This window comes from Brassica napus, chromosome C1, assembly GCF_020379485.1.
Source record: "Brassica napus cultivar Da-Ae chromosome C1, Da-Ae, whole genome shotgun sequence".
In the NCBI taxonomy this organism is placed as follows: domain Eukaryota; kingdom Viridiplantae; phylum Streptophyta; class Magnoliopsida; order Brassicales; family Brassicaceae; genus Brassica; species Brassica napus.
The window spans coordinates 39,645,873-39,715,983 of record NC_063444.1 but is presented as its reverse complement, the minus strand read 5'-3'; the positions used below and the strand labels follow the sequence as shown (position 1 = coordinate 39,715,983).

Genomic DNA, 70,111 nt, shown 5'->3' with positions numbered 1-70,111 from the left:
CTTTAACTCTTTCCTTTGTCTTGCTTGTCACTAGATTGCAAGGGCGTCATTAATCCCGGTTTTTTAATCGGAGTTTTTAACTCATGATTTGACATTTTTTGTTTTCTTTTTTTTTTTTACATTTTTCGGCTAAGAAATGATTCTTATATCTTTTATTTAATAGACGGTTATTAAATTTTCTTAATTAAAATCTAAGAAAAACAAAGAATCATTTTCTACTCGAAGCTAAAAATTTTAGTTAAAAGACCGAGGTTAATGATGTTGTAAGCTAGTTTAGTGATACAATTTAAATGATACAATATTTGTTTGTAGCTAGTTTTCAACAATTTTCTCTTTATCGATTCTGTTAATTAACAATGACGTATGGGAAGTACACAAGAAAAAAACAAATGTCAATCCTACGTACAACTATCACATGTCAACTTAGAGCATCTCTATTGATAGGTTTTAATGGAGTATCTTAGAGTGTGATTGAATGGTACGAATTGAGTGACAAAAGTTAGAGTAAACTTTTTTATCCCAATTTTGCTGAATTATCACCAACCAGATAAAATTGTATTTTTCTATATTTACTGTTTACACGAGAGAATATACACACCCATTATTATGCTGCGTTATGATGGAGTAACTTTGTTTCTTTTACTTTTCTTTCTCTTTTCCATTTTTTTATTTACTCTTATTTCCACTTTTTATATTTCACTATTTTACTCCAAATTTTATCAATCACACCTTTAGTTAAAAATTAAGTACAAAAAGGAAAAAACAGAAAAAAAGATGAAAACAAAAGTTAAAAACCGACTCTTAAAAAAAATTTCTCATAGTTTTGGGGACATGTGTCATGTTTCCATTCGTTACAGCATTTAAAGTAAAACAAATTGTAGTTAAATAAATAAATTATAATAAAATATTAATCAGAATTCCTTTTCAAGAACTGCACTGATAAGGGTGCTCTTAGTGGGTTAGCATCCATTAAAATTTGGAAACCCATACGTAAGGCCACATCTTTTTCTTTTTTCTTTTTCGTTTGATGAGGAAAAATTGATGAGTTTGAGCTCAGAACGTCTTCGTTGAGCTCAACCCTCGTGTAGAGAAATAAATGGTAAAAGGTACAACAGTTCTGCCACATCTCTTCTTCCTCTTGACTTAGTTGATGCTTCTTATTTGATATATCATATGGTCGCCACCGGTAAACTCTTCTCATGAGAAAGCAATGAAGTATAATATTCTCTCTTGCATATCAAGAGCGGATTTCACCTAGATCGTTTAAAGAAACCAACTTGTAGACCTTTGCGTGGACTAACAATACGGTGAACTGAACCTGATGAATAAATTCCCCAATGACAGTAAAGCCGAGCAATAGAGAAGTCATAAAATAACCAAAGCATATTGTCCAGAGAACAAATGCATGGAGAATTAAGAAACATTAATTAGCATAATTGACATCACGGAATCATTGGACATTAGCATAGTTGGGATAATAATATATACGAGAATACTGTACGGCCCAATAGAGTTTGGTATTTATCCAATAGCAACTTCTGTATATTTTCCCAATCCAAAACAGAAAAAATGTTACACGAACACAATTGTAAAGTTAAGTCTAATGTGAATAGCAACTTTCATCATTTATCTTATATTGTACTCAATTTTGAAGTTTGGATTTTTCAATTTTATCATCAAAGAATTTGAGTTAATACTATTTCGATGAATACTATTGCTAAAAGAAGCCACGTACCATTTAATAATCTTATTTTTGAATTTCAGATACTCTTAGAATAAAATATATTATGATCGAAATGAAATTGATGGATCAGTGGCAGTGCTATAACATCCGTCACTATATCTCACAATTTTAAATAACAACCAAATGTTGGTCAAGTCAAGCGTGCGGATGTTTATTTTCAGTTTTATATATCTAGGATTTGTTTTAGATCATTAGTCGTATATATTTTTAATGTTAATCATATACTTAATGATACCACTCAAATTACCCTAAGAAGTGAATTACTCTCTCAAATAAGAAGTTCAGATGCAGTACTTAGGGATCGAATCCACAAGGACTCTACGATTACTCAACAGATCTAAGGGATTAGAAATAAAGATAGACTAAGAGGTTTATTTGTTTAAAAGCAGTAAATGATGAGTCGAACAAGGCAATTGTTCGACGGTTTAAGTTGAAGTTGTTTTAAGGATGGGAAAACAGCTAGACTTAGGCAAATTCTCAGGTATGAAAAGCATGCAACTTAGTTTAGACTAAAGGGTTTGACGGTTTTTGAACTCAAACAATGGTAAAACCAGATAGGTTTTCATTACTAGATCTCGGATCTCAACTGTTGTCTTTTGATCTTGAGAAAAAGTCGTTCGATGTGACTTGATGCACATCGTTCGATACACCTTTCAAACAATCGATCGACACAACGATAGTCGCGTCGATCGACGGTTCTTCTAGCAAGCTTTGCGAGCGGGTTTGAAGCTGTTTTCTAACCTTTTAGACCAACTCTCGTTGTTATCTAGTCAGTTAGATCACGCTGGCTATTTCAGGTATTGAGGGTAACAGTTGGTTATCTAAATTAATCCTAAGATCTAAAATAAGGGTGATCAATCCTAATTTTAGTCTTAAGCTCAACAAGCATGAAAGACAATCAAAACACCTTTTTAACAGTCTTATTAGCAGCACACACTTTCAACCTTTATGAGAAACCTAAATCTAACAATTGGGTTTACTCGGACATATTCATGAGAGACAAAGTCATGATGGTTTGAATAAAACTCAAATGAAATATTGAACACAGAAAGTAAGAGTAATAGAAATAAAGGAGTTCAAGATCTTCTCTGTTATGCAGTCTCAGATCTATCTATCCAATCCTAAGCTCTTCTAATGGTAGCCAAAATGCTTCTTCTCCAAACTAGGTCTTTTGGCAAGTCTACCTCTAAAATGATACAAAACCCTAGTACATATAGCCTGACAGACGGCTAAGGGCTTAGGTTGCAATTAATAAACTTTATGAAAATGAAGTCTTCTAATTTCGTGATTAATCCTCGAGTGATCCAATATCGATCGATGACGCTGAACGGCTGTCGATCGATTTTAATTGGCTCCGGTCGATCGATATTGCTCTTCAAACGTCGATCGATTCTCTACGCGCAAAAGTACTCTCAAGTGTCTCAAAAGCATCATTTCCTTCTATCAAGTAACTGAACATGTAATTGCTTTGAAAAGACTTTAAAACATGATAAATATATCTTAAAACACTTATATACCATGACTAAAATGGGTGAAATCCATGGTATATCAACTCCCCCAGACTTATCTTTTTGCTTGTCCTCAAGCAAAACAAACGGACAGTCTCTCTGAAAGAGGTTTGAAAACAGCAGGGACTCACAGATTTAAAACATAGAAGTCATCACCTCTACAATATCGCATTCCACATCTAAAAGGTCCTAATCACAAAAGCACATTATGCAATATCCTAGCTTGGCAACCAAATTCATCTAGCCCAAAACTTAGCAAATCTTATCTGACATTCCCCTTGACCAACCTCATTTCTCGATTGTATAAAATTGTAGGCTTTACCTTGGGAGTATCGATCACAGGATGCAAAGATTTTCAGACAAGTATTCTGGAGATGCAGGTAAAAGCTAGTTCATATTTTCTCTCTCTCTAATTTCTCTTTTAAATCAAAGTCTGCTTTTATTGCAAGACAGCGACCAAGATTGGACAGGTTTCCATAAATCAAGTCTTAATGGTGGTTGCCACCAAGCCCTGTTCACTTCTTTTTCGACCTATATCCAAGAATTCTTTGTGAAGCGAGCCTTGAAGATTGCCGCCTCCAAGTCCCGTTCGAATTCTTTTTATTGGAATCTTTATGAATCAAGCCTTAATGGTTGTAGCCACTAAGTCCTGTTCAGATTCCTCCTTAAGTCCTAAATTATAATTTAATATATTATTATTATTTTTTTATATACTCTAGGGTCGAAATAGAGAGAGAAAAAATGATAAATAAATCTACACAAGGCTTTACCTTCCAGACTTGTCTGAAGAATCTGATCCCATGTATACCAAGCCCCAAGACAAGCAGTAATGTCAGGTTAGTGTTGGAGGTTAGCTTTGGTTCTTTCAAACAAGCTAGGCAAGTGTGTATAGTTGACAGGTTGATCCAATTTAGCATCTTTAGTACTATCTGCAATCAGTAAATCTAGAATGGTGCTAAAAAGTGGTTAGATATTCAAGTAAAAATCATAAGTTCACAGTCCCCTTCTTGACTCAATAAAATTATTTTTGAAAAGATTTTGACAAAACTCAAGAAGATGGTGTTAGTACTACCTCCCCCAGACTTAAATTACACTGTCTCGGTGTAAAGTGTCCAAAGGTGGTGATAAGCAAAGTTAGATGTTTGAGGTGTTAGAGAAAAGTGTCGTACCTCTCTGTCTCGCACACCGATCGATACCATCCTTTCCGTGTCGATCGATGGCGAGGAACAAAAAAATTTACGTCATGTCTGGAATCTAACTCATATGATATGTCAGTGTGGTTAGCTCTGTTTGACACCCCAAACATAAGAAATAAGTAAACCGTCTCAAACATAAAGCATAGATATGTCTAAAATATAAATCCTACAAGTTCGAAAATTAGAAAAACAAGTTCATAAGGGAGAGAAATAGAAATGGGAGGACTAGTCGGTGTCCTCGTTGGTCTAGTCATCGCTTCCGGACGAAGGATCCTTGCGCTGCCTAGAAGGTCCTGCTGCTGCTGGTGTGTGAGATCTGATGGTCCTCCTGCTCGTGCAAGATACTCTAGCCCAGATGGCACGAAGAGCATCCACAACTACCCTCTGAAAGTCTCCCTGATCACGCATAGGGAAGTCTGGTATGATCGGGAAATCAGGAAGAGGTGCCTCCGGTGGTCCCTGTGTAGCTCTGGCTCGACGCACTCCGGGAGGTCTGCACAGGATAGCCAGAAGATCGCGGAGGAGCTGGGAATCGGGCATGAACCGGAGCCTATCGATCTTGTCATCAAAGTCTGTGATCATTCTGTTCGGCATCGGTAGTAGACGGTGCTGGTTCCCGATCATAAAACTCCAGAGAAGTTCCTCCTTGAGCCAACCTGAGTTCATCAGGTGTTGCTCGTCCAAGAAGCGGTGGGAGCGGTCGGCTGTGCGCGGGTCTAGGCGGATGCCTAGATACTCAAAGATCGGTGTCAGCAAACTCCCAACCGTCTCTTTCTTCCTGCCTTTGCCCGTGAAGGGCTTCTTCTTCAGTTCCACCAAGTGCGCAGCAAAAATGGCTCCGAGGGTTGGAGTCACCACATCGTCGTTCTCATCGAGATGAGTTAGGTCCACCAAGCCGTTTACTCCACAGAGGAGTAGTATAAGCTCATGTATCCTGACCTTGTTGGGCTCCATCTTGCCAACCAACGTGTTTGCAAGAGCCAGTAGAAAGTACAGGAGGGTGGGGTGACGGATGTCTGTCTACGACCCCGTGTCGATTATCTCTCAGAATCCGTTGAGGCCTAGGAAGGGTGGAATCTTGCTCGCAGCTGCATCCACCTGGAAACCGTAGATGCGGCAGAGCTCGGGGATGGAGATCCTGTATCGAATTCCCCTGGCGAAAAAGGTCAGTGTACCATCTCTTGCTACCCTCGCCTTCGAGGTTCTGTAGGTGAGCTCGACTGTGGCCATAAACTGTCTGACCAAGTCGACGTGGAGATCGTATGCGCGAGTGGCCATGGTGCCAAGTCTGAGCTGCGTGATCATCTCCTAGATGTCTGGCTCGATCCAGAGCTTCTGTAAGATGTATGAATTTATGAACCGTGTGGGCTCGATAGATACGCCAAGCCAAGCATTGTAGAAAAAGCTGTCGTAGTCGTCCCACTCGTCCTTGAGCACGCGGTTGATGCACTTCGTGCTGTTGACCGCTTTCTTTGGGTCAGCGAACTCCGCGAATGCCTCGATGGGTGTTTTGTCGTCACGAGGCCAAGGGTCGTGGTGCTGTATGGAGGTGCTAGCTTCGTCGTATCTCCTCTTCGTCCTCCTCTCATGTCTTTTTGCGTCTGCGTCTGAGCTCATCTGAAAACAAACAGAAAAGAGAGTAGAAGTGAGATAGTGTTGTCGATATATTGTGATATCGATCGATGAAGTATGTGAGACATTGATCGATATATGTCGTTAAGAATTAGTCGACAATAAGGGTATCGATCGACGTTATAGAGTTCGGGTCGATCGATGTCGAATCGCGAAACCTGCAAAGATCACTCAATTCCAAATCGTACTTTCAAGGCATTAACAGCATAAAATCCACGATCCTAACACTAGATAATCGTTAGAAACTTCAAAACCATCCCAAATCTGCGCCTAATCATAAGTTCTAGTTCATCTCAAAACTCAACTCTGAAAATTCCTAACAAAAGAGAATTTCGAAGTCAAACCTTGTAGATCGGGTGAGTGAATGAACTAAACATATAGAGAATGAGAAATCGAGTGGATTAGGGCGAGAAACGGAGGAATTCCGTCAAGAATCGAGAGAGAAAAGAGAGGTTTTGATTTCGTTAGGGTTTCGTGAATGAGAGGAGAAAGAAGCGGATGTCGAGTTAAATGAGGTTAACCCTCGATATGTCTGCATCGATCGATGGCAAGACAGCTACATCGATCGATATTTCTCCAAATAAATTACTCTTGATTTCTATTACTCCTAATATTTTACTAATAATAAGATATAAATATAAATATAGATATAAATGAAAAAATAATTAATTTTTTTTTTTTTTGAAAAGAAAATGGGTTCCCTCCTATTCAGCGCTTAAATTTTAAAGTCTTTAGCTCGACTTCCTGAATAAACTAGTTATCAGGGGGTTCTAGAATAATGGGCTGATTTGCTGGCGGTTTGGCCCAATAATGTTTCACTCGTTGGCCGTTCACTGTAAACTCATCCCCTTTATCACTTTTTAGAGTTATGGCTCCGGAAGGTTTTACGTTTGTTACTGTGAATGGTCCGGACCAACGAGATTTAAACTTTCCAGGAAATAGCGTTAGCGGAGAATTATAAAGAAGGACTTTATCATCCGGTTCAAAGTGTCGGGATAAGATCTTCTTATTGTGGTACGCTTTAGTCCTTTCTTTATATAGTTTCAGATTCTCATAGGCTAAATGTCTGATTTCATCAAGCTCGTTAAGTTGGATGAGTCTCCTTTCAGCATCAGGCTTTATATCAAAATTCAGAAGTTTAGTGGCATAAGCTGCTTTATGCTCCAGTTCGACTGGTAAATGACAGGATTTGCCATAAAGGAGGTGGAATGGTGTTGTTCCCAACGGTATCTTATAGGCGGTCCTGTAGGCCCAAAGTGCATTATCTAGTTTCCTAGACCAATCCTTTCTGGAAATTCCTACAGTTTTCTCTAGAATTTCTATGATTTTCCGATTACAGACCTCTACCTATCCACTGGTTTGTGGGTGGTAGGGTGTAGCTACTCTGTGCTGAACACCGTTCTTTTTAAGCAATCCATCAAAGACCTTATTGATGAAATGGGTTCCACTGTCACTAATGACTATTCTAGGAACTCCAAACCGCGGAAAGATTATGCTCTTGAAAAGCTTAATAACTACAGATGCGTCATTGGTTGGGAAAGCTACTGCTTCAACCCATTTGGATACGTAGTCTACAGCGACTAGTATATACTTGTTTCCGTATGAGGATGGGAAAGGACCCATGAAATATATCTCCCAGCAATCAAATACTTACTTCCAGAATGAACTTTTGTTCCATTTCGTGTCTTTTGCTGATTTTTCCTCGTCTTTGGCATCTGTCACATTGTGTTATAAATGCATGGACATCGCGAAAAGTCGCCGGCCACCAGAATCCTGCTTGAAGGATTTTTGAAACCGTTTTGTAGGTGGAAAAATATCCTGCATAGTCAGATCCATGACATTGGTATATAATATCCGGAATTTCAGCTTCGGATACGCATCGTCTGTATATCCCATTGCAGCCATGCCTGTAGAGGTATGGTTCATCCCAATGATATCTTCTAACTTCTCTGAAGAATTTCTTCCTCATATACCTCTTGAGTCCTTCAGGCTCGACTTCGGCTACCAAATACCAGGGTCGATCTTTCAAGGTCCTAACAATTGCGTGCACCTCTCGTTGCAATTCTTCATCAGGTGTGAGATTTATCTTATCACCAGCAACGTTAACCTTTATGTCAATATTTATTTTTATAGACGAGGTGTCGTGATTGTGGTTACTAGGGAATCGAGGCGTTGCGATACTGTCGTTATCAATCGATGCATCACTACTGGAATCGATCGATATGTTCTCTTTCGCATCGATCGATGTCTCATCGGAAGTGAGAGATATTTGACCTACGAAAGATGTTCCTATTTGTGCAACGTTCTCTGTTGGGAAGAAATCGTCTATAGGGACGTTATCCTCTATTCTGATCCGAGAAAGATGGTCAGCAACTCCATTATCTACTCCTCGTTTATCTTTAATTTCAATATCAAACTCTTGGAGTAGTAAAATCCAGCGTATGAGTCGAGGTTTTGCATCTTTCTTTTGCATCAAATATTTAATGGCAGCGTGGTCAGTGTGAACTATCACACGTGTGCCAATTAGATATTGACGGAATTTTTCAAATGCATACACTATGGCGAGTAGTTCTTTTTCTGTTGTTGCATAATTCCGTTGCGCTTCATCAAGCGTACGACTGGCGTAGTAGATGGCATGCAGCTTTTTATCTTTTCTTTGGCCCAAAACTCACTCGCATCGCACATGATCACGAAAGGGAGATTCCAATCGGGGGATTGAACGACGGGGGCAGTTATAAGGGATTTTTTTAAATCTTCGAAAGCTTTCATGCATTTTGGGGTAAAGTCGAACTTTACTTCCTTGCACAAGAGGTTATTTAAAGGTCTAGCAATTTAGCTAAAGTCTTGTATAAACCTCCTATAAAATCCGGCGTGTCCGAGAAAACTTCGCACGTCTTTTACATTTTTGGGTGCTGGTAGACCGGTCACCACCTCGATTTTAGCTCTATCTACCTTTATACCAGCGGCGGAAACCTTATGTCCTAATACGATGCCATCGTTAACCATAAAATGGCATTTTTCCCAATTTAGGACAAGGTTCTTTTCTTCGCATCTTTCCAATACCTTGCATAAATTATCGAGGCAACTCTTAAAATTTGATCCGTAGACTGAAAATTCATCCATAAAGACTTCCATAAAGTCCTCGATCATGTCTGTAAAAATTGACATCATGTAACGTTGGAAAGTGGCGGGAGCATTACAAAGACCAAATGGCATTCTGCGATACGCAAATGTTCCATAGGGGCATGTAAAGGTTGTCTTTTCTTGATCATCTGGATGTATGGGAATTTGAAAAAATATGGAACATCCATCGAGAAAACAGTAATACTGGTGATTGGCTAAACGCTCCAGCATTTGATCAATAAAGGGCAGGGGAAAGTGATCTTTCCTAGTAGCGGCATTTAATTTCCTATAGTCGATACACATCCGATGTCCAGTGACGGTACGAGTCGGGATGAGTTCATCGTTTTCGTTCTTCACTACTGTAATACCTCCCTTTTTGGGTACAACATGTACGGGGCTTACGCATTTACTATCCGAAATAGGATAGATAACTCCAGCATCTAGGAGTTTAATAATTTCCTTTTTGACTACTTCCTTTAGATTCGGATTTAATCTTCTTTGATGTTCTATCGTTTTTTCGTCATCTTCCAAATGAATACGGTGCATGCAAAGATCAAGAGAAATACCAGGAATATCATCGAGAGAATACCCGATTGCTTTCCTGTACTTGCGTAGTTTATTTAATAATAACGCAAGTTCTCCGCTAGTGAGACTGGCGTTAACAATAACATGGTAGGATTGGTCATAAAGAAATGCATATTTAAGACCACTGGTGAGGGGTTTTAATTCAACCTTTGGTGCTTTGTCTTTAGACCAATTAGATAATGAAGATGGTTTTCGATCGACGGCCTCTCTGAGATATCGATCGACGATAATGTCTGAGTCATCATCTTCTGAGTCATCATCTTCTTCGATGTTCGCAACCTCGATACTTGCATCCATCAGTCACACGTAATCGTCTGTCCTATTATCTATGCTGAAGATTTCCTTTTCCACATGGATAAGAGCATTTTCTAAGGGGACATCTGAGCACATGTCTATGAAATATTCCTCATCCAGCTTAGAAACTTCTTCCACATAGAAGGCTTGGTCATCTATCAAGGGTCGCTTGATTAGCTTTTCCATATCAAAGGTCATCGAGATGTCCCCGATGTTCAAACTTATTCGTCCTTCTTTCACATCAATGATCGCTCCAGCTGTAGCTAGGAATGGCCGACCCAGAATGAGGGGGTCTTTTGGTTCCTGTCTGTATTTTAACACAATAAAATCCGTAGGCACGAAGCAATCATTAATTTTTACGGGAACGTCTTCGAGAATCCCTTCAGGTACCCTGATACACCGATCAGCTAGAACCAAGGTTATCGGAGTTGACATAAACTCGTTATATCGCAAGGTTACTGCGACGGAGTAAGGCATAGTATTTACACTAGAGCCAAGATCACATAGTGATCAAGGAAAACGTGTGTTCTGTATATTGCAATCTAGGACGAAACTACCAGGATCAGACCTCTTAATTGGAGTTTCTCCTTGAATCATGGCACTTACTTCCTCTAACACCATCATCACGCTTCGTTCCGCAGTTGGATAATTTGGAGACATCATATCCTTCATATACTTCTTTATCGAAGGTGCTATTTTCATAGCATCACTAAGGGAAACCTCCACAGTAATTCTATCCAATGCTTTCTTGCAGATCGCATTTTCTAATGATTTCTTTGTCTTCGGTTTAGGAGGAAAAGGGGTAGGGTTCTATAGACTCTTTTGATCGTTGGTTTGGGTTGAGTGGAACGTCGATCGATAGGGTTATCTGAATGTTGATCGACGACACCGGTCGATCGACGTGGGTACCATACTGTCGATCGATTTTGGCCTCAATTTCAGAATCGTCTTCTACTTTTAAGTCTATAGTCTTTTCCCTATTTTTTTCAGCGGTAGACTTCCTGTTTTCGCGAGAAGGTTTTGGGTCAGGGTCATCAAGAAGTATAGGCTGAGAATTGCTCTTGCCTATTTCATCAGCATTGGCAGAATTGCAATTTCGGTGTTGTCCTTCGTGTTTGTCGCGAGATGTTTTCCGCTACGCAACATTACGGCACTGACTTGACGTCTCGGGTTTAAATCAGTTCTCCCGGGAAGACGTCATGTTGCTCTTTTAATGGCAGTCGTAATTTCAGCTACTTGACTTTCTAATTTTCGGATAAGTTCACTCAAAGAATCTGCTTTCTCCATTAACTTTCCGTAAACCATATTTATTTTTCCGTAAAAATCTGACTTTGTTTTACGGTTGCCAGTAAGTGCTTGTCTGATATTGAACTTTTCCTTTCCAGTGCGTGATTTCACAGCAATGTCATAGGCTTGGGTGAAACTATCAATGTTAAACACGGGATAGGGGTCTGAATAGCTTGTCTCTTCTTCTAATTGATTTTTCATATCAGACAAGGCATCATTTTCGATATGGGCTATATCAGATCGGTGCTGATTCTGAAGAAAAGAGTGAAGCGAATTGAGGGAATTCTTAATCTCTACTAAATCTGAATTATCTTCTGAATTTATCGAATTTCCTATTTCTTCATCCATCTTTTCATAGGATTTTTTCGTTGCTACATTTTCGATAAGGCGTCTAGCGTCTTCGGGGCTCCTAGTGACGAAATTTCCTTTACTCGCCGTGTCGAGTGTAGTTTTGTAGCTCAAGTTAACACCTCCATAGAAGATGTTAAGGAGTTGTGGTTCTGAATAACCATGATGGGGACATTCAAGTTCATAGCTCCTGAATCTTCCCCAGGCGTTTTTAAACGATTCATGTTGATCTTGGCGGAATGTAAAGATTTGTCTCCTTACTTCCCAATAGCGCTCATCATCAAAAAATTCTTAAGGAAGGCGTTTCTAATCTCTTCCCAACAAGTAAGGGATCATGTTGCTAAACAGTTTAGCCATCTGAGAGCTTCTCCCTCTAGGGAAAATGAGAATAGTTTGCAACGATTGTATTCATCTGGGATTAATTCTTCCAAACCTTCGATTTGATCTTGCGGGTGCTCAGAGAGAGATCCACGGAATGGGTTTCGACGAACCATACAGTAGTAATCTGGGTTGAACTTAGATTTCTTGGTATCGTCTCCTGGTATTTTAATAGCGGACTAATTGGAATAGGTTCTACAAGGGTCTAGGTAGTCTTGCAAAGGCAATCTTATCTCTTCACCTTTTATCAAGGTGTGATTTATCTCAACAGGGATTTCAGTCCCCTGTTTAGTTTGGCTGGCCTCATTTCTCAATTGACCTATTGGTTCAGTTTGGACTACTTCCTCATTAATAAGCTCGGTAAGAGAAGACTTACCTGCTTCCGGCTGGGCGGTGTCGATCGATGTCGGGAGCTCCGTGTCAGTCGATTCTTCGGTCTCCACGTCGCTCGATAACATTACATCTTCGTCGATCGATGCTCGGCCGAGTTCTATGTTCTCCATTCTTAGTGTCTGCGTAGACAGGGAAAGAAAGAAAACTTAACAAGTTTTTCATAACAAATGTCTATACTAAATTCTAAATTAAATCTAATGGTAATAAGAAAAGGTCCCCTGCAACGGAGCCAAATTTGATACCACTCAAATTACTCTAAAGAGTGAATTACTCTCTCAAATAAGAGGTTCAGATGCAGTACTTAGGGATCGAATCCACAAGGACTCTAGGATTACTCAACAGATCTAAGGGATTAGAAATAAAGATAAACTAAGAGGTTTATTTGTTTAAAAGCAGTAAATGATGAGTCAAACAAGGCAATTGTTCGGCGGTTTAAGTTGAAGTTGTTTTAAGGATGGGAAAACAGCTAGACTTAGGCAAATTCTGAGGTATGAAAAGCATGCAACTTAGTTTAGACTAAAGTGTTTGACGGTTTTTGAACTCAAACAATGGTAACACCATATAGGTTTTCACTACTAGATCTGAGATCTCAACTGTCGTCTTTTGATTTCGAGAAAGAGTCGTTCGATGTGACTTGATGCACATCGTTCAATACACCTTTCAAACAATCGATCGACACAACGATAGTCGCGTCGATCGACGGTTCTTTTAGCAAGCTTTGCGAGCGGGTTTGAAGCTGTTCTCTAACCTTCTAGACCAACTCTCTTTGTTATCTAGTCAGTTAGATCATGCTGGCTATTTCAGGTATTGAGGGTAACAGTTGGTTATCTCAATTAATCCTAAGTTCTAAAATGTAGGTGATCAATTCTAATTTTAGCATTAAGCTCAACAAGCATGAAAGAACAATCAAAACACTTTTTTAACAGTCTTATTAGCAGCACACACTTTCAACCTTTATGAGAAACCTAAATCTAACAATTGGGTTTACTCGGACATATTCATGAGAGACAAAGTCATGATGGTTTGAATAAAACTCAAATGAAATATTGAACACAGAAAGTAAGAGTAATAGAAATAAAGGAGTTCAAGATCTTCTCTGTTATGCAGTCTCAGATCTATCTCTCAAATCCTAAGCTCTTCTAATGGTAGCCAAAATGCTTCTTCTCTAAACTAGGTCTTTTGGCAAGTCTACCTCTAAAAGGATACAAAACCCTAGTACATATAGCCTCGCAGACGGCTAAGGGCTTAGGTTGCAATTAATAAACTTTATGGAAATGAAATCTTCTAATTTCGTGATTAATCCTCGAGTGATCCAATATCGATCGATGATGCTGAACGGCTGTCGATCGATTTTAATTGGCTCCGGTCGATCGATATTTCTCTTCAAGCGTCGATCGATTCTCTACGCGTAAAAGTACTCCAAATTGTCCCAAAAGCATCATTTCCTTCTATCAAGTAACTTAACCTGTAGTTGCTTTAAAAAGACTCTAAAACATGATAAATATATCTTAAAACACTTATATACCATGATTAAAAATGGGTAAAATCCATGGTATATCACTTAATTAAATGTTTATATAACTATTTGAAATATAATAATTTAATAATAAAGATGTTTTAATTTGTAAATTATTTAAAATTGTCACATGTATTTTTTACTCCTTATTATATATTTATATTATTATATTTGCATTTGGTTATCAAGTAAATTAATATATTTATGAAAAAATATATTTAAAAATTATTTTGTATTTAATTTATGCTAAATTCAAATCCACACTTCAAAACATGATTTCTTTTTACCAATATATTTTATGCTTATTCATTTTAGATAATATATTATTATATATAAAAAGTGTAAGATATGTTAATTTTAGTCATGTATTATATATTTTGCTAAAATTAAGCCGTTTTGTCATCATATTATATTTTTAACATAAATAGTTTATATTTATGAAAATAAATTTATCAATTTAATATATTTTTTCATATTTTTTTCAAAATAATAATTGTATTTTAACATGATGATTATGATTATAAATTAGTTAAAATAAGGATATAATTTTAATTTTTTATTTTATAAACCATAATTTAATATATATTTATGCATAATAATAGTTGATTTCTGATTAGGAAATTAGGAAAAATATTTACATAAATATTTTGAAAAATAAGATATTTTAAAATTATTTTTTCAAGAGATTTATTATTGTTTTTAAAATATAATATAAATATATATTTTTTATCTATGAAAATATATCATGATCAAAATAGTTACAAAGATTTTATATTATTAGCTTTAATGAAATACATGTTAATATTTATACATGCATTATATAGTTTGCTAATTTTAACTCTTCTTATCAACGTATTATATTTTTATTTATTTTATACTTATAAAAATAAAATATAAAAATTTATCAAACTAATACAATTTTATCATATTTAGCTATATATAATAATTTTATTTTTATTTTATTATGATTCTATAATATATAAAAGGACTTTTTGCAAATGTGACTCAAAACTTGAAGTCAAACACAAAACTAACCCATGTTTTTTTGGAACTTTGACTTGCCTCTTTCACCTCCAAAATTCAGATTATTCACGAAAATGCCATGACTTTTTTTTGTTTTTGAAAATGCATATTTTACTCTATCACCCTCATCTTCCTCAAGTATTCATAATATTGTCATTGCCATCAATACACCAAGCACCATGAACAACCAATTTGAATCTCTTAATGCACCTAAAAATCCATTTACACTCTTTTTTTCTCAATTCTTATGAACCAAAAACAACATCTCTTTACTTTCTCTCCATATTCATCCAAAAAAAAACCCAAAATTTTGATTCTAAAAATTTTATGGTTCATAGAGCCATTGAAGCTTACGATTCTTGGTGGGTAACTTTTGTTTGAGATTCTAGGTGCTTGGAGAAGACTTTTGTGTGCTAAACAAGTTATCTCACTGGTTGAAACTATGAAATACGTTTTTTTCCAGATCTGTTCGTCCAGACGACTTCCGGGTAAGTTGTCTGGCAGTAGACGACTTACATGGAAGTCTTCTGGTCAATGCAGAGGTTAATTTTGCAATTGACTTTAAAATGTGTTTTTCTAGACGACTTACATGGAAGTCGTCCATCTTTGTTTGTTAAAAAAAAAATCGAGACGACTTCATGTAAGTCGTCTAAGGTAAACGGGTTAGTTTTGCATTTGACCGGATTGTGTCAGAAATTTGAATTTTCCTGGAAGACTTACATGTAAGTCGTCCAATAGAAAATTAAAAAATTAATATTTTGTTATACCTAGACGACTTCCATGTAAGTCTTCTCATGTTAGTTTTGCAATTGAAAAATAAAACAAAAAAAATATTTTTGTCTAGACGACTTACACGGAAGTCGTCCATCAGACGACTTACACAGAAGTCGTCCATCAGACGACTTACATGGACACGAAAGTCGTCCATGATTTTATTCTGAGATTCTGTCAAACCTTGCTTATCTTGGACGACTTCCGTGTAAGTCGTCGGACAGACGACTTCCGTGTAAGTCGTCGGACAGACGACTTCCGTGTAAGTCGTCGGACAGACGACTTCCGTGTAAGTCGTCGGACAGACGACTTCCGTGTAAGTCGTCAGACAGACGACTTCCGTGTAAGTCGTCTATAAAAAAATAATTTTTTTTGTTTTATTTTTCAATTGCAAAACTAACCTGAGACGACTTGCATGGAAGTCGTCTTGGAATAACAAAATATTATTTTTTTAATTTCTACTAGACGACTTTCATGTAAGTCGTACAGGAAAAGTAAAATTTCTGACACAATCCAGTCAAATGCAAAACTAACCCATTTTCCCTAGACGACTTACATGGAAGTTGTCTCGATTTTTTTTTTAACAAACAAAGATGGACGACTTCCATATAAGTCGTCTAGGTTAAAAATCAATTGCAAAACTAAACTAAATGGACGACTTCCTAGAAGTCTACCAGATGACCTCCGTGGAAGTCGTCTGCGTCAATGTTTAATAAACTTTCATTTTCTCTAAAACTATAAAGACTTTTAAAATTTTTTTTGTTAATTCATGTATATTAGTCAATATTGGGGCTACTAAATGAAATTTATAACTTAATTGGTGATATTTATAAGGTTACCAACATACATGCTTAGTAAAGTTTCTAGCTAATTGAGAAGACTTGCGTGGAAGTCTTCTACGTTAGTTTTTGTAAATTTTGTTAAGTAACTTTAAGATATGTTTATTTAATTTTTAAAAGTGTTAAGTAACTTCAATAATATCAAGTAACATGGTTTAATGTGTCTTCTCAGATCATAAGATATACTTTTTACTTATGTATCTAATGAAAGTGTTCTAGTTTTGAACTTATGTAATGTTTTATCTTTTGTGAATTTGACTAAGTTTTCTTGAGAATTCTTCTACCTTAGTTGTAATAAATTTGATTAACTTTTTGTGTTATTGTGTTTTGCTATTGAAGTTGTATCAATAACTTCAATTATGTCAAGTAATTTTGGCAAGATAATGTCGTGGAAAATGAACATATTTACCAAACTTTTTCATTAATATATCTTCAAATTTACAAAAAAAAAATCACAACTAAAAGAGTACACTTGCAAATCACAAAACAGACCACAAACAAAACTATTATAGATCATTCCTCTACAAAGACAAGCTTAGACTCCACTTAATATGGAAGAAAACCCCGTCAGAAGACTTCTTTGAAGTCGTCTTGAAGACTTCCAGGAAGTCTTCAAGACGCATTATATTTTAGAAGACTTCTGAGAAAACTTCCCATAAGTCTTCCAAAGTCTGATCCAGATCTGAAAAACATGTATATCAAACCCAGATCTGTAAAACCTGCATATCATATCAAAAAAATGTTCAAACGGCTTAAAACAGAGAAAATGAGTGGAAAATTAGATAAACATACTTTTATAGAACACACAAAGTACATATCCAAGTGGAAGATGAGAACCATCTGATTAAAACCTGCAACAAAAAGATAGATTAGTGAGAAAGACATGAGACAAAAATGAAAAATTCATATAAAGTTTAGTGTTTTCAAGTCAAAGAGATTAGATGTCGTTTGAAGAATTTTAGTTTGGGAAAAAAAGTATGAATTTTATGCAACAAGAGGTTACCAAATGAAGAAAAATCAACATAAGAACTTACCTAAACGCTCAGATCTATTATGAAAGGGAGACATGGGAGAAGACTCCGTCAGAAGACTTCCTGGAAGTCGTCTGGAAGACTTCCTGGAAGTCGTCTGGAAGACTTCCATATCTGAAAAACCTGCATATCTAAATCTAGATCTGAAAAACCTGCATCTCCAAAAACGTTCAAATGACTTAAAAACAGAGAAAATAAGTGGAATATTATATAGATCTACCTTTATAGAACACACAAATACATATCTAAAATTATTAAATCTACCTTTAAATGAGTGGAAGATGAGAACCATGTGATAAAAACCTGCAAAACAAGATAAACTAGTGAGAAAGACATGAGACAAAGACAATAAATTGATATAAAGTTTGGTGTTTATAAGTTCAAAGAGATTAGAGAGAGGTTGGAGAGTTTTAGAATGAGGAACATACCATTTTCGTTGCAGCCATTTGAGAGGAAGAGAGAGAATGTGTAAATGTTTTTTTATATATGGAGACAAAAATTCCAATAAGGTTAAATATTTTCGATCAGAAAACATACTAGACGACTTACTTGTAAGTCGCTCAGAAGACTAAAATATTTTTAGCGGGAAACTAAAATATTTTTAGCGGGAGTTAGAAGACTTCCCCGACGACTTACATGTTAGTCGTCTAGACCCTAGACATAACCCCTAAACTAAATTAACTAACTAAACACTTCATAGAATCAAATTAAACTTAAAAAGTGTTTACTATACACAGAAATAATCACATATAGATAAATATTTAATTTTTCAAAAAAACATTTAAGCTTTCCAAAATCTAACCCTAAGAATACATACAATACTACAACATATGTTGCCAAACCCTAGACCAAAGAATATCATGATTCACTACTTTCACTCATCTATGTAGAAAACAATTCAATTTTATTATATCTTAATTTATATCACTTAAAACTGTTTATAATTACATGATTTTAATTTTTCGCTTATCAAAATATTTTTTACAAAATTTATAAATTGTTTTTAAGATCAACTATACCAGATGACTTCCGTGGACGTCGTCCAGACTTAACAGAATCTCAGAAGAATTAGCGGGGATATATTCGTAAAAATGAGTTCTGTTTTTTTGTTTGGTCACAAGGGGGTGGCTGTAATTTCACAAGGCTTTTGGGTTACTTTTGCATTTGATTCAAGTTTGGGTATACTTTTGCAATCAAAATCAAGTTTTGAGTCATATTTGGTAAATCCCCCTATATAAAAATAGGATAGAATTTTATTTTTCATTTTATAAACGATAACTAAATATATAATGTATAATAATATTTCAAAAATAATTTTGAAATTAGTGAAAATATTTAAATACAATTTTTGAAAATGAAGGTCTTGTAAAAATATTTTTAAATAGATTTGTTAGAATTTACTAAATAAATATATTTATATTTAAAATGAAAATATATCAAAAGATATTATGATTAAAATAGTTCAAAAATTATATATATTATTAGTGTTAATAAAATACATTTAATAAAAAAATTAAATTATGGTTTAATAAAAAATTACACATGAAATAAGTTATTATTTCTATTTTAATAGATAAGATTCCGTATGAACTACTTTTTCTACAACAATTTAATATCTCAAGTAATTTAACTAATAGATAAAAATAGAAATGAAAACCGGCGTTGGCCGATCATCTGACTTCCTTCCACTAACATTATTCTAAAGTTATAAATATCTGACTTAAAGATTTATTTTCTCCCTTGACCAATCAAAATATGCATATCAACACATTATTCTCTTTTAATCATGGAATCTAATATTCCTTTCCAAAATATAAAATAGCTAAAAAAGGAAGAAACAAAAGCTCCTTTCCGCCATAGTTAAATCGCTCTTTCTCCTTCTCTGAATCAATGAAGTCTACTTGAGCTATATAGATCCATACATTCTCCTATAACGAGAAACTTAATATCTATCATTTACATTTTAGTATAACAGCAATAAAAGAAGACTCCCCTAGATGTGTTTCGAAATGTGTTTAGAGACGTTATCGTGTGAAAAGAAAGAAAAATATGTTGGAATGAAAAGTTTTATAAAGATGGAGAAAGTGTTTAAAGTGTTTGAAGAGAAAGAAATTTTGTGAAGAATAAAGATTTTATAACTTAGAAGAAGATTTTTATTACTTGTTACAAGCTTTGTTTATTTCTTGGTGATTCAAAATGAAAGGGGAGTGGAGGTATTTATAGCCTCCAAAATACAAAATATCTTACATATTTTAATCATAAATCTAGAGAATTCTACCATAATATCTAAGATTTTTTTATTATAATTATCTAGATAATTCTATGAGAATATCTAGATTTTTATTCTAAGGAGGTGGAGGATGATTCTAGATATTGGACTAAGTTTGGACTAAAATGATTAGTAAATTATTAGCCCAAAATGTGATCCAAATCAAGTTTAACTTTCAACACCCCCTCTTAAACTTGATTTGGTTACTCCTAGCAAACTCCTCATCTTGATAAAGTCTTCTCGCTTGAGTGGCTTGGTGAAGATATCAGCTACTTGATCATTTGTCTTCACATACTCTAACTGCACATCCATCTTGGTAACACATTCTCTAATGTAGTGATAACGAGTATCGATGTGCTTACTCCGATCATGGAAGACTGGATTCTTCGCCAATGCTATTGCCGACCTGTTATCCACAAAGATCTTTGTTGGCTCCTCTTGTGGTAGGTTCAACTCCTTTAGCAAGTTTCGTAACCAAATGGCATGGCAAACACATGAAGTAGCTGCCACATACTCCGCTTCACAAGTAGAAAGAGTGACAATTGGTTGCTTCTTTGACATCCATGTGAAAGCGGTTTCTCCAATGAAAAACACGAAGCCACTTGTGCTTTTCCGATCATCTACGTCTCCACCCCAATCGCTATCGCTATATCCAACAAGCTTGTAATCGTCAGAAATAGAGTAATACAAGCCAAAGTTGATTGTACCTTTGATATAGCGTAGGATCCTCTTGGCTGCCTTGAAATGAGTTGTTGTTGGATGCTCCATGTATCGACTCACAACTCCAACTGCGTGTAGGATGTCGGGCCTTGTGCACGTTAGATATCGTAAGCTTCCAACCAAACTCTTAAAAAGTGTTGGATCCACACTCTCTCCTTCTTCTTCCTTTGATAACTTGACTCCACATTCCATTGGCGTGCAAACTGGATTTGAGTCATCCATCTTGAACTTCTTAAGCACCTCTTTAGCATAGCCTTCTTGAGTAATGAAGATTCTATTCTCTTCTTGCTTTACTTCAATGCCAAGGTAGTATGACATCAATCCAATGTCGGTCATCTCGAACTCCTTTGTCATCTCCATCTTGAAATCTTCAAACATAATCGGATTGTTGCCCGTGAATATCAAGTCATCAACATATAAGCATGCAATCAATATATCATTGTTTTGAGTTTTGATATAAAGTGCATGCTCATATGGACACTTGATGAAGCCTTTCTCCTTGAAGTACTTATCAATCCGAGTGTTCCATGCTCTTGGTGCTTGCTTTAATCCATAAAGCGCCTTCTTCAGCCTTAAGACTTTGTCTTCTTCTCCTTCAACCATGTAGCCTTGTGGTTGCTCAATGTAGACTTCTTCCTCAAGGTCTCCATTTAAGAAGGCTGATTTGACATCCATTTGATGTATCCTCCAACTCTTTTGGGCTGCCAATGAAATGATTAGTCTAACCGTTTCTAAGCGAGCAACTGGAGCAAATACCTCATCATAGTCGATCCCGGCTCTTTGACTATAGCCTTTTGCCACCAATCTTGCCTTGTACCTTTCAACTTCTCCTTTAGAGTTCTTCTTTGCCTTGTACACCCACTTCACACCAATTGCCTTGTGTCCATTTGGAAGTGAAGCTAACTCCCATGTATCATTCTTTTGAATCGACTTGATTTCCTCATCCATTGCACTTCTCCATGACTTCTTTTCTTGGGCTTCTTCAAAGTTCATAGGCTCGCAATCCGCAAATAGACAAAATAGAGTAAGATTGTCTTGATTTTCGGTTACCTCGTAGATGTCTTGTAGACTTCTAAAACGTGGAGTCCTTTCACTTGAGCTTTCATCTCCTTGAGAACTTGTTGTTGGTGAAGTTGGTGGTGTAGCTGGCTCTTCTCTCGGTTGCTCCACATTCTCTTCTTCAAAGGATGGAAAGAAGTTGTAGTCTTCATTATTTGATCTCCAATCCCATTCTCCTTCTTCATCAAAGATGACATTCCGACTAATGATTGTCTTCTTTGTTTCAGGATTGTAGAGCTTGTAGCCTTTGGAGTTAGCGTCATACCCAATGAAGATGTACTTCTCACTTTTATCATCTAGTTTGCTCCGCTTCTCGTCTGGAACATGAGCGTGAGCAATGCTTCCAAAGACTCTTAGGTGTGAGACTCCAGGCTTCCTTCCGCTCCAAGCTTCTTGTGGTGTTTTTTCTAAAACACTCTTTGTTGGAGAACGGTTTGATATATAAACCGCACAAGCAACTGCTTCTGCCCACAACTCCTTTGGTAGCTTCTTACTCTTGAGCATGCTTCTTGCCATCTCAAGTATTGTCCTATTCTTTCTTTCCGCTACTCCATTTTGTTGAGGGGTTCTTGGCACCGTCAACTGTCTTCGAATGCCATTATCTTCACAATACTTCAGAAACTCCTTGGACATGAATTCTCCTCCTCGATCTGATCTCATGGACTTGATCTTAAGACCACTTTCCTTCTCAACATGGGCTTTGAACTTTTTGAAATTTTCAAACACTTCTGATTTTTGATTCAAAAAGTAAACCCATGTTTTTCTTGAAAAGTCATCAATAAAGAGAAGAAAGTAGTTACTCTTACCAAGTGAACTTGGTTTGATTGGCCCACATACATCTGTATGTATGAGTTCTAGTGGCTTTCTTGCTCTTGTCTCCGACTCCTTTGGAAAACTCATCTTGAATTGCTTTCCAAGTAAGCAACCTTCACACACTTGATTTGGATGATTGATACAAGGTAATCCTTTCACCATTTCTTTCTTGGAAAGTAGCTCTAAGCCTCCGAAGTTGAGATGACCAAATCGAAGATGCCAAAGCCAAGATTCCTCCTTGTAGCACATCTTGAGACATCGTGCAATGTCATTTTGAATGTTTAGGACAAACATTCTATTGCTTGACATTGGCACCTTTGTGATGAGATTATTTGCATTATCTCTTAAAGAAAGGCTATTATCTTTTAGTCGAATGTCATAACCTTTCTCTAAGAGTTGTCCTAGGCTCAAGATGTTGGTCTTCATGCTTGGAATGTAGTAAACGTTGGAAATAAATTGATGATCTCCATTCTTCAAGCGGATGAGAATATTTCCTTTACCTTTCACTTCCATCCTCGATTCATCTCCTAAAGCCACATCAGTTTTCACCGATTCATCAAGCTCCACGAACATGCGTTTATTTCCACACATGTGGTTGCTTGCACCACTATCAAGGTACCACTTGTGAACCTCATTTGGTTCATCCTTCTTGTAAGCCATCAATAGCATATCTTCTTCTTTACTCCTTTCTTCAACATAGTTGGACTTCTCTTCAACTCTATTCTTGTTTGGAGTTTTGCACTCAGAAGCATAATGTCCAAATTTTCCACAACTATAGCATTTGATGCTTGATTTATCGTACCTTGATTTTGGGTTTCCTCTTCCACGATCTCTTGATGAATTCTCTCCTCTTTGGTTGAAGTTGTCTTCATATGGTCTCCAACCTCGTCCATTTACACCACAACCTCGTCCTCGAAAATGACCGCCACCACGTCTTAGATTGCTTCGGCCACTTTCTTCCTTGTGATCAATTCTCATCTTGAGAACTTGCTCCACAATATCTTCTTTCTTCTTCTTCTTTTCTTCATAAGCTTGTAGTGATCCAAGAAGTTGCTCCATTGTCATAGTCTCCAAGTCTTTTGTCTCTTCAATAATGGTGACGATATGCTCGAATTTTGAATCCAATGATCTAAGAACTTTCTCCATGATTCTCACCTCATCTAACTTCTCACCATTTCTTTTTAGGTTATTAGTAACCGTCAATACTCTTGAGAAGTAATCTGAGATGAGTTCTCCTTCCTTCATTTGTAATGCTTCAAATTCTCCTCTTAGAGTTTGAAGACGTACCTTCTTAACTTGTTCCGCTCCCTTGTAAGATGTCCGAAGCTTCTCCCATGCTTCTTTGGATGTCTTTGCTCCAGCAACCTTCTCAAATGTATCTTCATCTAATCCTTGATGGATTAGACAGAGAGCCTTCTTGTCTCTCTTCCTTGAATCTCTCAAACCATCCTTTTGTGTTTGAGATAAACCACCATCATTCTCCGGTTCAACGAAGCCTTTCTCGACTATCTCCCACACATCATGTGCTCCTAAGATAGCCATCATCCTAAGACTCCAATTGTCATAGTTGCTCTTAGTGAGCAATGGAACTTGGAAGGGAACACCATTATTTGCCATCTTCAAAAGGAACTTGTGGCTCTGATACCACTTTGTTGGAATGAAAAGTTTTATAAAGATGGAGAAAGTGTTTAAAGTGTTTGAAGAGAAAGAAATTTTGTGAAGAATAAAGATTTTATAACTTAGAAGAAGATTTTTATTACTTGTTACAAGCTTTGTTTATTTCTTGGTGATTCAAAATGAAAGGGGAGTGGAGGTATTTATAGCCTCCAAAATACAAAATATCTTACATATTTTAATCATAAATCTAGAGAATTCTACCATAATATCTAAGATTTTTTTATTATAATTATCTAGATAATTCTATGAGAATATCTAGATTTTTATTCTAAGGAGGTGGAGGATGATTCTAGATATTGGACTAAGTTTGGACTAAAATGATTAGTAAATTATTAGCCCAAAATGTGATCCAAATCAAGTTTAACTTTCAACAAAATATACCTCTCAAATTTCAGTAAATCTTATATATATATCCTCTATATAGTTCTTCAGTTACACATTACTTTGTAGATTAGTTATAAATCAAAATATAAATAACTGGACAAACACGTTTCACTTGTCCATTGACTTATTTTGCTTCTTCGTTTAAAATGCGGTGATTTTCTTATCAACAAATTTTCGTGTATATAGGTTAAAATATATGTCGACCAAGATCTAATGCAACCTTTTCATCTATATATCGATCTATCTAAAAGTCCCACCAAAGGTAGTAGTCCAGAAATCTACTGTAGTATCGTGTGTCACTGGAAATGTGCTCGAAACTGGTACTAAACATAAACCTTGACTTCTAAGATCTGGTTCTTTTGATACTTCTAGCTCTTTCGGATGATCACTCTGCATCATTGTAAAAAGACAAAACATAAATATAATTTTTTGATAACGGCAAACCGTCTCGCTACATTGTTTCTTGGAATAATGCTTTGTCAAATCTTGAAGATGAAGCAACCATTAAATAAATATATACATGTAATAAAGAATACGAGCCGCACGGTATTTCAGTCGTATAATAATTTTACCTGTTGATGCTGTAAAGAAGCTCCACTATTCATGTATGGGTTACTCAGAGCCTGAATTATAATCATTTGCAGGTTTGTACATCGATCAGTAGAAATACAATAACTAACTAACAGAGATGTAGCAACAAAAAAAGTAATTTACTAGAAATAAGGGATGGGCTAACTTACTGAAACTTGTTGGTGTAAGAACTTAATGTATTCAATGGCTTCAGAGAGCACTGAGGCTTGATCAGTCTGACACAAAACCACATGAGGTTCAGTGAAACAAAATCTAAGAATTGTATTTGATGCATTTATCCCCAAAAATAATTATCTATAAATAGACTTTACATATATAAATAAATAAAGATATAGTAATATGATAAGTAATAATGACAGTAGACAAATATACTAATACACACTCATCATCTTTCTGAAAGCTAAAAAGAGATAGTACCTTTCCGAAAGGTGAAACCAATTGTTGGAGTGCAGCGATTCTGTCACTCATTTTCTCCTTCTTCACCTAATTTCAGCAAAATTTAATATTTCTATTAAAAATTCAGGAGAAAAACATAAGAATCATGCAAGAACTTATGGAAGAATGAATTGTTAATACCGAAAAATACAATTTAGCAAGCCTGCTTGTTTTTTGCTGTGATTAGCATGAAATTGGAATGTCTTAAAACTTGTAATTATACAAATGATAAACCTAATTTATTCGCTTAAATAAAGAGTAAAAAGATTCGTTTTTCGTTTGTTTTGGGATAAAACCATGGAAAGTTTTGCACCAAAAAAAAAAACCATGGAAAGTATTGTTCATTTAACTACATTACAAAATATCAAAATAAATAAAGATGCCTTTATTATTTTATTTTTAATAATAAAAGCAAAAGAAATATATATACCTTCAAAGGTGGTGACGGAGAGGTTGCTTCGCTCTTAGCCCTTTTCGCCGCCGGCTGATCTCCTCCGACTCTTTTTACTTCACTGCTACTCGAATCTTTAATCTCCGACATACCCTGCGACGATAACAACACATATAAAACATCCATATACTTACCCAAACGAGCACGTGCAGCTATATATACATACATTAGGTTGTTCGTCAAAACTCGGCGCGTGAATTTGCGGCGGCTGTAACGCCGGAAAATAGTTCGACGACGCGTCATGATGAGTAGGACCCACGTTTCCCGCCGCAGTAGGGTTCCAAAACGTTGCGTTGTTAGAGAATCTCAACGCCGTCTGGTCGTAGTTTCCGGTGGATGAACCGAACTGAGAGTAACCAAGATTTGATGCCTGATGAGTCCTAGACGGCTGCTGATCGGATGAGCCAGGCATGTTGAAGCCAGCTGCTTGATGATGATGATGATGATGAAACATAGCTGAAGAGGAGTTAGGAGTTGTTGCCGTTGGTCCGTACAAAGTGTTTGACGGATTGTCAGAAGAGAAACCTTGACATGTCACTGTGCTACTGTCGGTGCTTGAGCTCCCGTGAGGGCTGAACTGATGATCCAAGAAGAACCCGCGGTTGTTGCTACTCGTCATGTTTAGCTGCGGTTTGAAATCGCTGTTATTGATGCGTGGGTCTCGCCACAAAGCTTGGTGGTGAGAGGGATCAGATTCTTGCAACTGGTATGACGTTGTGTTAGCGTTTGCGTTTGAGGTCGCATCTAAATTGATATTCTCTTGAAGCATCACTCCAAAGCTTGTCTCCGCTTTACTATCTCCTCTTCTTTTGTTCCCCACAAAGTAAAACAAACACACAAAATACACAATCTTAACGCTTATAATTTTATGATTTAAAACAAAAAACAATTAGGAAAGAATTTGAACACTCACAAGAGAGATTGGTTCCATTGATCAACATGTGATTGTGAAGAAAGCCCTAAACCAATCATCTGCAGATGGTGATCAGTAGCTAATGAATGATGAAGCTTATCATGGAAAGCAGCAGAACCACCAGATTCAATTGAGTTTGCTCTCATGGAAGAGGAAGAAGATATCGAGGAAGAAGAAGATACTTTCCACCAGCTTCCTGAGTTGATGAAATCATGATGATCTCCCATGTTTTTTTTTTGTTATCACTATGTGTATACTATATATATGTTGTTGGTGAGATGGATGATGGATCTTAATTTGCTGTGTCTTCTCAGATTGTGCTTCACATGAAATGATGAGGAGCCACACGAGAGAGGTACTTATAAATTTTATCAATTTATATTTTTACTTTCTTTTGTTAAGTTTGTGGTAGGGTTTTCGTTAACTATTTACCAAGACATCTGATTAATGTTATAGGTTGACATATTTTCAGGTGGCTCTCGTTGACTCTTCTGCAGACGTCATGCCCAACTACTACTGCTTCTTCTTCTTTGTCAAAGAATACCAGTATTTCATTTCTCCTATACATTTCTAGTTTTCTTCATGAACAAAACTTACTTAGGTTCTAAATTCGCATCAACTTTTAGGACCAATCAAAGTGCAACATATAGATAATTAAATAAAAATATTGCTTTTTAAAAAAAAAAATCACAGAAAATAGAATGACGTCAATTTTAACGGCGCTAACACCCCGACTAAACTCTAAATCTTAAATCCTAAACCCTAGATCCTAAATCCTAAACTCAAACTCTAGACTTTAAACTCAAACCCTATACCCTAAACCCGAATCCTAGACCCTAAACCCAAACCGTATACCCTAAACCTAAATCATAGACCATAAACCCAAACCGTAAACCCTAAACCTAAACTGTATACCCTAAACCTAAATCCTAGACCTTTTATATGGAACAAAATTTACGTTCATTCTGTTAGGGTGAATCTTTAAATTCACCTCACATTCTAGGACCAATAAAAGTGCCACATAGATTATTAAAAAAAAATTAAATTAGAAAAAAATAGCTGAAAAAGAATAACGCCAATTTTAACGATGATAACACCACCATCTAAACCCTAAAATATGGTTTGGGTTTACGGTATAGGATTTGGGTTTAGGGTATACTGTTTGGGTTTAGGGTTTACGGTTGGAGTTTATGGTCTAAGATTTGGGTTTAGGCTATACGGTTTGGGTTTAGGGTCTAGGATTTGGGTTTAGGGTATAGGGTCTGAGTTCAAGGTCTAGAGTTTGGGTTTAGGATAAAGGGTTCTAGGATTTAGGATTTAAGATGTAGGGTTTAGGATTTAGCCGGCGGCATTAGCGTCGTTAAAATTAACGTCATTTTTTCAGTGTTTTATTTTTTAAATTTAATATTTTTTATTTAATTATCTATGTTACACTTTGATTGGTCCTATAAAGTGAAGTGAATTTAAAGATTCATAACTTAAGGGGTGAACCTAAATTTTGTTTTTTCTTCGTCTGTCATTTTTGATAAAGTTATATATTTATATTTTCATACTGACCTTCAACTCTTTATATATTTTCTAGGTTTTGTCTTCTTACATCATCATTCCTTTCTATTTTATATCATGATCAGATTATTTCATGTTCAATTAACGTAACTACTTGAAACACTTGGGAGGGGGGAAGGTGTATTCAATAGAAAATTTTAGGTAACATGTATCAAAATGACAAATCTACTGTTATTTGAACATGAATTTTAAAATTTCATTTAAAATCTAGTGTTATTAAATTGACATTTTATAAAGTATTCTGAAATCTACTGTTATTGAAAATATTTTAAATTGTAGACTTTTAAAGTTTTCAAGTGATTTTAAAGTGTTTGAGTGGAGTTTCTTAATTAAGAAAATAAAACTCAGATCCAAGGTTTTAGTTGATATTTTAGAGTGATTTAACAATAAATATCTTTATCTCTGCAATTCATTGAAATCATCTAAAACCTCATTAAAACTCAAATCTTCTCAAATTTTAGATTTAATACACCTCGCTTGGAGATTTTTTTCTTTTGACCAACGATTGTAATAGACGTTTTTAATGTAATTACGTTTAAATTTTTTTGAATTAACGAAATTACGTTTTTCAATTTTTGAATTACAAAACATAAAAAAAAATATTTGTAATAAATTTGTATTTCCATAAGCATCATAAAGATTTGTAATAGACGCTCGCTTCCATATATATTACGTTCACGAAATACCAATTCTTTAAGTTAACACTATCAACTTCGGTACAAGGATATAACAAGTAATAAAGATAACCAATCGTGATATTTTAGTGATAAGGGTTAATTTGGGATTCAGCGTTAGTTTTTTTTTTTTGATTCATGATGCTAAGAACAAAGTGGATGTTTGATTAATAGATTTTGGATTTCGGTTCATGCAGTTTACATGATACCTTAATAATAGACGATATTAATCTGTAAACATTTCCAATTCAAATTAGATAACTAGTATTTTACTTTGGAGTTGATAGAATAGCCAAAAATATTTATATAAAAAGTAATAAATTTTAAAATGTGATGAATTACGGTCTTGACCGTCGTGGAAACTGAAATTCGCACTGTAGATTTTCGTTTAAATTAGGAAAGTAGGAGAACCCTAGTTTCTCAGAGGTCTCGGATATCTGCTAATACCACACGTTAAGCAATCAGAACACGAAACGAGAACAGTAATAAAATAAGAAATCGAAAAAAAGAGTAAGATAGTTCTTATTTCCGAATCTGCGTTTGAGCGTTTACAACAAGGTAAGTGGCTGGGTTACGAGAGCTGTTGGCGAGATTCTTAGTTCTAAAATCCTAAGACGGTAAAAACCTAATTGAGTCGCAGCTCGAATAACAAAAACGGAAAATTGCCTAAAATCGCTCTAAGTGCTCAGTTTGCTGTCCCCCCGTCCTCCTCTAGGACTCCTTATATACTCGCTCCTAGGTCGGTTTACGCTTTTCTCCTTCTGCCCTTAAGCCGTTGTAGCCTAAAAATGGAGATATTTTGTTTTTCCTGATCTTTCGTGATTATCTTTGGAAACTTCAAATTTATCCGTGGAAACTTGACATTTATCCATTTCTTGCGAGCCAAGCATAAACCGTCATACGGCATTAAGAAATCGCAAGTGGGCTTCGAGCTACGTTTTAGGCCTTCCTCAGACCGTCTTTGACTCGAAACGCTTTATTACGGCTTCCTCGATAAAAACAAACTTCCCGTGGTTTTTATCGTAAAGTTTGGTTGATGACTCCGAGTGACGAAAAACACGAAATGGTTTAGCGACGGTTTTCGGGAGATAGCATTAAAGAGTAGACGAGAATGCACAGATTCGTGTCGTATCGACGTTCAAAGAGAGCTCGGTCGCTACATAGCGACCGAGCCGTGTGCGTGCTCGGTCGCTACGTAGCGACTGAGCCGTGTGCGTGCTCGGTCGCTACGTAGCGACCGGGCCGTGTGCGTGCTCGGTCGCTACGTAGCGACCGGGCCGTGTGCGTGATCGGTCGCTACGTAGTGACCGATCCGTGTGCGTGCTCGGTCGCTACGTAGCGACCGAGCCATGTGTGTGCTCAGTCGCTACGTAGCGACCGAGCCGTGTGCTTGCTCAGTCGCTACGTAGCGACCGAGCTTCGGTGAGAGCTCCGTCGCTACGTAGTGACCGAGCTTGGCTCGAACTCGGTCGGCACGTAGCGACAGAGCTTGGCTCGAGCTCGGTCGGTATGTAGCGACCGAGCCCTGTACGTGCTCGGTCATTACGTAGCGACCGAGCTTGGCTTGAGTTCGGTCGATACGTAGCGACTGAGCCGTGTGTGTGGTTGGTCGCTGTGTAGAGTCCGAGCTTGGCTTGTCCGTGGTCCAATTGCCACACTCGAGCTTGTCCGTGGCTGGTTTGGATACGTGTCCGTTGCCTTGAGACAATCGGTACTTGGTTCGAACAAGATATTACCGCAAAGTTCTTTGTAATGACATTTTTTCACGAAGTATGACTTTCGTAAAAAGATGCTCACGCTCATTTTTGCGGAACTTCATCGTAACCGTTTTCGACCCCAATAGTAAGCCCCCCAGCCCATTAGAATCGTGGACTTTCGACGAGATTCTAGCGTGCGGAATGGCGAGTTAGATGAGATTAGCGTATTTGGGCGAAGTTCACATCCAAAAGTCTGCGGGTAAATAGTAACTTCTCATGCCTATAAGAAGGTAGGTAATTTCCTCATAATTTTCACTTGCTTATTTTCATAAGAAGTTTTTGAAAAAAAATTCTCTTCCCTCTACATCCTCTCTCTCTTGTTTTTCCTTGAAGTTTACAAGATGTCAAGCAGAAAGAAGACTTCGAAAAGAGGTACCTCCCGTGGTTCCTCGTCCGAAGGTGTTCACGACGAGCTCCTCGTGCCGAAGATCAAGTTCATGCCGAACTCGATAGATCCAGCTGAAAATGAGGCGTGGTGGACAGCGAGATTCGGTTCGGTCGAAGGAGGCGCGCCGAGCAGAAGCACTAGCGACTTTCTTCAGACCATCAGGTCGTTCTACCGAATTCCGGACACGGTGGAGTTTCGGATTCTTTGTTGTGGAGAAAGCGTCGATAGTCCCCCGGAGGGATACTTTACTTGTTACGAGGCGTTCGTAGTGCATTGCCGTTTGTGGTTTCCGATTGCCGAAGTCATTGTTCGCGTGTTGGATCGTTTTGAGGTATCGATAAGCCAGTTGAACCCCATCAGTATCCAGCACCTCATAGGCGTCGTGATCTTGAGTTACGAGCATGGTCTCTCCCTTACCGCCGACCACTTCGAAGTGCTCTTCAGGCTGCAGCTTGTCTCGAAGCCGGACAATTACCGGTTGGTTCCTCGGACTTTCATGCCGGTGGTCAAGGGGTTTGTTTCCAACTTCAATTCGTGGAAGAAGTTTTTCTTCTTTGTCCGCATAGGCGCTGTATCTGTTGACGGTCCCTTCATCAACCCGATCCCTCCGTTTCCTGAAGACACGATCGAAGTGAGGGATCTTCTCAGGAACGGTCCATTTTTCTGGACCTCCTTTACGCCGAAGAGAGTTCGAAAGGCGTTGAGGCTCGCGCATCCCGGTCCCGAAGTGGGCGTGGAGACAGACAGTGGTTCTGAGCCCGATGGTTCTGATCCTTGTGCTGTTCCAGCCGGGGAGATGAATGTGAGGTCTTCGAAGGGTAAGGATATCGACCTTGGCGATATAGAGTTTTCCGTGGATGATTATATCCTCCTAGGATGGGACTCGGACCTTGCTTATGGTGATGGAAGTGGTACGAGCGAGGTTCCTATACCTGATTTCGCTGATTTCTTCACGGTTTACCCTCGAGTTTTGATCCTCCCCCGCCCGTGGACGAATCGGGAAGGTCGAAAATCGTCGCGGAAGGATCTCGCATCATCAATGGGGTTAGTTTCTTTCTTTTAAAGACTTGGTGATTATGAGCATGCGGTTTTCTTTTCTTTTTTTTAACACGTTGGTCAGTTTCGTAGGGCCTGAATTTGCTCTGCTCTGCCCTTGAGGCGAGTCACAGGGAGGCCATGGTTTATCGCTTTAAAGCAGAGAAGGCGGAGAAAGACCTTGCTCGTATGCGAAATGAGATTTTGGAGCGAGATTCAAAACTCGCTAGAGATCACGAGAGGGCTGTCCGCCGAGCAGAACGAAAGGGTAAGAGGGAGATCATCGAGGTGATGAGGAGTCGTGCCTCTCAGTTCCAAACTGAGTACGGGAACCTCAAAGACTTTTACACCTTAGTGGGCGATTACCGTGAGTGTCGCGGTTCAGTTGGGAGTCTTTGGAAGACTCAGGCGGAAGACTACGTTTTCGAGGAGGAGATGAGAGACATGAAAAACGGCATGAAAGACCATGCCCATGCTGAGGTGCTCATTCCCCCGATCGACGGGAGGATACAGGGATTCTAGGATCCCGTCCCGGTCACTCCCGATACCGTAGAGACCACGACCGAGTTTGCTGGTGATGGTGAGGAAGTGGACCGTCCCGCGGATGAATTTGGAGCTTCCTTGTCTGGGAAGTTTTACTTCGATCCGGGAGAGGTGAAGTGTGCGTTTGTCGGGAGGAGGATTTCCCTTTATCTTGTGGTTGTGGCCGAGTGTGGCCTTTGTTTATCTTTTTCCGGCTGGGTGTGGCCTTTAACCTTTGTATGGGCCTGTTTCGGCCGCTTTTATCTTTATCGGGACTGGCCGTTGGTGGCTTTGAATCCCTACTGCTATGCGGTTTTTATATATAATGGATGCTTGTTTGAGCTACTTTGTTTTGAGTGTGTTTGAAGTAAACATGAGTTGTCGTCTCATATTTAATTCCATTGAGACGTTCAATCTATCGGTTTGTTCGAGACGTGAATTTTTCGTAAAAATTATTTATTTTTACGAACTTTCGGGAACGTTAAGATATGAACGGAGAGACATGTTTTAAGATCTCGTATTATTTTTCAGATATCATGTCTTGAGATGTTAGAGACCAATGCGATGGGTTTAGGGCTTGACCTAGGTTTACTCTCGGTTTTAAGGTTTGTACGGTGACTAGCCGGCTATCGATTTTTCTGTCGCGATTTCTACCTGATTCGTACCGATTTAAAGTCCGCGATAGGTTCTCGGCTTATATGACTTATAAGGCATGAATCGAGCACCTCTTCAGAGACAATTTTTAAGCCAACCGGAAGTACTAGACCAAAATTTTGGATTTTTTTTGTAGTGCGCTATTATCCTTGTGTTGGATGTTCGAGGATCAAAAGAATGATCAGGTTGCGTTTGTTTAAGACGGCTGGCGTGTTCGTCGGGACTAATCGACGAACGGGGGGTAAGTATTTGTTGATATTTTATGGTCGCGTTCGGACAGTTGTTTGCAGAATTTCGAATTTTAACTTGGCGATGTCTCGCAGTTGTTTCGAAGACTCTACGTATATTTTAGGTGCTGAAGAATGATGGCTTCAGCGATTTGGGCCAGATAAGGCCGTTGACAAGAGTCAAATGTTTGTAGATATTTTTAATTTTAAGCGTGTCCTGAGACTTTCTTGTGTAAGAGCTCGAAAAATGTTATTGCAGTAAAAGTTTTAAAAAATTCGATTACAATGACTGTCTTTAAAACGTCGGATTATACGACTATACGTACCCACTCTCCCCCGCCCCTTTTTAGAGAGGGGATAGCTAAACTCGTCTTTTGACGAGCTGCCTACGTACCCCTTCGGAGGATCAAGCCATCTCGTAATTCTATTTTGTGCTGCGAGTGTTCATACTCGGTGGTTGTAGCCGTTTCGACCGCCTTAAACGTGGAGACTGTGGCAGGGTCGATGCTTTTGTCCGGGTTCTCCGGTTGAGTCGTAGTGTCGACTTCGGAATCGTGCTGAGTTTCGATGTTCTAAGCGTTCGCTTCAGCAGACGATATCGAATCGTCTTTCTTTGAAGTGTTTTTGGCCGAAGGCTAAGTTAACTTCGCGCGCTTGAGAGTTGCCATTGCGGCAGTCGTGGTTTGCCTTAACTTATGCTCTGCGAGAAAGCAAAGCCGCGACAGTTTTTGACAACCCCAGATGGCTGTGACCCCGTTCTGGGTCGAGAATTTAACACCGAGGTGGTATGTAGATGGAACGGCTTTCATGGCTTTGAGCCATTGGGTTCCCATGATCACATTGTAGATAGCAGGATGATCGACCACCGCGAAATCGATGATTTTTGTGATCTCCTTGGCCATGACCGGTAGCTGGATCGATCCGAGAGTCATTGACACTTCGCCCGAAAAACCCGTAAGCGGTTATGGCGTTGGGGTTACTTCCCCGAGTTTGATGTTCATCCGATTGAGAGTGTCACAGAAGATAACATTCATCGTGCTTCCTGTGTCGATGAGGACTCTCCCGACTTCCAGATCTCGTATGACAAGATCTATGACGAGTTGATCGTAGTGAGGTTGATCGATTCCGCCAGCTTCGTCATGCGTGAAAGTTATCGAGTTGCTTTGTCCATCCCGGGGAGGAGACCAAGTAGGCTAGTTCGCACTTGATTCGGCTTTCCGTTGGTAAGCCTTGATGGTCGAAACTGTGTCGTCGCAATATTGCGACCCTCCAATGATCATGTTGACTCTGCGACGATTGTTATAGTTTACTTTGTCGTCCGGTCTTCTTCTGCGTTTATCCCCTGATTGGTTTTTCGGAGGGGAATTCTCCGCGGGCGGATTCCTATCCGTTTTTGGGGGGCGATCGGTCTCGAGGATGAAATCTTTTACGCTGGTTACTTCGGAGAGCTCTCCAGCTAGTAGCTTTGTGGCCAATCTCGGTCCTAAGACTTTGAAGTTAGTGTATTCCCCATGACTGGTGGAACTCGCAGAAGGTGTTTTCGTCGTATCCTTGATTGCGAGTCCATGTATTCCCCGTGGTTCGGCCTTGATCCGAATTGATCGCGTAGTTATGCGCCCCTTGGAGTTCTTTCCCCTCGTGATGGACGTACTTGTCGTTACGAGAGCTTTTCTTTTTCGTCTTTTGGTCTACATCTTTCGAGGTCGGCTTCGTCGGTTTATGCTTTTGCGACAAAACTTTCGTTTCCTCTTCGATTATGATGTAATCCGTTACCTTGTGGAGGGCATCTTGGATCGTCTGCGGTTCGTCGAGGGTTATCCATTTTCTGAATTTTGACTTGTACCAGAGCGTTTTTCTGAGTGCATTTATGGCCACCTTGTCGCTTATCCCGCTAACCCTTGACATCACCAGCTTGAACCGGCTTATGAACTCGCGGAGGGGTTCGTCTTCCCTCTGGGACAGACTCCAAAGGTCGACATCAGATGTTTCTCTATCTATGAACATAGAGTATTGCTTAAAAAATTCCGATGCGAGCTGTCGGAAACGTCCGATAGAGTTTCGCTCAAGGCATGCGAACCATTTGAGCGCCGCTCCTTCCAGATTCGACGAATAGATGGTAGTAGCCGTCGTCTTTTTCGCCATCCTTTAGTCTGGCCCTTCCCATCGTGATGTGGAAAGCCTGAAGGTGCGCTTTAGGATCAGTCATACCATCATACTTTGGTACTTTGATTTTTCCCGGGTCAGATACCCTCGTATCAGAGTTGCGAGCGGTGAAGGGCATCTTCCGAGCCCCCTCGAGCAGTCTATCGATCTCAGGGGCAGCACTGGTAGCATGATGGATCTGGGATTTCACGGCCCTTACTTCCGCTGCAGTTTTGGTGATGTAATCGCGAAGATCGCGAATGTCCGACGTCTCGTCAGTAGATTTTCGAGCTTGTCGGCGTTTGCTGCGGGTGATCTCGGTTTGTTCTTCGGCCAGCTCCTCCTGTTCGACCCAATAGAGGTTTTCCTCCTCTTCCGTTATTGGCTTATCAAACGGGGAGCTTTCCCGGGCCGATCGGCTTCTGGTTCTTTTTGGATGTCTGTCAGCATCCTCCTCGGTATCGTTGGAGACGTCGCTGGGATCCAGGTCAACGTGCTCGACTTCATAAACCTCTGAGCCCTTTGCGGGAGGTGGAGGACTCTTGGAGTTCCTTTTCTCGGCAGGGGATGTTTTGCTAGGGTTTTGGCCCAAAGGTCGTTCCCGCGATGTTCCAGGCCTGTCGAGTGGGGTTGCGAAGTCGAGTCTTTTCCCGCAAACCTTCGTGGTTCCGCGGGGACGGATTGCTTGAGTTCTTGCCGTTAGGGTTTTGACCCGTTTGGTCAAGGTGTTCACGAGCTTATCATGTTCTTCCAACCTTTTTTCATAGGTGGCGAACATCTTTTTAAACTCCTCGAGTGTTGCGGCGTTGGATGGTGCGTTGGCCGCGGAGACATCCGCTGCTGGAGTGTGGATATTGGTGTCGCTTCCTCCGTTGAGAGGATTTTGCATGTTGTATGCGTCGTCAGTTGACATGTCAGGTGGAGCGTGATGTGGTTGAGAGTTAGATTGATCCGTACCCCCCTCTTTCTAGCGCCAAATTGTGGGAACCGAAATTTGCACTGTTGATTTCCGTTTAAATTAGGAAAGTAGGAGAACCCAAGTTTCCCAGAGGTCCAAGATATCTCCTAATACCACACGCTAAGCAATCAGAACACGAAACGAGAACAGTAATAAAATAAGAAATCGAAGAATAGAGCAAGATAGTTCTTATTTCGAATCTGCGTTTGAGTGTTTACAACAAGGTAAGTGCCTGGGCTACGAGAGCTGTTGGCGAGAATCCTAGTTCTAAAACTCTAAGACGGCAAAAACCAAATTGAGTCGCATCTCGAATAACAAAAACGGAAAATTGCCTAAAATCGCTCTAAGTGCTCAGTTTGCTATCTCCCCGTCCTCCTCTCGCCTAGGACTCCTTATATACTCGCTCCTAGGTCGGTTTACGCTTTTCCCCTTCTGCCCTTAAGCTGTCATAGCCTAAAAATGGAGATATTCCGTTTTTCCTGATCTTTCGTGATTATCTTCAGAAACTTCAGATTTATCTGCGGAAACTTGACATTTATCCTTTTCTTGCGAGCCAAGCATAAACCGTCATACGGCTTATGGGCTTCTTGTTAAGAAATCGCAAGTGGGCTTCGAGCTACGTTTTAGGCCTTCCTTGGACCGTCTTTGATTTGAAGCGCTTTATTACGGCTTCTTCGATAAAAACAAACTTCCCGCGATTTTTATCGTAAATTTTGGTTGATGACTCCGAGTGACGAAAAACACGAAATGGTTTAGCGACGGTTTTCGGGAGATAGCATTAAAGAGTAGACGAGAATGCACAGATTCGTGTCGTATCGACGTTTTAAGAGAGCTCGGTCGCTACCTAGCGACCGAGCCGTGTGCGTGCTTGGTCGCTGTGTAGCGTCCTAGATTGGCTTGTCCGTGGTCCGATTGCCACACTCGAGCTTGTCCGTGGCTGGTTTGGATACGTGTCTGTTGCCTTGAGACAATCGGTACTTGGTTCGAACAAGATTTTACCGCAAAGTTCTTTGTAATGACATTTTTTTACGAAGTATGACATTCATAAAAAGATGCTCACGCTCATTTTTGCGGAGGTTTGGACGTTAACTTCGTCGTAACCGTTTTCGACCCAAACAACTGTATAACATATTTAGTGCAAAAAAGTAGAGTAGCTAAAATTAACGCTCGGTTATGCTCATTTGACACCAATCAAGTAGAAAAAGAAAAACAAATAAAATAATAAAGTTAAGCTATATATGAGAGAGGTTTTAGGGTATGGGTTTTTAGTGATTTAAACCTCCAACTATTTTTATATCGGATAGAAAACCTTCAACTAAAACTTTATGTTCTTAAACCCTCAATTATTAAACCATTAATGCCGTTAACCCTACGTTAACAAAATCGTCTATTATGAACGGAGACCCATTAAATTGAAACGCGGTGTTTTATGCAATCACAGAAACGATACGAGATGCTTACAATCAACATATATTTTACTGATTTAAACCTCCAATTATTTTTAAATCGGATGGAAAACCCTCAACTAAAATTTATGTTTTAAACCTTCAACTATTAAACCTTTAATACTTTTAACCTTCCATAAAAAAATTCGTCTTTTCTGAACTGTGACCCATTAAATTGAAATGAAGTGTTTCATTTAATCACAGAAAACAATACAAGATGCCTAAAACCCACTTTATCAATGGGCAGAGAGACATTCACGATTCGTCCCCAAATAAAAAAAAAACAAGGGTTCTTCTTTCTTCAAGAACTATCGAAGGTGAAATCAGTCAAAAAGATCTGTCATTTTATCTATGTTCACATCACACTCAAAATTAGGGTTCTTCTTTCTTTCAAGAACTATTTATGTTCACTTCTTTCATGTTCACTTCACACTCAAAACCTAGGTTATTTAACATTCCAAAATTCACATTTTTTGATAAATAAATAAACAAGAGAGAAATAAATATGATTAGAAACAATTGAGTTTTTGATATATATCACCGTCATGGTTTTTGAAAAGGAAGAAGAACCCTTTTTATTTGGGGATGAATCGTGATTGTCTTTGCCCATTGATAAAGGGGGTTTTAAGCATCTTTTCTGTGATTAAACAAAACATTGCGTTTCAATTAACGGGTATCCGTTCAGAAAAGACGAATTTGTTTATGGAGGGTTAAAGACATTCAAGGTTTAATAGTTGAGGGTTTAAAAAGATAAAATTTTAGTTGGAGGTTTTCCATTCGATCTAAAAATAGTTGGGGTTTAAATCACTAAAATATATGTTGATTGTAAGTATTTCGTGTCGTTTCTGTGATTGCATAAAATACTGCGTTTTACTTTAACGGGTCTCCGTTCATAATAGACAATTTTGTTAATAGAGGGTTATTGACATTAATGGTTTAATAGTTGAGAGTTTAAAAACATAAAGGTTTAGTTGAAAGTTTTTCATCCGATATCAAAAAATAGTTGAGATTTTAAATCACTAAAATCCAGAAGTTTTACTCTACACAAACTAGAAAAACTCAGTGCGAACACAAATTTATAACTTCTCTTTACCTTTTATTTTGTTCCTCTCATTTACTTTCAGTTTAGGGCATCAGGAAAGACCTTACACGTCTCTCAAAAACAAATATACTAATGCTTTAATTACATACATATTTTTCTTTTAATTTTTTAGATAAACTGACCATTAGATGTAATACACCTGTCATATTCGTTTCTTACAACTCTAACATTGTTTCTTCCTGAAGAATCGTCTCTCTCCTATCTCGTCTGTTTTACCATTTTTTAGTCTACTTTTTTATATTGAGAAACAATGTAACAACAGCCCACTGCGGATGGCCTTTCTCCACCAATCACACTGTACATGAAGTTGCACAATTGACTTTTTTTAATAAATACACCCTCCGTTACTTAATAATCTATGTTTTAGAAAAAAAAAATTGTTTTTAAAAGATTCATATTTTATATTTTCAATGCATGTAATAATGATAAATTGCAAATTTCAAAAGCATTAATCTTGTTTACTGAATTTTGATTGGTTAAAAATCATAGGTAAATGCTAAACACAGAAAATAATTCATTTATTGGTAAAATTTTGCGTGTTTTCTTAATATGGGTGAAAACTCTAGAATATGAATTTTTTAGGGACCGAGGGAGTATAAAATAAATTAAAAAGGAAGAAAGAGGTTTGAAACGGATTTGACTAGACCAAAGGAACGTGTCACAGTCACCGCTACGATCAGAGTCACAGACCACTGCGATGATTTTTTATCAGTATTTGCCTCTTTGGCTATGACCTTCACCGTTATCTTTTCTTTCTTTTTCCAGTCATGTTCAGTCAACTAGTGGGCCCCACGTGGCGTGCGCGCGTGCTGTAACATCTGGACCCTACTTGTTCATTCTCAGAGTCAGAGCCCGAATATGACACTTCATCATTTTCTTAAACGTTTACTAATTAACAAAATTGTATTAATATTTAAATCTGATTTACAAGATCTGTATTTTTTCACCGGCCACCTCTCTAATCATTTCCATTGGCCTAACGTTGGTACTCTACGCAAATTCTTACGTTTCCAATTATCAACGAGTCCGACAGAAAATTGAAAGTCACACGAATATTGAATTCTGCTGTGGTTTTATGCATTTGGATTATAGTGGAACAGTGTCGAAATATATCACATTCTTTTACAGCCGCTAAATATTACTAGTATGTTTGCAATTTGCATAATCCAGGTCTATCTAAAAAATTACATTCTTTAAGAAAATTAACTTTTTCTTTTGTCAACACATTCTTTTTTGAAAATAAAATTAGATTCCAATGTTTTGTTTACACTAAAATTTATTTAGGGCATGTCCATATTTTGTCCATTGAAGTATTTGAATAAATATTTCGAACACAAGAACAAACTTTTATTCACAGCACATCATATTCATGTACAAGGAATATTTCTAATTACATTAAAACTAAGAAATAATCTCTAATACTTTTTTTATTTTCATGGATAATTAAGATTGATAAAAAGTAAAGAAAGATTCGAGTCTCTCTCTACCTATATATACATGTCTTTAGTCAACTATAAAACTATCCAAAAACCATAATATATACATAAAGTCATAGGTAATATAAGAGAAGTCTAAACTTATCTTAATCTTTTTGTTTTTCATTTAGGATACTGTTCCCAATTAAAATCTCTGATTAATAAATGATTCATACTGAAAGCAAGAGTTATTTTAGGGAATGTAAAATAGATATTACGGTAAAAAATAATTCAATTATATTCTCTTATTAATAAATGGACTATGAAATTACCATACTAACATTTAATGCTATAATTTATACTAATCAGACCCGCGGTAAAAAACATTATAGCGTGAAAGTTTATGTTAATTGTACACACAATGTTGTAGTTGGTGTTGTCAAAAAAAAAAAATGTTGTAGTTGGTTTGTTATTCAAATATATTTTACGTAATTGAGTTTAAAGAATCACAAATCAAAACATTTATATTAAAATTTGGATCATTTTAATTTTTTTTTCAAATTTATATGATTTTTATCGGATAAACCAGTGTTGAATCGCAGATTAACAAAGTTTTATCTGGTTTTTGAATATTAGAGTTTAACTAAATCCGAACTGGATTATATACAATATCTACTGGTTCGATCCCAAGTCTAGATCGGGTACGAAAGCATTGTTAAAACTATTAAAGTTTTTACAAATATATATTATTAAATGAACTACTTGATAAATTATATAATTTTAAATAAAAAATCAGTTGCTTTTTCGGTATAATACATCTTTGTAACTTAATAATGTACATAAAATCAAAACACTAATTCATATCAAACATTTTTATTTATTCAAAAAACTCCGTGTTATGAGTGAGATATGGATTTGGGTTTGGGTTGATTTTACTCCTTTTTTTTACTCTATTTTGGATGAAAAAAATGAAATTTTACATTAGAGATGCTCTTAGAATAATGAAAGAGAGATCCACAGTTGTATTCCATTTAATCCTACTTCATTCGACGACTTTTCAGCATTTGTTGGTTTGGATTTCCACTTGATTTTACCGTCTAAGATTATTGAGACAAAACATTTTCACATATATAATTTTCTTTGGTGAAAGACCTTTCCAAACTCTTTCTTTTTATCTTTCACGTTTTACGTATGATCAAAATTTTAGTGTCAAAAAATATAGTATTTGGTTAGAGGCATAACTCAAAAAGATAGGTAGATTTAGAAAAACAAGTTTTACAAAAATACTACCATGAATAAAACACTATGATATATTTATGTATATTGGAAAAAAAAAAGTCTAGTGGAAATATGATAATTAAATTTACAGCACCAAGCCATGAAATTTGAACTCATGAGTCATGACAATTAGAAATTTACTGCTTAGCTATAATATTTATTATAGATCAACTCATCTTGATGTATACATACTATCTGAGTAAATTTTACTCTTTCTGTTTCATAATAAGTGTTATTCTAATATATTTTTTTTGTTACACAAAAAGTGTCACTTTAGAATTCCAATGCAAATTAAACTTACTTTCAGCTGAAAATTAATTGCAATTTGCATTGATTTTATAAATAATTTTATTTATTTCAAATATTATTGATCAAATATGTGTAATTAATAACAACTTAAATACATTTCAATCACTTTTTTAATTTGTGTGGAAAATGTCAAAATAACACTTATTCAGAAACGGAAATAGTATTAACACCCATTTGCATTGTATACAACTCTGTTCTCTATGCATTGACAACTGCACTACAGAAACTAGTATTACTGCTTATGGAGAAAAAGAGACGGGCCGCAATGGAATATAAACTAAACTTGTTAAATTGTGCTGATATCGATCATCACTCCATAAGTTATAGTTACATATACCAGCTTGTGTCATACGAAATGCTAATTAGTTCCCTTTTGGCAGTCCAACTATACTCGGAGCAATATCCGTTGGTATAACGCATTTAAATTTGTAGTTTTATATATTCAAAAATACAAACAATTAGTTCCCTTTTGGCAGTCCAACTATACTCGTAGCAATATCCGTTGGTATAACGCATTTAAATTTGTAGTTTTATATATTCAAAAATACAAATTAACAATTAAAATTGGTTTGAATTTTTACATTACACGGACGGAGCTAGAATGAGGTAGAGGAAAACGTCAGAATGACGTAATCGTGCGGTGTAATAAAAAGACGAAATATACAGAGAATAAGATGATAACATATGAAAATTGTACACTGGCATTTGAGAAAGCAAAGAAAAAGCTGAGAGAAAGATAATATCGCGGAGACAACCCACACGGCCTCTCTCATGCTTTCCATCATCCGATCATCGACTACTTCTATTTCATTTTATCCCTTTTTAAAAAAAAAACAGTTCACTTTTATTAGTCTAGCTTTCACTCTTTTCAGACCGAAATGAAATCAGGTTAGCCGCATTGTGGTGGTCTAGTGACTTCCACTATAAGAGAAATTGCCCCGTTCAACTACACTATGGATCGATTCTCCTATAATGCGAAATTGCTTACGGTCTATTTAAATATTCAGAAATAATTCATCTGTATGATGCAACTCTCGCCCAGAACTTAGATCTGTTTTTTAATAGACATGGATTTAACCATTTCTTTAGTAAAAAAAAATGAAATCAGGTTTTGAAAAATTCAGTTATTACTATAAGAAAGACTATACATAATGATGATAAATAGTACAACGTGTAACATACACAAATATTATGCAGTAATTGGAGAAGATATTTATCTCTTTAAAATTAATCTTTAAAAAAATCTTATTTCTAAATCATGCATATATATATATATATATATATATATGATACACCAGCATAAAATCTTGCACGTTAAATATATATATATATATACATCATTATGTGAGTTTGTGTTTCCATACCTAATCGCCCTTGATTTTGTAATTTAAATATAAACTAACATTATTAGATAATAAATATACAGTTCATGATGTTTTCATATTAGAACACAGTCGATGAAATTTAATAAAGAAATAAAATAATTAGTAAGATAAAAGTAAATGGTTAGATATAGTCCAAAACGATCATCATCATTACTCCATGAGGAAACAATATAAATTAATTAATCAGATCTCGACCGTCATCATTTTTTGGTTTGTAAAATATTTGTGTACACACACACACTTATGCTCTCAACCATTCTTGTCGCCTCGGTTTGACGTTTATCTCAAAATTCTATTTTTGAAGTCAACCTCTGAGTGATTTAATCGTTTACACGTTCTGTGTTTCGCTTTAGGATTTTATTCTTTTGACTTTGATTTCTACTTTAGTTGTAGATATATATTTGGCAGGAGTGTTTCTAATTGTGCTTCAAATGTATATATAGATATTATAAAAATTAGAAATCAAATTCATATAGTGCTCTTGGATGTTACCGAACTTAAAATATGGTGCATGGTGCAAATCAGTTCGACGTCGACGATGCTGTGATAAATTATTCCAAGTGAACGTTAGATACGCATGACATGTGAAGTGACTTGTCTTCATATATATGTAACTATTTTTACATATACATAGAGTTAACTGCATTATAAATATATTTATGAGCGTATAGATCAAAAGGTCTTATTATAGTTAACCAAATGTTTTTGTCAAATTTAAATAAGATTAGTAAAATTTCATAACTTAGAGGTAAATATTTGATTGACACGAAGAAGCAAAGTCGCACCACCATTCATATTGTCGTCGTCAAAGGTTATATATATATGCTTCCGTTAATCATTAGATCAAAGAAAGACTCACATCTTTGCTTTCACGAATTTTAGTTTCTCCTCTCACCATGATTTCGCAATATACATATATATATATACCATATATATGCACATACAAAACAGCCATACATCGAATTCTTTTCGAACTAGGAGTTATATATAAAACCAAAAATCATTAGATACATATATAAAATTTAAGTGAGTTTATTCAACTAATTAACTACCTTTTCCCAGAAATGTGAAAAAATGATTTCAAATCAGTAAATACATGTTTATGATCCCTTTCTTACAACATTGAGCTAATACAATCTTGGCATGAAATTTTTGGGCAAGAGTATTAAACTTCTACGATTTTTATTTCATTAGAACGGTATACAAAGCTTATTGACACTAGATTAAAATAGATTAAAAAATATTTGTAAGTCTCTCTCTCTGACAAGCTTCCCGATGCAGAATCGTTGGGCATTGCTTGGCCATGCTTCCGCCGCGAAACCACCGTCTTCAACCTCCTGAGATGCTCTCCTCCCCCCGCCTTTTCCCCCGGACCCTCCTGACCCTTCCCCAGCCTTTTCTCCTCATCTGTTCCCTCCCCTAGCCTCAACTCTACCAACTTCCCGTTCTGAAATTCGTAGATCTCATCTATCTCCCTCCCTCTCTGATACTGTTATGACTCAGGCCTCAGACTCGTCTCCGACTGTAGTCATTTCTGAAACTACTACTCAGCTTGGTGGACTTGCTGAGATTGAATTTCAAATCACTATTCCTGCTACAGAAAACCCTACACCATTTGTTACTTCTGAAACTTCAAACTCTTCCCACTCTCTGGAACAACTTCACCTCGCCTCAACTATTTCTGATTCAAACAACCTGAAAATTATCATATCCAAACATAACTCCCCTTTGATTACGAACCGTGCTTCTCAAAACCATGCCCTTGCCGTTAGTACTAAATCTACCCATCCTTTAGCTGAATGTGTAGCCCCACCTACATGCTCTCCCATTCCCATCACCTTGCAGCCTCCAGTTATAACTTCCCCCATCCTTCCCACTCCCTCCTCTTCCGCCACTCAAAATCTTGCTGAGAAACTTCGTGTAAAAGGTGACAAATCCCTCAAAAGGCTTGCACCAATCACATTGTCTAAAACAGGAAGACCACATGTTTTTATTCATGATTCAGTCTTTAAGAAAGGTGATGAGCTCCACAAAGACTTTATAGTCTGTTACTTCAACGGTTGACCCCCGCCGTTCAACCAAATTCAAAGTGTCTTTAACCACATGTGGGGAAAAGGAAAGAGACTCGAGATTCATAACAATCCCCTGCAATGCTCTGCACTTGTTAGGATTCCGAGTGAGTTTCTAAGACAGGAGATTTTATATAAGAATATATGGTATGTGGGAGACTCAATGTTTCATACTGCACAATGGTCTTCTGAGCACTCCTCTTCCACTCCCCGCTCTCAGCGCCATAAAGATTTGGGCTCACCTAACGGGTGTCCCTCTTGACATGCGGTATCAACAAGGGCTTAGTTTGGTTGCGGGTTTAATTGGTGATCCTAAGGAGACTGATGACTTTAGTCTTAACTTGGTGAGTCTTACCTTGTCTCATGTGAAGGTGGAAGTTGATCTCACTAAGCCGCTTCCAAGAGTTGTTGAGTTTGAAAGAAAGAGCAGAGAGGTAGTTGAGGTTCAAGTTGACTACATGTGGCTGCCTCCCACTTGCTTGCACTGCCATGAGCTTGGGAATGTGATCAAAAACTGCTTGAAATTCACACCTCCTAAAGATCCTTCTCCTCCTGCTCCAACTGCCTCTGTTCCTGGAACAAAAGGAAAGCAAAAGGGTTCAGAATCACAAGAAAAAAACTCATGTAAAAGCTGCACAGAACAAACACTATGTACCAGTTAAAAAAAACTATCCCTCCTACTCCTCCTCATACTCTCCCTACTGTTCCACCCTTTGACTCCTTATCTCTTCCATCTAGTCCTTTAGCCCCCAAATCTCCCTTGTTTGCCCCCTCCCATGCCACAACCTTTAAATCTAACTCTTCCACCACCACCACTAAAAGTCCTTCTAACAAACCGCAAAAGCCTTCTCTCAAAAGATCATGTTTCTCTCCTACTATATCTCCCACCGCTCCACCAAAAATCTCATTTCAATCCTCTAATCCCTCCTAAACCTCTTTTTCCAGAGATTGGCACTTACAGTACCTTGTTAACTTTTCTTTTATTGGTCCCTCTCTAAAAAAACCTTTTTTGCCTCTGCTTAATGATGATTCTCTCCAGTCTACTGGAGAACCCTCTTTTTCTTCCTAATGAGTGTCAAGCTCTTTTTTTGGAACGTCTGAGGTTTAAATGATCCGGACAAACATCGGTCTTTTTTGGATTGGCTCTATAGCCATACACTTATTTTTGGTGCTCTTTTGGAAACACATATCAAGAAACTCTCTCTAGCCTGGTTGATGTCTACTCTATGCAGAGACTGGCGCTACCTATCTAACCACCTATTTGATGAAGATGGAAGGATCATACTCATTTGGAAGGACCCAACTAATGTATGTATACTCTCTCAGTCTATACAGATGATTATTTGTGAAGTTGATTTTCCTAATTTCCCTCCTATCATCTATTCAGCAATCTATGCTTCTAATCTCAGTGAGAAAAGAACGGACCTTTGGGTTGAGCTACTGAATGTTCATACTGCTTTAGCCTTAGACACAAAACACTGGATGATTGGAGGTGAATTTAATCAAATTCTGAACAGCTACGAGCACTCCTCCTTTTGTCACAGTAGCCACTCATATCAAATGTATCAGTTCCGAGAAAGTTTGTTTCAGTTGGGTGTATTCGACCTCCGCTTCTATGGTCCTGTTCACACCTGGACAAACAATCGTGATGCTACTCATGTGGCTAAAAAACTTTGTTGATGCTGATTAACAGCGAAATACTTACCAGTTTTCCCAATGCTACTGCAACCTTCCTTCCCCTTGTCCCCTCCGACCACTCACCATGTCTCATTGACCTAGCCTTCCAATTCCCCAAAAATGGTACCCAACCATTCCGTTTCCTAAACTACCTAACCAAATACCCGAGCTTTCTGGAGGTTATTAGTGATGCTTGGTTTCTCACTGGAAGTGTGTCTGTCAAACTAGCGTCTCTGTGTTGGAAGATGAAAAGCATCAAAAGGAGTTTAAAAATTCTTAATAAAGAAAATTTCTCAAATATCCAACATAAAGTTAAAGAGACTTACGGTTTGTTACAACTTGCGCAGGTACATGCTCTCATGGATCCAACTACTCAATCTTTTGTTGAGGAACATGATCTAAATTAGAAATGACAATTTTTAAGACAGATTGAAGAGTGTTTTTTTCAACAAAAGTCTAGGATAACTTAGTTAAGGGAAGGCGATCTGAATACTACTTACTTCCATCGTGTCTGTCAAGTGAGAGCTAGCTACAATGCTATTCAATCATACCTGCTACTATCTGGTGCCATCATCACTGACCCGTTGGAGATGAGTGCTCTTGCCATTTCAAATTTCAAAGCTGTCCTCGGGCCTGTTCAACTCCCACGTGTTTGGTTCTCCCCACTAGACTGGTTTCAAGGCTTAACACCATTCAAATGCTCTCTGCAACAAAAAGGCATCATTCTCCTGATGCCTACATCAGATGAAATCATGAAGATCATGTTCTCTCTGAACCCAAACAAAGCGCCAGGGCCTGGTGGTCTCACCTCGGGCTTCTTCAAAGCTTCATGGTCATTGCTAGGAAAGGATTGTGCCATTTCGATTCAGAAATTCTTCAACACTGGTTTCCTGCCAAAAACCACAAACTCAACAATTCTGTCTTTGGAACCCAAATTCACAGGAGTCTCTAAGATATCTTGACTATAGACACATCTCCCTTTTGAATATCATCTACAAGGTGATTTCTAGCCTACTGGTGTGCCGCCTAAAGCCTATTCTACATCAACTAATCATGCCAAACCAGACAGCATTTGTGGAGGGCTGATTGTTAGTGGAAAATTTAGTTCTAGCTAGTGAGATCGTGAATGGTTATCATAAGAACAGAGGGTCAAAGAAGATTACCATCAAGGTTGACATTGCAAAAGCGTTTGATACTCTCTCATGGGACTTCCTCCTCTCAGCACTGGAAAGTCTAGACCTCCCCGACCACTTTATTCGGCTGCTGAAAGCTTGTATCTGCACAACATCGTTTATGGTAGGTTACAATGGAACGGTGAGTGATTTCTTGAAAGGAAAAAGAGGCTTTAGGCAGGGAGATCCTCTTTCTCTCTACCTCTTTGTTATTGCCATGAACTACTTATCACTGATGTTGGATAAAGATGCGAGGCCAGGGAATCTGTCTTACCATCACCAATGCCAAAAGACTAAGTTGACTCATCTTTCCTTTGCGTCGGGACTTACGGAACAAGAAATCTCAGCAATCCAAGGATCAACTGGTATGCCTAATAGAAGCCTTCCTATGCGCTACTTAGGTGTTCCCTTGTGTACAAAGAAACTCTACTTGCAGAACCGCGAGCCTCTTTTGCAGCAGATCAAACAATGCATCTCTTCTTGGTTTGCAAAAGCTCTTTCTTTTGCGGGAAGACTACTGTTGATCAAAACTAATATTGCAGGTGTCTCCACCTTCTGGTGTTCCAGTTTTATTCTGCCAAAATCTTGCATTAATAAGATCAATTCACTTTGTGGTATATTCTTGTGGAAAGGAAGCAGTGAAGGTCACCATTCTGCTAAAGTCAGTTGGGAAACAGTGACTCTTACCAAAAAGCAAGGAGGGCTTGGCGTCAAAGACCTACACAGTTGGAACCTCGCTTGTATCATGAAGCTTGTCTAGCTCTTCTTGTTTCGTCCAAGCTCTGTATGGGTCTGCTGGTTTAAGGAAGACATTTTAAAAGGTGATATATCAAATTATTGGTCCATCAACACAAGCAATAACTACTTTTGGATGGTTAACAAGATGATTAAGGCAAGAAATTTCTTGTACCTACTGCTTAAATGACGGATTGGTAATGGAGAGAGTACCCGCTTCTGGTTTGACAATTGGACTCCGCTTGGGAATCTATATACTTTCTTAAATGTTAGCACTTCCCGGTTAGGCGTTCCGAAGTCAGAAACAATAGCTTCACTTTACAACGCATGACGTTGGCTCCTCCCTCCAGCAAGATCGGAGAATCAACTAGCAGTGCAGATTCATCTAACAACAGTGGTTTTATCAGACATGGAGGACTACTATGAGTGGGAGGTTGATGAGAGATTACGACAGAAGTACAACACTGGAGAGATATACACTTACCTCAAGGGTCATCATCCACAGGTCCCATGGGCAAAGATCATTTGGTTTTCCTATGGAATCCCACGTCATAGCTTTCTCATGTGGCTCGTGTTACTCGATCGCTGTCCTACAAGAAACATGTTAAATAGATGGAGACTAAATGTTGATCCTATGTACTTGCTTTGCAATACTAGTCATGAAAGTAGGAATCACCTCTTTTTTTAGTGTCCTTATAGTACTACCATATGGAGACAGATTGCTACTCGATGTCAGCTCCAACCTCTCTTCAATTGGGAGGACACTGTTCTTCCAACTTCAGATGCTCCCCAGTAATCGAGATTCTCTGCGCCTTACACTGCTAGCGATTCAAGATACCATCTACTGGATTCGGACTGAACGAAATAATCGTCTTAACCAACAAGCCTTCAAGCCGCTTGAAACGATCATCTCCACCATCGATAAGCAGATTCGCAACCTCTACAAAGCTTCCAGCAAGCCAATCCCAGAGCTTCTTCAGCGATGGCACAACTCTGGTTTCTCTGACCATGACTTCAAGCGGAGGAAACAATGTTTTAGATGAGTCACGAGCTCTCGTCTCTTCCACTTCTCTGCGATCATCACATCACATCACTTGGGCCTTCTTCTTCTGATCGGGCTTTTAGTTCCTATGATATGTGTTTCCTTTAGATTTAAACAGATGGTCAAGCTCACTCTAAACTTAAGCTTTTGGACTTGTATGTTTTTTCTTTCTCTTAAGTTTAATTAATATGAAAGTCAGTTTACATAAAACAAAAAGAAAACAAAATTGTAATTCATTATGGCTAACTTTTTTTTTTTTTTTTATTATGGCTAACTTTTAAGTTCCACATAAGAAGCGATTTGAAGATTACAATGTCCATTCATCATTAATACATGAATTAATCCATAGAAACAAAAACATGTGAATGTCCTGTATATTCAGCGATTAACGAAATGTAGGTACTAAATCAAATATTGACGGAAATGTAGGCATAGAATGATTATACAATTAAATCGTTTGTAGCTTTATGTTATTGTTATTGTTATTGTTTGTCATTAAACTCGTCGTTATCAAAAAAATTCGTAGTAAATGCATGTACGAGGGAGTTGTTCAGCATGCGGATGCATATATATATATATATATGTAGAGTATGTATGTATACAAAATTATATATGTACATAGTACACAGTAAATAAGTAATATAAGCCGCCCATAAACACTAGTTAGACGAAAGAAGAAAACAAAATGAGAGCTGACCGAAATAGAAACAGCTAAGACTTCCACTTGGGCAGATCAAATATAATTGTTGTCTATCTTAATATGTCTTATAAAGGTCATAATGTGACAAAACCCCTTTTCTTATAGTATAATACTATTAATTTCTTAATTCTTCCAACTACCTTAGGATATTAAAGATCTTAGTTAATTAATCACTTGATTCATGGATTGCTTCATTATCTAAACTATTAAAACAGGAGTACAGTTTGTACTTCCCCCTTAGTTTTCCTCAAATATTACCACAGAATGCCACTGACATTAAACTTAGAGTTTCATCCTCTACTAAACCGAGAAATACGTTTATTATTAAACCGAGAAACATGTTTCCTTACTTATCGTACCATTAAATTAAACCACATCCTACCACTTCCTAACATATCGTTCTATGAATTACATTAAACACAGACGTTTTATCTTACTACTAAACCATCTATTACAAACCATTACTAAACATCTACATCACAAAACAATAAAAATACAATTGCTGTTTACCTATTTCATACCGTTGTATATCATTGTCATACTCCCTTACTTCAGTGCATCAGATTAGTAGTTTTGGTCTGCAGAATCAAAACCAGTTTATTAGACAGATACAAATATATGTCATACCAAACGATCATAGTTTATATCAATAAACCCGTATAAATCATGTAATTCCGGTTCAATATTAACTTACAGAATAGAATACAATTTTTTCAATATATGTGAAAAGTGAAAATCAAAACTAATCATTTATTATTTGCCAAAACAACTTACCTTACAAAATATATCCATATATTTAAGCAAATTCGATATCAATAAACTACCAGAAAATACCTTTTTAAGTTTCTAATCGTCCAAATCACGTCAAACATTTATTATTAACCTATAAATAATTTGTTTCCATAATATATTCCTATATTTAAGCAACTATCATAAAATTCGATATCAATTTTTGTAACAAATCTTGCCGTAAACAATCTAATATCTCAAAACCTATATTCTAGAAGCAACTAACAAACGGATCAATCTTGGAATAAAAGCATATAGACTTTGATCCGCTATTTAATACAAAAAAAAATCACAACTAACAAAATCTTAGGTATTACTTACTATGCGTGAGTTTCAGCCCTTTACTAACTACGTATATATACCTCTACCTCTATAGCTTCAACATCGTATCATTCAAAGCAAATCCTCCAAAAATGTCTGCAATTACAACTTTCCATCCTCTCACAAAACTAAGGCCTTTCAAGAATAACTGGCGAGGTCAAGTTAAGTGCTTAAATTCGTGGAGGCAGAATACCCCTTTTGGAGATACCTTTGAGATGGTTTTAGCAGACCAATGGGTAAATAAATTCATAGCCCTTATATTAAAGGGCTGAAACTATTATTCTGCCCTTTCTAACCGTAAGCATGATCCCTTTAATATTTATCAAGTACTATATCCTGCATAATAACAACCAAGACATTCCGGGGTTCTCTAATCTAAACATGTTTTCTAGACAGTCCTACTTTTCTTTCACATTAGTAATTAGTTACAATAGAGAAGTGATTACTAACCGTGTAGTAAGTCTGTTGTCATGTCTTGGTTGTTGTCTTCTTTTTCATCTTCACTACTGGTACTTGATACTTTCCACTAAATGATCATTGTGCCTTCCCTTTGCTATGTCATTTTACAATTGATGATCATCTCTATCCGACACCATCACTCTCCCTAGGCTTTTCTATAAATCCTTCTCTCCCATGTCCTTCTGTTTCTATCCATAAACAGTAGTTGGTCTAAATTAGTAATCAAAAGTGCGAGATCATGAATTAAAACTCCCAAAATTAGCCAATTTATCAGAACTGAGACAGTCAACAGAAGCGGACATCTGTTATTAAACTTAAAATTATAGATTAGAATTACCTTTGAATAAACACGAACAAAGACGACCTTCTGTTAGTAATTACTCATCGTTTACTTCGACGAGGTTTGAAGACTTGATTATACACGCTACGGCCTCTATCTATCAGAGAGAAGGGTCTTCGTCTTCCAAACCTTAGATCGTGTTTACAAAATCATTACACATAATAGAAATTAGGACAAATAATCGAAACAAACAAAGTTCGAGGAATAGGAACACGATTAAACCTGTATACCATGATCTGCCATAGTAATGAGTAGATCTATCTTCAGAAATCCTTTTTGTGAAACAATCATAGGCGTGTCTGTAGATCTCGCTAGAACAACAGATAGCACCGACGAAGAGATCAGTAGAAGTTCCCAAAGTTTCTACGGGAAAAAAAAACACATAGAAGGCAGATGGTTTATGTTTTCTTCCCGGAAAAAAAATTCAATGGGCTTTCATTTGTTTTTTAGGTCCACTATTGTTTGGGTTACAAATGATACTAATTTAAATATCACAACCAAATGGCTCAAATCAATTCATCTAATTATGCTTTGTTAATATGATTACGAGAGATATATATATTTTTGTGGTTACTTTTCCAATTGGTTTATAGTTGCTATCATATTTATTTTTACTAAAACCTATATAAACAAAACTTAAAAATATGATATAAATCACAAAATTTAATTTTTCTTCTTTAATAAAACTATTAAACCTCAACTAAATCCTCTAATATTATACACTTTATGTTTAGTTTACCAAGCAAAACAAAATTATTACAAAATAAGAAGAATAAAACCTCATACTTTATAAATGTACATTAAACAAAATAAACAAGATACACTAATGTCAAAACTCAATAACATATGAAACACTAACATGAATGATTTTAAAACTACGAAAAACATTTGATTACATCGGACATGCATCCGCGCGGATCAAAAGCTAGTTATTATTATTATAGGAGTTTTGTTTTTTCCTTTCTTTCTTTCTGTCAGACATATCTCGGCCGTACTTGCTTATTCTAGTTCTCCCCCCCCCCCCCCCCCCCCCCCACACACACATAAATGTGATGATTAATTGATTAGTATGTTATAAATACATTTAAATGTATACCAATTAGATAATATGTAAAAGTTATATTTAGGTCAGCTAGTGTTAGAGTTCATATCATGATTGATGACTTCTACCTTCGGATAATTCAATATTAGTTCTGATTTGTTGGTAGATATTAAAAAGGTGTTTTCTCCCATTTATAATTAACTGTTTTTATTTTTGTTTATACACATAAGTCTTCGGCTTGCCCACTTTTGCTTTTAAATACTACTAGGTGTTTTCATGCACTATGTGCAGTGATAAAATTTTGAATTACATTTAAAAATAAAAATTTGTTAATATTTTAGATTTTATTATTTTAAAATAATATTTTAATAAAAATATTAAATAATAATTTAGTTAAACATAGAATTAAAATAAATAATTTGATTTATTTTAAATTATATTCAAGTTATATTTAAAACTATAATTTACATAGATTTTCATTTATTTATTTTGGTTAAGATAAATTAAATTACTTTAAAACAGTAAAATTGATATATTTTTTATAATTATCAAAATTAAAAACTAAAATTAATTCCTAAAATTTGTAGATATCAAAAATAAACAAATGATATTACGATTAAAAATTTAATTTTTTTAGAAAAAAGATTGTATAACATTTTGAAAATATTTTTTAATAATAAATTTTTAATGATTATAAAAATATATTTAAATACTATTTCGAAATTTTAAAATCTTTTATATTTCCCTTGTCATATTATTTAATGACATATTTGAATAGATTTATTTTAATGATGATTTATGTGTTATTACCATATTATCAAAAGTTACCAAAAATTGAAATTAACATTAAATGTAGTTGTACATGTCACTTTTAACCATAAGTCATGTCATTAATTTTAGTATGTCATGTCACATTTTTTTGGTGAGAGTGATTATGCAGATGACATGTGTAAAATCACTTTACAAATAATGTTTAGGGGATTTAAAACTATGTTGAAACATTTTATAACCGAATGTTCAAAACGTTTTATAATAAAAATATAATGTTATGTATCATAACTTTTTCTGATGACTATAAAATCTAATTGATAAGGAATTTCTAGTTAAGCCTAGATATGATCAGAATTATGAATTTAGCATATTTTTATCAATAATTAATGAGAAAAAGACAAAAATAGCACTAAATCAAGTTTTTGTTTCCAAACTAGCATTCAAGGTCAAAAGTCACAAAAATAGCACTTAATGTTTTATCAAAAGTCACAAACTTAGGGTTTAGAGTTAAAGGGTGGGTTTAGGATTTAGGGTTTAAGGTTTAGGGTTTAGGGTTTAGGGTTTAGGGTTTAGGGTTTAGGGTTTAGGGTTTAGAGTTTAGAGTTTAGGGTTTAGGGTTTAGAGTTTAGGGTTTAGGGTTTAGAGTTGAGAAATGAGGTTTTGGGGATAAGATTTCAAATTTTGAAAAATAAAAAAATTAAAATTTTCAAAGGATAAATTTAGAAAGGTGTTATTTTGGTCATTTTAGTTTTTGAGTGCTATTTTGTGATATAAACTTAGAAATGTGTTATTTCGGAGATTTGTCCATAATTAATTGATCAAGTAATAATCGAGTTGATAATTTATCAACCATAATGCATTCATCGTCACCAACTTTCACACCGCCCAAGCCATGTAGACGTAACCATAGTTCTTCTTTGTAGAGCTGATTAACGATTTCTGTTTAAATAAATAAATAAATATATATATAATTAGTATAATAAGGTTTGACAAATTTAAAAAATAAATGTTCACCCCCCGCGTAAATAATATATTATTTGAGTATGACTCTGATACTGATGAATTGAAATACACATATATCTTGGATGTGATTTAGGATATATTTAATTACTGTCCACGATGTATTTTTATAGGAGCTTCATTTGACATAACATATTAACATCCACTTGTTTTAATTTTATTTATTTTAGTAGGTAATTTATGATATTCTTAAAAATATAAAAATTAACGTCTTCTTCTTTATAAAATATTTTAGCATGTTATTTTTTATAACAAAATTGTTACGTTGGTGATGAAAAATCAGTTATAACTCTAAATGTTTTATTTTAGTATGTACAACTTTGAATATTATCTAATATGTTTTCTATTTCAATTTTAATTTTATACTTTCAAATTTCAATTAAAAAAAAAAATTTAATTTAAAAAAAAATATTTTTGGGAATATTCCGAGGAAGTGTATCCCTCGGGATATTCCGACGACAACTTCCTCGGAATATTCCGAGGGCATATCTCCTCGGAATATCCCGACGGATACACTTCCTCGGAATGTTCCGACGGCAAAGGTTTCTCGGAATATTCCGACGGCCGAAGTTCGTCGGAATATTCTGATACCTCTTTTCTCTCGGAATGTTTCCGAGGACCGTTCCATCGGAAATATCCGAGGAGATACTGACGAACAGTCCTAGGAAATGTTTCTTTGGAATGTCCTCGGAATCTTTAATTCTCGGTATTCCCTCGAAATTTTTTGAGGAAATTCCGAGGAAATTTTACTTTCCGACGAGAAATTTCCGACGACCATTCTCGTCGGTATGTCCTCGGAATACCGTTATTCCGAGGACATACCGACGATATTTGTCGTCTACATACCGGTGTTTTCTTGTAGTGTTATATTGGAAGATTGAACCACGTCGAGATTGATAATTGGGTTATATGGCTTTTTGGTTCAACGGACGGCTAAATATTACTCAATTGTTTACGGTTATTGAAAACCGGTTATCAACTGTAACTACCCTTACCTAATATAAAAGCAAGGCTCGTGAGTTGTATTAGATATTAGAAAAAGATAGATTGTACTAAGGTTACAAACTTTAGGTCACAGCCGTTGTGATCTTGGAAGAGTTTAGTAACTTGCCTTGCCAGACCCATGGACCGGTGAACTCGGGGTCATCAAATAAACTATGTATTGAGATTTGGTCAAGACGACTGGACTTGTTCAAGTTGGGCTAACTTGCACAAGTCACGCGCGTATGGACTATGGGTCTAGTCGACAAAACCCATTAGGTCAAGTTCTGATTATATCAGATGGAGAGGTCACGACAGATGACCTAACACAAGAAGACACAAGGGAAACAAAGAGGAGATGCACGGAAGAGTGGGAGCTAGAGAGAACTAGGTTCTCGGTAGGCTAGCTAGGCTCTTCCATATATAGTTATATCTCTAGGTGATTTGTAACAGAGATCAAGAGAGGTTGACAGGAACTGTAACCTTTAGATATTGTACTCTCGTGTTTGATATAATGGAAAGTTGAGAGACTGATTTCTCTCTCGGGTGAGTATGAGTATAGCTTCTTCTTCACATTGAAGAAGGAAAGTGAACACCGGGTTAGCAAAAATGTCTTGTGTTCCTTCTTATATTGATTGATTCGTATTCACTTGATTAGTGATTAAGTTAGCCGTAACAACTACTGTAAACTTCTGGAGAACAGACAAATCCTGAACTAGTGGAATAAGAGCTTTTGGATTCCTCGACAAATTTCTTGAATTTCCCTAACAATTAAAAATCAAGGAGAAGTTCTATGTTGAACGAAAGTGTCAAATAGATTTATAATGACAAGTCGCGTAGCACTCATGTTAGTTTAGATCAGTTATCGATATAACATATTTGATAATACGAAGTTTTAGTTAACATGATAATTAACTGTATTGAGTTTTTATCTATTAAAATCGGGTAAATAAGTGTCAATAGATTATTTTTGAGGAAAAATGAAAAAGAAAAAAAAATCTCTGAATCTTGGTCCTAAATTTTTAGTTTTTTTTTAAAAGGAAAAAATAAACAGTCCTTTTTAAAAATCACAGCACGACATGTTTAGAACTTACAATTCAACAGATAAATATGTGATAACATATCTTTTTTAGGAGTCGACATATTACTTTGTTTATTTTCTATTAGGCTTTGACTGTATAGTCAGTTAGAGTAAACATTTACTCCAACTTTTATTTTACTTTGTGTTCCACCAAAATTTAACCAATTAAGTGAAATATTTTTTCACCATATTATTCTATTACTATTCAAACAAAGAAAATACACATTTAGTTTTACTCCATAATTTATCAGAGTAAAAGCATTTACTTCACTTTTTTTTTTCTCTCTCGGTCTTTTTCATCATATTACTCTAATTATTTTCATCTCTTTTTCAACAAATTTTTTACTCTATTTTACTCTATTTTTATTTAGTGTTCTCAAATAAATACCTTTGAAGCATCCATCAAACAACATAAATATTATTTTATTTGATAAGGATTTCATATTAATTAAAAATATTTTAAATGAGATATTTTAAAATATTCTTGGATGGAATTTTTAACTTATAAAAATACATATCTAATACAATATTTTTTATTATTTAAGAAATAATTGAAAACTTCCCGGTGAAGATAATCTTACATCTAGGCTAAAGTTTATTTCACTGGGCCATCACTTGATATAGCATACATATTTTAAGTTGCAGAAATATATTACATACAAAGTAGTTTTTGATACATATTTTCTTATCTTTTTGTTTTGCTAAACTGATACTTACATATTAATCTCTATAAAATCAAAAGTACGAGGATGATTGTTTATATTTGGATAAGAGCATAAGACAACCTCTCTCTCTCCCCCCGTGAACGCTCCAACCTCTCTCTACCAGCGGCACAAGGGTTTCGCTTGCTTTTTTCGCCTCCGTCGCCGCCTCCGTCGCAGCCGCCGGGATCTCAGTTCTCTTCTCGGTGTTTCCCCTTGTTGTCTCCGTCTTCTACGGCTGAGGGAGTGGCTGACTAGCGCTTCAGGTCTGGTTCGCTCTGGTTCATATCTACGGTTCGCGACGGCTGAGGTGGCTTGAGGACGGTTTCCTCCAGCGTTGTGGTCACCCAGACTCTGACGGAGTAAAGCCAGAAATTTTCCTTTGCGCTTTGTTAGATGCTTCGAGCGTAGAGGCGCGTGCGGCGTCGATAAGCTCCTCGTCGGTCATGTTCGTCCTCCAGCGGTGTCTGGGGGTGAGCTTCTCTGCGTGTCAAGTTGGAGGTCCGGGTTTGCCGGTTCCAGTAAATCTCGGTTTCTCTCTGGTCTGTTTGTTGTGTCGCCTTGTCTTCTCCTTGTTGGCAGCGCATGAAGGTCTCTGGTGGTGGTGGTTCAGTTCGTCCCGCCGGGTCTTTGTGGCAGCGTGTTGGTGAGTTATCTCTGGTCCGCTTCGGCTACGTCCTTAGCCTCAGGAGCTCCTCACCCTTCAAATCAGAATGGTATCGGCGGTTGTGTCCTGCTCCGCCTCTTGCTCTTCTCAAATAATCCATCAGCTTGGGTTCGTCACTTGAGGGCGGTTAACGGCTCAGGTTTGGTTTGTGGTGTATCAGTTAGGCTCCGGGTTCTGAGCGTGGCTTCGGATTTGTTTCCTTCGGAGGGTTGTACGTCTTCCGATCTGTCATCTCTATATGAGTTTACGGTTAGATGGATGTATACGGTTCCAGTAGATTGCAATGGAGGTGGTAATCTTCGGCGCATGATATCTTGCATATTTCCATTGTTTTATCCATTCACCCATGTGCATTTTGATCATATAGTCTAGGATTTAGCCATGTTTAGGTTGCATTTTGCATACATAAGTCTTTATCAGGTATTGGAGTACCACATGAAGTTCTCGGAGACATTTGGGTGTGTTTGGAGCTCGAAAGAGGTGTAAAGATGATCATTGGACGAGCAGAGCGTTGGGAGCGACTTCCCGGAGCAACACCAGCAAGTCGCTCTGACCTGCCTTATCAGAGCGACCTTACCAGAGCGATGCGGAGAAGTCGCTCGCCATTTCATCCCGGTGGAAGCCGAAAACTGACCCGGAGCGACCTATCAGAGCGACCACTCCAGGTCGCTCCCGAAGCCCAGAGCGACTTGGCCAGAGTGACACCCCGAGGTCGCTCACATTTCTATCGCGTGACGACAACACAATGGAGCCGGAGCGACCTCTCAGAGCGACCCACTGAGGTCGCTCCCGAAGCCTGTAGCGACCTCTCGGAGCGACTACTGGAGGTCGCTGCGCGCCTATTGTTTGCTCGAATTCAGTTTACTCAAGGGCCTTTTGGTCATTTCATTATGCATGTTTTTACTTTTCAAAACATATGTTTTAAGTACCTTTGGTAGCCACCAGAGGCAGAATCTTTTTTCTGGAGAAGAACTAGTAAAAACTTCTTTTGATTCAGATTTCATTGCTTTGATCTTGTGTTCTTGTTGATTTCTTGTCTATTTCTCTACATGATTAATCTGAAATCCAATATGGGTTTAAGAGGAATCATAGAGATTAGTGAGTAATCATTTTTTGAATTCATGGGTTAGGGAGATTAAGGGTGATTAGGCTAGTTCTAGGATGTTTTAGTGTAGATCATTCTTGTTCCTTGCTAGTAGAGTATTCATAATGCATCTTCTGGGTTGGCCACTCAAAAGTTGATCTTTAGGCATTTCCCACCCACAAGGTGTTTGATGAAATGCCTGAGACAACTCTCCTAAGCTTTTAACATACTTTACCAAAGACATTTGTTGTTAAAGGTGTTAAGATAGCCAATAGACTTGTTAGTAATGATTGCTTTCATATTATTCAACCAAAGACATTTGATGTTTGAGGTATGTTAGTAAATGAACATTCATCTAGATATAGAGTTTGTTTAAGATTGTGTCTAAGCTTAAGGTTGATAGTTTGATTTATCGTTTGCCATCCTTAGTTCGAAACTTGATCACCCAAGGTCTAATACCTATACCCATGAGTTCTCTTTTCCTTAGTTAAGAAAGTATCATTCTGTAATTGCTTTTTAGTATTAGTAGTAGTTTAAAACCCATCTAAATCATTGGTTGCACTTAGATTAAGTGAGTACTTGCATTCTCAGTGCTTTGATATCCCTCAGAACTGGTTCGACAATCTTTTATACTACAACATTTGTCTTAGGAGCCTTGAAAACTCTTAACATCAAATTGGCGCCGTTGCCAAATTCTGAGTAGATTTGAACATTGAGATTTAGTCACTTGCTTGAGACTAAGTCATTTTAATTTTGTTTTGTTACTGATTCTTCTTCTTCACCTACCTTTAACTTTCAGGTGTATGAACTTGAGGAGCAGGGGTCCATCAAACCTAGTTCCAATAGTAGCAGATATCAAAGCTTTAGAGAGGGAGTGTGCTACAGCTAGAAGAGAAGAAGAACAACAAGCCCACTTGCAGAGATTGGATATTGAGATGGCAGATCCACCGCAAGGGGCAGAACACCAACCGCGGGCAGCTCGACCCATTGGTACTTATGACCGGCCCAACATTCATGGTCATAGACTGGGAATCCGAGCACCGGCTGTGGCAGCCAACAACTTTGAGGTCAAGTCAGGACTCCTCAACGTGATCGAGAACAACAAATATCATGGCTTGGCTTTAGAGGACCCATTCGATCACTTGGACAGGTTCGACAGCTACTATGGGTTGTCAAAAACCAATGGTGTGTCAGAGGATGCTTTAAAGCTGAAGTTATTCCCTTTCTCTTTGGGGGATAAGGCGCGTCAGTGGGAGAAGTCCCTACCCAGCGACTCTATCACCACTTGGGATGACTGCAAGAAAGCATTCTTGGAGAAGTTCTTCTCTACTTCAAGAACTGCTAAGCTGAGAAATGAGATCTCCAGCTTTCAACAGAAGGGCTTGGAAGGATTCAGTGAAGCCTGAGAGAGATTCAAGGGCAACCAAGCTCAATGCCCTCACCATGGTTTCTCTAAGGAAAGCCTGCTGAGCACATTCTACAGGGGAGCTCTTCCTAAGTACAGAGCCAGATTGGATACAGCTAGCAATGGATTCTTCTTGGGAAGAACTGAGGAAGATGCAGAGGAGCTGGTTCACAACATGGTAAAGAGTGACGCAGTCTACAGTGGAGACCACGACAGAGGCAGTAGAACAGATGACAAGCAGACGAGGAAGGATTTAAAGGCTCTACAGGATAAGATAGACATACTCATTGCTGATAAATCCACCCAAGAGCAGCTGAACTTTGTTGGTAACCCAAACCAAGATGCACCACCTGGGGTCAATGAGGTTGAGGGTTTGGAAGGTCAAGAAGAGCTGTGTTTCATCAACAACAATGGTAGTTGGTACAAGAAAGAGCCCCACTTTCAGTACAACAACTACCAACAGAAATCCTATCCTAACAACCAACAGAGTGGTTATCAGCCTAGGAACAACCAGCAAGGCAACTATCAGCCTCAGCAAAACCCTCCTCCTGGTTTCTCCAACAAAGGGAACCAGTCTTCTCAACAACAAGCTAATCCTTCTACCTCTACTCCTCAGGAAAACATCATTGATGTTCTACTGAAACAGATCTTGGAGTCTCAGACTAGAAGTGAGAAGCAGGTTGGATATGAGTTGAAGAACCTTCACTCCAAGATTGATGGAAGTTACAATGAGCTCAACATCAAGTTCAGGGCTCTGGAAAACCAGTTTGCATCCATGACCACTCACCAGAATCGCCAGCAAAGGTCTCTACCTGGAAAATCTGACCAAAAACCCAAGGAGTATTGCAATGTTGTCCTCTCTACCACTTCTTCAAGGATTGAATTAAGTAACCACAAGAAAGAGGTAGATGAAATTGAAAGATTGGTGTTTGGAACTGAGATTGAACAGGTTGAGCATCTGATTGTAGCAACAGCTGAAGCAAAGATTGTGGAGGAAGCTGACAAAATGGTTGAAGCAAAGATTTTGAAGGGAGATGAACCCAGGGCTGAGAAACCAGTTGCGAAGAGAGCTGACCAGAAGCTAAAAGAGGTCAATCTAGAGGACACCACTGAGGTTGAGCAGTCACCCTATGACAAGCTCCCATTTCCACAAAGGGTTCTCACCAAAGCTCAAAAGAAGGTGATTTCCAAGTTCAGAAAAGACCTAAGTGATATTGGAGTTAAGCTTCCAGAGATCTCGGGTATGCGTGAGGCTCATGTCCAAATGATGCTCATCAAGGACATTGTAGACCACCAAGCAGAAGTAGCAGAGCTTCTCAACAGTTCAACTTTGAAACTTGATCCAGCCATCACACCAAAGTCTCTCCCTAAACTAAAATCCCAAGGGAAGTTCACCTTGTCTTGCTCCCTTGGTAAGCTCACCTTTGATGATGCTCTTGTTGATTCTGGTGCAAGTGTGAATGTGATCTCAATGGAGATGGTGAAGAGTCTTGAGATTGAACACATGGAGCCAGATACTTCCTCTCTCACGTTTGGGGATTCTTCTTCTACTACCCCTATTGGTCTCATCAAGGATTTCCCTTTGAAGATTGGATCTTGCACCATCCCTATAGACCTCACTGTCTTGAAGATGGCAACTGAGAAGAGAGTTCCATTGATCTTGGGCACACCATTCCTTACTACTGTGGGTGCTTGCATCGATTTTGCCAACAAGAAGGTCACACTCCTCAATGTGAACAAAGCTGTCTCTTACCCAATTCAGTCTCCACTGGATGTTGAGTATTGTGGAACCATCACTTGTGGAGACCTCTCCATTGAGAAGATCAAGGATGCAGTGGTTGTTAGTGAGAAAGAAAGTCTTGATGGAGAGTCCTCTAAAGAGATGTGTGATGAGCACTTGGAAAGTGCTAATAAGGAGGAGGTGAGTAGAGCCACAAAGGCTGCTCATGACAAGAAGGCCACAAGGACTCATCAGTTCCAAGATGATCCAATCAAGCTTCAAGAGCTTCTCTCTCAAGTCCTCACCATCACTCTTGAAGGTGGGAAGGATCCTCCTTCTCCACTTTCCACTTGAGGTACCACTCCACCACCATTCCATTATATATACCATTTCCTTTTTGTATTTTAGCTTCATCTTTGGGTATCTCTCCTACACTTGACAACACAGAGACTGTGTGACTTAAGTCTGGGGGAGGTACCAAGTATTTGATCATGTTTGTTTTGATGTTGTTTCATTGAGTCATGAATTGCATACCTATTTGCATATAAAAAAAAATCATTTAGTTTGCATCATTTGCATTTCTAGGAGAGTCTAGAGCATTGATAATAGGTTTTTCTGCCTATTGCAAATGTTGTAGTATAGTGGGGTGAATGTCGAACCAGTCCTAGTGATGTGAATCAGTGAGAGTACAAGTCATTTCTTAAGCTAAGCAGATTCAATAGTGGTGAGTGTGTGACAAGTAACAATAGCAAACAGAGCAATACAACAAGGTTTTAATCAATTTAGACAAGTGAATCCATGGGTATTGGGAATTGACTTCAAGTAACTAAGATCCAATCTAGGTGACAAGCTTTCAATCAAAGTAATCTCTTAAGTCTAAACACAATTTTAGACAAGTCCTATGTCTAGGTAAATGTCCATTTGCTTAGAAATCATTAAACATCAAATGTCTTTGGCTTAATTCAATCAAGCAATCTTTAAGTTCAAGTTTAATAACTATCTAGCAATTTTAACATCAAGTGTCCTTGGCTAATCTCACTAGAGCTTAGTTGAGTTGATTCAAACACTTCATCTAATCATGTCTGATGAGAAGTGTTTAGAAATCAGGTTTAGAGTGATCAAGACTAAACAAGCATTAAAAATACTCAACAAGCAAGTTCATACAAGGATCTAATACAATAACACCATAGATCTTCACTAAGTTACTCTAATCTCCCTAACCCATGAATTCTTAAGGAAACTACTCACTAATCTCCATGAAAACACTTAATCTCATAATAGATTGAAGCATATTCAAGTAGATACAACAGAGAATAAAGATAAACAAGGATTAAACAAGCAAAACGAAATTAAAACTCAATAATAGATGATGAACAATGAAGAACAGCTCAAGAACAAATGTTTTCTCTCAAACTCTCAAAATACAAAATATGAAACTATAAAACTTTCACTCTCTACTCTTTGTTGTATTGTACTCTGTGTATTGTGTGTCTTCCTCCTTCCCCTTGCAGTCTCTTTTATAGCCTAAGTAAAGGAGGATGACAACACATCCATCATGTGAAAGCATAAAGCATAAAACACACTCATAAAAGTTATTCTCCACTTTCTTCCATTATAGAACACCTTTTGCCCCTTCATATGGCCAAAGTAGTCTTTCCTCTTCAGAAAAGGTAGAGAAAGTTAGGCCAAAAGAGCCACCAAACTCATGATAGACAACCCATCCCCCATGTTGCAAGCTTTAAAGAGATAAAACTCACTCATTAAAGTTTTCTCCACTTTCTCCATGTTGCACACACCTTTAGAATACCAAAAATAAGAAGAATAATGAATAGTAATGATTTTTATAGGTTTTAAGTGAATAAAAATGAGTCTAAAGGCTTAAAATTCGAAGGCTATTGTTGATGTTGCTAGGGTGGCCGCTAGGAATGTCATACTGATATGTGTGTAGTATTTTGATCATAAATCCCTCAATACAGCTCCAAACGACTTGAAACCACCTCCATTGTAAAGATAACTCAATTTACCATGTCTTCCCAAAAGATAAGTTTCAAAAGATATCTTTAAGACCTTCATCCATGCTTGTCTTTCACACGTTCGGTTCAAGACTCCTCGAAAGCTCCTTTTGTGCTCTAATCACCTCCAAAACTCCAAACAATTCATCCAACACCTACAAGATACAAATGTACATGCAATAGACTCTAAATGCAAATAAATGTAAGGTTAATGCATGAATATATATGAAATAACAAAGCTAAAACTATGCAAAATCACAACACATCAAGCATATAGGTTGCATTCACTTGCATTGGGAGCAATGATTTAAAATGCCTTGTAAAGAACACTATTTCACACTCGAGTAGCTATTGCATCTCTCAAAAAGCCTTGTATGTTTCGAGCCTTGAAAACTCTTCCTGAATCTCATTAGTTGCTGAAACTCAATCTTTGAAGCCAACTACAACCTTGTTTGAACTGAACGAACTTAATGCTTCTTGCTTATGGTCCCTTGTGTACTGAGTTATGGATATACACATTTGAGTTGTCACATCCTTTACGCCAATCTTTTTGACAAACTCGAGTGGTACACCATTCCCAAAATCCTTCCCTCCTTTTGAGCTTTCATTATTTGATGAGTGAGGCCTTTTTCGGAAAGCCTTACATGTGCATAATGTCGAGAGTATCGGAAACGACAATGCTTGATCTTCATTCCTGCTAGATTAGGCGCTCTATTGTCTAGCTATAGGTGGGGGTGAGTGTTGTGACTATGATTTGGAAGCATGAAAAGTTCGAAGGAAAAGAATAAACTCTTTGTGTTTAAATGGATAATCTTATTGGAATTAGTAGATAAGTGTCTAGCTCGAGTTTATGAAAAGTCTTGGCCCCCGGAAAAAAAAAAGAATATAAAAGAGAAAAAGAAAAAAAAAATATAAAAAAAAAAGGGGCTAGCAAAATTGTTTAGAGCTAAGATTTGTTTTGAAGTTGAGAAAATCATTTATAGATTTCAAAGAAAAAGAGTTTTATGTGCAAAGTGTTCTTGGGATCTTTTGATGAGAGATGAGAGTTGGGTTTGACATTATGAAGTGATTGTGTAACTTGTATGTTTGGGAAAAGGGTAGAACAATGGAGATTGAGCATTGTATGCATGAGTTGGTCCCTTTCTTAGATATATTATGTGCAATGTCAAGGCTACTTGTCTTGAGTGTAAACCACCTTTAAAGATCATGTGTTTTGAACCTCTTGACTCACTTGAATAAAAGCCTTCCCTTTACTCAACCAAATGATTTGGACCAATTGACCATTTGCAAGAATTCACTTGATGTTTTATGCTTAATGAATGTGAGAGTTGGTTGATTTGAATGTGTGGATGCTTGATGATGAGTATAAGGGCAAAAGGAGTTGAGATAGGCCTAGAGAAGCTAGAGTGTGATAAGAGAGTGTGCTCATATTGGATTAGATGTTGAATTGAGTGCTAGTTGTGTTTCTTTTGGCTATGAGCTCTCACCTTCAAACCTCTCTCCCTATGAGTTCTAGAAAGTTCACTTGTGGACAAGTAAAAGAACAAGTTTGGGGGAGTTGATATCTTGCATATTTCCATTGTTTTATCCATTCACTCATGTGCATTTTGATCATATAGACTAGGATTTAGCCATGTTTAGGTTGCATTTTGCATACATAAGTCTTTATCAGGTATTGGAGTACCACATGAAGTTCTCGGAGACATTTGGGTGTGTTTGGAGCTCGAAAGAGGTGTAAAGATGATCATTGGACGAGCAGAGCGTTGGGAGCGACTTCCCGGAGTGACACCAGCAAGTCGCTCTGACCTGCCTTATCAGAGCGACCTTACCAGAGCGATGCGGAGAAGTCGCTCGCCATTTCATCCCGGTGGAAGCCGAAAACTGACCCGGAGCGACCTATCAGAGCGACCACTCCAGGTCGCTCCCGAAGCCCAGAGCGACTTGGCCAGAGTGACACCCCGAGGTCGCTCGCATTTCTATCGTGTGACGACAACACAATGGAGCCGGAGCGACCTCTCAGAGCGACCCACTGAGGTCGCTCCCGAAGCCTGGAGCGACCTCTCGGAGCGACTACTGGAGGTCGCTGCGCGCCTATTGTTTGCTCGAATTCAGTTTACTCAAGGGCCTTTTGGTCATTTCATTATGCACGTTTTTACTTTTCAAAACATATGTTTTAAGTACCTTTGGTAGCCACCAGAGGCAGAATCTTTTTTCTGGAGAAGAACTAGTAAAAACTTCTTTTGATTCAGATTTCATTGCTTTGATCTTGTATTCTTGTTGATTTCTTGTCTATTTCTCTACATGATTAATCTGAAATCCAATATGGGTTTAAGAGGAATCATGAAGATTAGTGAGTAATCACTTTTTGAATTCATGGGTTAGGGAGATTAAGGGTGATTATGCCAGTTCTAGGATGTTTTAGTGTAGATCATTCTTGTTCCTTGATAGTAGAGTATTCATAATGCATCTTCTGGGTTGGCCACTCAAAAGTTGATCTTCAGGCATTTCCCACCCACAAGGTGTTTGATGAAATGCCTGAGACAACTCTCCTAAGCTTTTAACATACTTTACCAAAGACATTTGTTGTTAAAGGTGTTAAGATAGCCAATAGACTTGTTAGTAATGATTGCTTTCATATTATTCAACCAAAGACATTTGATGTTTGAGGTATGTTAGTAAATGAACATTCATCTAGACATAGAGTTTGTTTAAGATTGTGTCTAAGCTTAAGGTTGATAGTTTGATTTATCGTTTGCCATCCTTAGTTCGAAACTTGATCACCCAAGGTCTAATCCCTATGCCCATGAGTTCTCTTTTCCTTAGTTAAGAAAGTATTCTGTAATTGCTTTTTAGTATTAGTAGTAGTTTAAAACCCATCTAAATCATTGGCTGCACTTAGATTAAGTGAGTACTTGCATTCTCAGTGCTTTGATATCCCTCAGAACTGGTTCGACAATCTTTTATACTACAACATTTGTCTTAGGAGCCTTGAAAACTCTTAACATCAGCGCAAGATACTGAACGACGGCATCGTCGGTTTACGGCTTCTCCTCGTACTGCCGATGGTCTCTATTTTCTGTCTTGCTCTGGGCTCGGGTTCGGATTCTTCCCTCGGGTAAGCTCTGGGTTCTTGATGGAAGCTGTAGGAGCCGTTGCAATCAGGGTTTGAGGGCTCCCTTCTCTCAGTAGCTCGCGGCAACCATCGGGTTCACCATCTAGTACTTGCGGTTGATTGGTATGACATCGTCTCGTTGTTAACTTGCTTTCTCGCTTGAGTTAGTGCCGCTTGAGGTTTGTTCCTTTGTTGGTGTATAGTTGTTGTTGTTTCTGATTTCCGCTACTTGTTATCTATGTATCGTCTGTCAAAAATTGAAAATGGTAATAATAATTTAACATTTTTACCAAAAAAAAAAAAAGAGCATAAGACATATTATTTGTTTTTCTGTTCGCATGATAGCAATACCTCATTTTTGCATCATATATAAAATATATCAATTAAAGAAAATATCTGACTGATAAACATAAAACCATTTTTCACTCCAGTAAAGAAAAAAGGAATAAAGGACTGATGATAACAATACGAAGAGAGCAAATAATGGAGAGACTTTTTGTTTCAGCTTTTTCTATCTGCTATGATTGATTATATTTTTGAGAATTAGCTTATTTATTTTACTCAGTTGAATAATCTTAAAGAGAAAGTAACGCTATTTCTTTAACATTAACTATTGAACTTGTGCATTTTTTGATAATCACATAATGATTAACCTATGAAATTACAAAAGTGTATATAGTTTGCCTAAGCTTAGATATAGATATATTTAGCTTTTTATATCAAAAGGATTCTATCTTTGTTACGAAGGGTTGCAACTAATAAAACTATGTTCTTGTCGGTAGGCATGGGCGTTTGGGTACCCGTTCGGGTTCGGATAGAGTTTTTCGGATTTCGATTCTATTTTGTAACATCCCCTAGGTCTCATTCTAGTAAATTTACAAGTACGGATCGGATTCGGATATAACACTACGGTTTCGGATCGGTTCGGATATATCCAAAGTAACCATATATCATTCAGATTCGGGTTATATCGGATCGGTTCGGATATATCCAAAGTAAAATCTAAAATTCAAAAGTAAAAACATAAGAAATATATACTTCTTTGTATATAATAAATTATTTAAGGTATTTATTTAAATTTTAAATACTTATTATTAGATATCATATCCAAATAAATATGAAACTGAATATTTGAAGTACATATTTATGTTTCAAATATTTATATTGTATATTAATTTAGACATTCAGATCAGTTTCTTCGGATATTTTTTCGGGTTTTCGGGTTATCCGTTCGGGTTCGGTTAATAACACTTCGGGTTCGGATATGTTTTATAACACCCTACAAGATCCATTGAGGTATTTTTTACATTTTGGATCGGGTACGGATCAGGTTTTTCGGTTCGGGTTCGGTTCGGATTTCGGGTTTCGAACATT

General features: G+C 37.2%; 3 protein-coding genes and 1 non-coding gene across 5 annotated transcripts; 2 read left to right on the top strand and 2 right to left on the bottom strand.

Moving 5' to 3' along the window:
• Positions 1-24,106: 24,106 nt before the first annotated feature.
• On the bottom strand, positions 24,107-27,383 carry LOC106399441 (transcription factor bHLH123-like). 2 transcript variants are annotated; one of them, XM_048744484.1, is made up of 7 exons: positions 26,981-27,383; positions 26,234-26,870; positions 26,047-26,160; positions 25,599-25,664; positions 25,331-25,396; positions 25,163-25,213; positions 24,107-24,980 (listed from the first exon to the last, which is right to left on the bottom strand). In XM_048744484.1, the coding sequence occupies exons 1-7, from the start codon at positions 27,205-27,207 to the stop codon at positions 24,831-24,833; spliced, it is 1,311 nt and encodes a 436-aa protein (XP_048600441.1). In that variant the 5' UTR covers positions 27,208-27,383; the 3' UTR covers positions 24,107-24,830. The 2 variants fall into 2 exon arrangements, with proteins under 2 accessions (XP_048600441.1, XP_013695378.2); XM_013839924.3 differs by having other exon boundaries at positions 26,234-26,873; positions 26,981-27,353.
• A 20,790-nt stretch (positions 27,384-48,173) lies between these two features.
• LOC125580016 lies at positions 48,174-49,515 on the top strand. Its single transcript, XM_048743948.1, has 2 exons — positions 48,174-48,468; positions 48,689-49,515. The coding sequence occupies exons 1-2, from the start codon at positions 48,174-48,176 to the stop codon at positions 49,513-49,515; spliced, it is 1,122 nt and encodes a 373-aa protein (XP_048599905.1).
• A 384-nt stretch (positions 49,516-49,899) lies between these two features.
• On the top strand, positions 49,900-50,533 carry LOC106398828. Its single transcript, XM_013839331.2, has 2 exons — positions 49,900-50,077; positions 50,190-50,533. The coding sequence occupies exons 1-2, from the start codon at positions 49,900-49,902 to the stop codon at positions 50,531-50,533; spliced, it is 522 nt and encodes a 173-aa protein (XP_013694785.2).
• Positions 50,534-61,831: 11,298 nt separating this feature from the next.
• LOC125581069 lies at positions 61,832-61,938 on the bottom strand. Its single transcript, XR_007318780.1, has one exon. It is a non-coding gene; the product is annotated as a small nucleolar RNA R71 (small nucleolar RNA).
• Between the last annotated feature and the right edge of the window lie 8,173 nt (positions 61,939-70,111).

What these genes read in the sequence shown, in the direction of transcription:
- LOC125580016 (XM_048743948.1), top strand. Translation starts at nt 48,174, where the DNA reads ATGAGTGCTCTTGCCATTTCAAATTTCAAAGCTGTCCTCGGGCCTGTT. An exon ending in TCAGAAATTCTTCAACACTG is followed by an intron (nt 48,469 to 48,688) that starts GTTTCCTGCCAA and finishes TGGAAAATTTAG; the next exon opens with TTCTAGCTAGTGAGATCGTG.
- LOC106398828 (XM_013839331.2), top strand. Translation starts at nt 49,900, where the DNA reads ATGGAGGACTACTATGAGTGGGAGGTTGATGAGAGATTACGACAGAAG. An exon ending in GCTCGTGTTACTCGATCGCT is followed by an intron (nt 50,078 to 50,189) that starts GTCCTACAAGAA and finishes GTGTCCTTATAG; the next exon opens with TACTACCATATGGAGACAGA.
- LOC106399441 (XM_013839924.3), bottom strand. Translation starts at nt 27,207, where the DNA reads ATGGGAGATCATCATGATTTCATCAACTCAGGAAGCTGGTGGAAAGTA. An exon ending in GTTTTGACGAACAACCTAAT is followed by an intron (nt 26,161 to 26,233) that starts GTATGTATATAT and finishes TTATCGTCGCAG; the next exon opens with GGTATGTCGGAGATTAAAGA. An exon ending in CTCCGTCACCACCTTTGAAG is followed by an intron (nt 25,665 to 26,046) that starts GTATATATATTT and finishes TGCTGAAATTAG; the next exon opens with GTGAAGAAGGAGAAAATGAG.